The sequence below is a fragment of the Dendropsophus ebraccatus genome, chromosome 12, assembly GCF_027789765.1.
Source record: "Dendropsophus ebraccatus isolate aDenEbr1 chromosome 12, aDenEbr1.pat, whole genome shotgun sequence".
Taxonomy (NCBI): domain Eukaryota; kingdom Metazoa; phylum Chordata; class Amphibia; order Anura; family Hylidae; genus Dendropsophus; species Dendropsophus ebraccatus.
In genome coordinates, this window is record NC_091465.1 from 77,930,900 (window position 1) to 78,002,988 (window position 72,089).

Below are 72,089 nucleotides of genomic sequence, written 5' to 3' on the forward strand. Positions count from 1 at the left end.
GGAGAATTATACACTGCCTAACTGTCTGTATAAGTAGCTGATGTCCTGGTAGTCTATGCACTGTATGGATGAAGCTTTATGCTGTGCTGTGTAGTAACCTTAACAAGGGCTTTTGGAGTCTTGCCTGCCTAAAATAAAGTAAAAATCCTTACTGTCCCTACTCTAAGATCTGTCCTTTAACTTGTCCTGCAACAATTAGAATGTAGGAGCCAATAGATCCAGTGAAGTCATTGTTCACAATAAACAGCAGCTACCTGTCTGTCAGATTAAGCACCTGATGTACAGGTAGCCAGCCTATTCACTGTCTATTAAGCGATATATAGTGTGCTGTGTATTGTAGTAGCCCTAAGAAGCGGTTTTGGGGTCTTGCCTTCCCACAATCAGCTAATTCCTCACTGTCCCTACTCCAGGATCTCTCCCTCACTAGGTCCAAGATGACATCTGATAACAAGCAGCAGGAGCTTAGTTCTTATAATTGGCGGTCACATGAATAATCCAGCCAATGTGTGTAGACTTTGTTCTCGTGATGCCAGCATGCTCCTAGGGCCAAGCGCCAAGCATGGTGGGCGGAGAAATTTTTTTTTACTGCATTTTCGCTCGGATTCTCAATCGAAAACGAGAATTTCTAATAGTGTAGTAGATAGATAGATAGATAGATAGATAAAAGAAAGATAGATATTTTATTTGGCTTGTAGAGTACAGTATAGGATGAGCGGATACAGCTATAGACCCTCATCATATCTTTTGTGCAGTATTCGCTCCTAGGAGAGCAGAACCCGCGCCGATGATTTGCAGCAATCCGGTTTGGCGGCTTTTTTGAGGAATAATGTAAGGAATGTAGATGTGTCTGGGCAGCAGCCTCACATGTTGGTCTCCATGAATGGAGGCAATGGGCTGACATAATACAGAATGTACCAGATCTCTGCACAGCGCTGAATCAATAGACAAATAATGAGTTCATCTCAGGAAAGGTTAAGTTTTAGGTAACGTATCAGTGACGCAGGGCGGCAGGCAGACACTTACTCTGTTGTGGATACAAATCTAACTTTTTCCTTCTGTAAAAATGTAAAGATTTGGTTTAATTGGCTTTTTTTCTTGTTGTAAATATTCTTGTCTGCAGACAGCATCTTCTGTCCTGGGTGTCTCCGTTTGGCACGGCCATGGTGTAAAGTGAAACTGGCCCAGTTGCCCCTAGCAACCAATCAGATTCCACCTTTCATTCCTCACAGACTCTTTGGAAAATGAAAGGTGGAATCTGATTGGTTGCTAGGGAAAACTGAGCCAGTTTCACTTTACACCATGTTTCATAAATCTCCCCCATTGAGTCTACTATATACAGCCATAGAGGTAGTTAATAACATTGGTGTAGACTCCAGCAACCACTAGGGGAAGCTTAGTGTAGACTGCTGTATTACTGACTTTAGTGTATATGCAGTATACAGCAAGCTCCCCCTAGTGGTAGCAGGCAGATAGACTTTTATATATCTCTATAACTATATGAGATTTGGGGGTCTGTATTATGCAACATTGAACTCAACCACTATAAATAGATATTACTAGAAAAAATTACCCAGCACTGCCCAAATACAAAGTTTTGTCTTTTTGTGTGTTCATTATATTTGTTCCAAGGGTGCCCAGAAGGTCAATCCATGTCCTTGTTGTTTTTTTTTAAAGGGGTACTCCAGTGATTTTTTTTTCTTTTTTTTTTTTTATCAACTGGTGCCAGAAGGTTATATAGATTTGTAAAATACTTCTATTAAAAATTCTCAAGTCTTCTAGTACTTATCAGCTGCTGTATGTCCTGCAGGAAGTGGTATATTCTTTCCAGTCTGACACAGTGCTCTCTGCTGCTCTGTCCATGTCAGGAATTGTCCAGAGCAGCAGCAAATACCCATGGAAAACCTCTCCTGCTCTGGACAGTTCCTGACATGGACAGAGGTGGCAGCAGAGAGCACTGTGTCAGCTTGGAAAGAATACACCGCTTCCTGCAGGACATACAGCAGCTGATACCTACTGGAAGACTTGAGATTTTTTTAATAGAAAAAAAAAATCTGTCATTTTTTGGTTCCAGTTGATTTTTTTTTTCTAGAATACCCCTTTAAGGGTAAATCACTATTCTTAAAGATTCTCTTTATTGCCAACAGCAACCAACCGCAGCTCAGCAACTTATAAAACTGATTATTACTATAGATTAGATATTAATAGTAAGGGTAAAGAGGAGTCTGGGCACGTACCTGGGCAATGGGGGAGCAGCAGAGGTGAGGAGAAGGCCAGGAGGAGGAGGAGGAGGAGGAGGAGGGGGGGTGCTGAATCATCCATTAGAGACAAATCTTTTATTCTAGGTCTGTGCCCGGGAATATGGCGGTGCTCCAGGGATTTATTCACCTGTCGAGATGTTAAACCAATGACCATGAGATGGAATGCAGGAGTGTCCCCACCGATTGCCACATCCTCAGGTAGGGCTCAGTGCTCTGTATCACCTATAGTAACACTGAGTGACTGCAAACACATAGCGGATGACGGTAACATCACAGCCCCCTCCCAGAGGTTCACTAAGTCCTCAACACATGACCTTACACTGACACTTGGGGTACAGGATAGGGACACTTGGGGTACAGGATAGGGACACTTGGGGTGCAGGATAATGACACTTGGGGTACAGGATAGGGACACATGGGGTACAGGATAGGGACACTTGGGGTACAGGATAATGACACTTGGGGTACAGGATAATGACATTTGGGTTGCAGGATAGTGACATTTGGGGTGCAGGATAGTGAGACACTGAGACTTGGGGTACAGGATATGGACATTTGGGGTTCAGGATAATGATACTTGGGGTGCAGGATAGTGACACTGGGGGTACAGGATAATGACACTTGGGGTACAGGATAGTGACACGCTGACACTTGGGGTACAGGATAGTGACACACTGACACTTGGGGTACAGGATAAGGACACAGTGTGTCATTATCCTGTACCAAAAGTGTCAGCGTGTCACTATCCTGTACCCCAAGTGTTATTATCCTGTACCCTAAGTGTCAGCGTGTCACTATCCTGCACCCCAAGTGTCATTATCCTGTACCCCAAGTGTCACTATCCTGTACCCCAAGTGTCACTATCCTCTACCCCAGGTGTCAGCGTGTCACTATCCTGTACCCCAAGTGTCAGTGTTACTATCATGTACCCTAAGTGTCACTATCCTGTACCCCAGGTGTCATTATCCTGCACCCCAGGTATCACTGTATGATTATCCCACACCTGTTGCACCTTTCTGTTGTGTAGCACACTCAGGCACTTTGTTTCAGCGTCTCCATCGTGTGAGGGTGACGAATCCCATCAGAAATGTTCTGCACTCTCTCTGTGGTTTATTCCCTATCGGTGTGAAGCCTCTAAACCGTGTCAGTAGTTACTGTGTGAATTCTCAAGTAGATAAATACTCAGACTCACTGTACTCACTGATACTCACTGTATTACATCACCTATTATCTGCTAAATCTCCTCTAAGGAAAGTATATCCCTGGGACAATGAGTAAGCTGGAGATAGCCAACACTGTATACAGAGGGTGAGGCTTCCATGGGTTCTTCCATTATTCACTTTCATACCTGGCAGCTTACACTACTTACTGCGCCTGTGGGAGGAATCTTCTCCGTCATCCTGCTCTGTTCTCTTCCCGAGAAGCAGGACCGGAAGATTCCTTCTAATAGAGGATTAATATGTAGGAAAGCAGATACCTCCATTCATCTCATATTACACACTGTCTAATACTGAGCCTGTTGCAATAGCGGCTATAAATACTTAGTATATACATTGGACCCAGTTTATGCGTAATCTGAATATGTTTTTAGCATTTAGCCATCAAATATGTGATTTTCTCTCCTTTTTCTATGGGTATAATTTATCCTGCAAAGATAGTAGAATTGAATGTGACATCATCAATGCAAGAAACCTTGGCTGGGAGAAGATGGTCTGAAAAACGTGAAGGAAAACGGGGAAGACGTCATCCATGTGTCACCAAATGTCAATGTATATTCTACTCTGACGTCCTCAGATCTGGGCTGTACCCCCTGTATGGTTTACGGTCTAAAGAAAGTCACTAGAGTTCTTGTTTGTGAAACCACAACTCCTCCCGTTACCTCTGCTGAGGTCATACAGGGAGGTGTAGAATTGGGCAAGATAAATGGAAAGAACTACCCTGAGCCTGCATTGGAATACCAGACAGTGGGATCAATGGGGATGAGCTAGATTAGCGTAAGTGGTAGGTTTGTATATTTTGTCCATACACCAATGGCTTTCTTTCATTTTAGAGATCAGTTGGGTCCTCACCACCTGGACACTCACCGATCTAAACTTCTGACAACTTCTAAACTTAATGGCCACCCTCTGTTTTCTATCACACAACCAGTTACTTACCCATTTACATATATTTTACCCAAGTCCCCGCATCCTCATTTTATAGACCAACCTTTCCTGCGGCACAGTATTAAATGCCTTTAAAAAGTCCAGATACACAACGTCCCCAGCCTCCCCCAGGTCCAGTCTATAACAGACCTCCTCATAGAAGCTGATCAGATTAGTCTGTCCGACCCCTCATAGACCCATACTGGTGCTGCGTTATAGATTTATTTTCTTTAACATACTCCAGTATAGCATCTCTTACAAATCCCTCAAATACTTTACCCACTATAGATGTTAGACTTACAGGTCAATAGTTTCCAGGGTCACATTTTTGTAACATGTCAAGTACTCAGTTTCACATAGAGGGCAAAAAATAAATAAATAAGTGAACAATTTGGAATTACCTAGGTTTCTGCATTCTGCATTAAGTTATTCTGAATTATAATGACTAATAACACACAGTTGTATTGGTCTTGTATTTTATTGGGAACATTGAGTAAATATCCACAGTACAGGGAGAAAAAGTGAACCCTTGAATTTAGTTACCTGTAGATGCCCATTTACGTGCAATAACATCCACCAAATGTTTCCAATAGCTGCAAACAAGATTAACTTACACTCACAGCATCGCAGTATGGTTAAGGTCAGGACAATCTACGGCACAAAAAAAAGACAATTTGAGTCAGGTTGCAATGTTCTTTTTTGGATCACAGCAGTTTTTTTGTAATATCCTTCTTGTTTGGGTTTCTTTCTAATAGAAGATACAGGGGGTTTTGTACTTTGTCCCATCTGACAATCTTTTGCGGTTATTCTTTGGTTCTTCTACCCCTTTCAAGATTAGCTTGAATTAGCTCTTGGAATTGTTTAATAAGATCTCTGCTCCTAGAGAGGCAACAGTTCTCAACGTTCTCCATCCGTGGCCATGGACCAATGATTATCAAGGTCTATAGCAATGCTTCTGTAGACTTTCCCGGCATAGTCCATCCACATAACATACCTGAGGTCTTCTTAATGTAGTATATATAGGGGGGCAGTTCACACTAAAACAATCTTTCTTATGAAGAACAGATATGTCAGTAAACAGCTTTGTGTGTCTTTGTGTTACTTTTTCTCCCTGCACTATAGATGTTTACTACTATGTTAAAAGACATGAAGAATCTGGTCACATTTGCAGAAATCCAGGTAATTCTAAAAGGAGAAGACCGGGAGCGTAGACAGATAACGCATTAACTGTTTGGCCAATCGTCAGCCATCGGCCGAGGATTTTAGGTCTGGGCCTAGAGAAATGATCAGCCGTTTTATCGGCTGATTGTTCTGTCTATTACACGATCTATAGCCGTCTATGTCTATAGGCCATTTGGCCAATTATCGCTCCGTATAATAGGGCCGTAGGTGTGTGTATTTCTGGCCCTCATACATGATACTGAATCAAGACCCATTTCCCATTCCCTTCTGGCCACCAAGCTGAGTGGACCAGTTAGAAAATAATACTGTAACGCATACATGTGGGGTTGTTTTGGTAGTTAGCACATGGTCCTGCAAGCTCTATTCTGATGACTAGGCCATTCACAGAAATTCCCCCATGAACACACAATTTAAGTGCCAATTTAACAACCCACATTAAAGACACCAACCACAAACTGCATACTGCAGGATCCGGTGGCTAAAGGACCACCCCAAGGCTCCGAATGCACTCATTTACATACTTATACAACTTAAAGTTACTCAACAATGCTACAGCTCACCACCATATTTAGTTAGGGTGCATGTGGCCTCTCTGTCCTATTAGAATTTCTGCTGCTAGATTCCCTTTAAGCAAGAGTACTAGATGACACTATAATTTGGCGACAAGGCTAAGGACATACCATTCTCATACCTGCAGTTAGCTTAGAAGTTGCAAAGCTTTTCTTTAGCTAATAATAGGAGAGTTTTTTGGCCTAAGTTCAACCTGTTCAGACCTGCCCCAAGTGCTTTACGTCAAAGATCAACACAAACAAGAAGGTGGATCCCTCTCCTGCCATCTCTACCGTCATATATATTCTGCTCTGTCATAGATAGTGACTCTGAGAAAAAGCTTGTGATATATTGACATACCACCATTCACATACCAGATCTGAGACGTCAACAAAGGGGGTGCGGCAGAGTATCAAAGAACTCAATTTTGCAGGGTAAAAATACTGTTGGAATTACCATTTTCTCAAATTTTAAATAAATTATTTTGAAAAATATTTGGTTTTACCACGTAATAGAGGGATTTTATAAAATAGATAGATAGATAGATAGATAGATAGATAGATAGATAGATAGGAGATAGATAGATAGATAGATAGATAGATAGATAGATAGGAGATAGATAGATAGATAGATAGATAGATAGATAGATAGATAGATAGATAGGAGATAGATAGATAGATAGATAGATAGATAGGAGATAGATAGATAGATAGATAGATAGATAGGAGATAGATAGATAGATAGGAGATAGATAGATAAATAATAGATAGATAGGAGATAGATAGATAGATAGATAGGAGATAGATAGATAGATAGATAGATAGATAGATAGATAGATAGATAGATAGATAGGAGATAGATAGATAGATAGATAGATAGATAGATAGATAGATAATAGATAGGAGATAGATAGATAGATAGATAGATAGATAGATAGATAGATAGGAGATAGATAGATAGATAGATAATAGATAGATAGATAGATAGATAGATAGATAGATAGATAGATAGATCGATAGATCGATAGATAGATAGATATGGGATAGGCCTCACTCGAATTGCTGTAATACATTTTGCATTCTTACTACAATAAAAGTCATTGTCTGCTATGACCCGAACTGCAATAGCCGTACAATAGATTGAGATGGGGACTCACTACCAGCCAGTACAAAATGGTCCATTATCCCTGTAAATCTCCCTTATGTGCCTTTGGATGTGCGCTTTGGGTCTTTATCTGGCTGTAGGACCCCTTTTGTTTGACTCAAACCTAGTTTTCTAACGCTTGGGAGTATAATCGGCTATAAAATGCCCGGATCTTCTCAGGATTTTATTGTTCCTATATAACATTCAAGGCCTTTAGTCCCAGAGGCAGCCCTGTACCGTCATGGATATCCGTCATGTTCCTCTGCACTTCATTTCATCACCTATGAACGTAATGCTTTGCCTAAGAGCTTTAGTTTGGAGTCGTCTGTCCATAGAACATTTTCCCATAAGAACTGAGGTTTATCTCTATAACTTTAAAAAAGTAATTTTTGTTGTTGTTGTTTTATGTCTTAATGTCTTAAAAGCGACTCTGTACCCACAATCTGACTCCCCCAAACCACTTGTACCTTCGGATAGCTGCTTTTAATCCAAGATCTGTCTTGGGGTCCGTTTGGCAGGTGATGCAGTTATTGTCCTAAAAAACAACTTTTAAACTTGCAGCCCCGTGCCCTACGGGCGTGGCTTAGAATATCTGTGTCCTAACTTTGCACCACCTCTCCGTCTCTCCTCCCCACCCTCTTCATCATTAGGAATGCCCCTAGAACATTTTCTCCTGTATGAACATTGCACAGGTGCCTTAACGATCCAGCCCATGTGCCGTGCTTACACAAGTGGGGAATAGGAAGCAATCTGCCTGGAGCATTCCTAATGATGAAGAGGGTGGGGAGGAGGGACGGAGAGGGTGTGCCAGCCTAATGCATACACAATCTAGGCCATGCCTGTTGAGCACAGGGCTGCAAGTTTAAAAGTTGTTTTTTAGGACAATAACTGCATCACCTGCCGAACGGACCCCAGGACAGATCTTGGATTAAAAGCAGCTATCCGAAGGTACAGGCGGTTTGGGGGGGGTCAGATTGTAGGTACAGATTCGCTTTAAGTAGGTGTGTTTTTCTTGTCCTTTTCCTGTAGAGCCCCATTTTCTTCAGTGTACAGTCCCTTTTTCTACCACATCCTGGAAGGGTTTTGACTATCCCATGATTCCATTATTCTCAATAACACTTCAAAGACCTTGATATCCTGGCTTCACCAGTTTTAAGTCTCAAAGTCTCTTTTTTTAGACTGCTTGTGTTTGGTGATATTATTTCCAGTCTGATTAGATAGCTCTCCTATCTTTGCCATTGTGAACAAAGAAAAAATTGCCATTGTAGCCCCCATTCACAGGCTACCTAATGTCATGTGTGCACAGGAAGAATAGGGACAGGAAAGTCTGATCTCTAATGCATTTCATCACAGATTAGTCTGGTTTTGTCCTTATTTGTAACTGAACACATGAACGATTTATCCTGTCCCGTAACCATTTTGGAATTTTCTTTATCAATTCTACATATTTCCAAGTAGTTTTATTAAAGACTTTGGGGGAGATTTATCAAACTGGTGTAAAAGTAGAATTGTCTTAGTTGCCCCTAGCAGATTCCGCTTTTCATCCATCACAGGCCCTTTGTAAAATGAAAGGTGGAATCTGATTGGTTGCTAGGGGCAACTAAGACAATTCTACTTTTACACCAGTTTGATAAATCTCCCCCTTTGTTTCGGGATATATTTTACATGGTGGACTTGTTTTAATGGATATTCCAGAGATCTTTTTCTCTTTTTATAGAAAAATAACCTATACTTACCCTGCTCACCTTCTGCTCCTGTTCTCATGAGGCTCCTGTCCCACCACGTAGCACTTTTGGGAGTTAGGGTTTGTACTCGGAAAGTGTTAAGTACTGATCTTAAATGGAGGACCCCTTCTACTAACTAAAATAGTACAATGTTAGAAGTTACAAAATCCCTTTAATAAAAGACTATGGGGGAGATTTATCAAACATGGTGTAAAGTGAAACTGGCTCCGTTGCTCCTAGCAACCAATCAGATTCCACCTTTCATTCCTCACAGACTCTTTGGAAAATGAAAGGTGGAATCTGATTGGTTGCTAGGGGCAACTGAGCCAGTTTCACTTTACACCATGTTTAATAAATCTCCCCCTATAATTTTTTTGACAAGCTATAGCGACACAGGAGAACTTCTGATTGGTGTCGGTAGCCTACCATGCAACAAAGAGAAGTGCTGAGTGCTGTGCCCTTTAGCTTCTAAGCAGCTCCTTGGCTATCCCGAGTGCCAAGCAGGCGGTGTACAGACTTTCTATGAGCTTGTTCATCGCTCGCTCTGCGAGAAGAGCCAACGAGAAATGAGGGGGCACAGGGCTTCGTTCTAGTGATGGGTGGGGGTCCCAGCACCTAACCTTGTCCAGGCAAAACGTCTGACATGTCGCTATAAAATGATAGGTTTTCTTTAAATGGGTTTTCTAGTTAATAAGTTATTACATTCAGACAGTTTCTCAAGTTACTGCAACTATAACAACGCGCTCCATAAAGTTAGTAGGAACAGTCCAGCCAAGTAAGTGACTCCATGTGTCTGCAATAGTGGTCAGATACACATCACTCTGCACGTGGTGGAAGACTGCCTCCCTTGTTGTGTCCCTGGCTGGAGTAGTATAGCGGTTGTGGAGCCCCAGGTACCCGGTCTATACAGACCTGCTAAGGGAATTACATTCAATACTCAAAACCCTTTATGTTCTAAAGGGGATACATTCAGAAAAGAAAATTGTGTAACCATATTATAGTGTATATGATTGTCAGAAAAAAATGGTCAAACAAGGCAAAACACAGTACCTGATACCCAGTAACCTATGCAAACAGACAAAAGTACAGATGAGAAAATCTATTTGGCAAAAAATAAATTAAAGGGGTAGTTGAGCAAAAAAAAAAACAACAATCTTTTAAATCTCAAGTTTTCCAGTATTTATCAGTTGCTGTATGTCCTGCAGGAAGCGGTGCATTCTTTCCAGTCTGACACGGTGCTCTCTGCTGCCACCTCTGTCCATGTCAGGAACTGTCCAGAGAGGGAGAGGTTTTCTGGTTCGATGTTTTTATTAGGTTTTTTAAGAACATATTACAAAAGAGAAAATCTATAAGCACTGACTTTAGTGCCAACAGTAAAGTTAACATGTTTGTACAACAAGCTAACATATGGGTTAACAATGGGGATTTGCTACTGCTCTGGACAGTTCCTGACATGAACAGAGGTGGCAGCAAAGAGCAGTGTGTCAGGTTGGAAAGAATACACCACTTCAATACAGCAGCTGATAAGTACTGGAAGACTTTTTTTTTTATAGAAGTAAATTACAAATCTCTGGCACCAGTTGATTTGAAAGAAATCTAGTGCCTTGTCCATCATCTTCCATACTGTACTACAACTAATACTACACATACATACTGTAATGCTGCTGCTGGGAACCCTACCCAGCAAAGGATAAAAATTAAGAAAAACTTCAAATCAAAGACCTCTTAGAGCATCATACACAACTTTCCACAGACCAAATTGAATCTGACAAAGGATATAAACAAGGCCCTTTTACACAGGCCGATTATTGTGCAATAACTCATTAAGTCGTTCCAATTTAAGTGGTAATCTTCTGGTGTAAACGCGGCAAAAACAAAGGAAAATTTGTTGTTAATCGCATCTAGTGAGCTGACCTTAAAGAAGCAGTTTACAAAAAATTATTATTGGACCCCGCCCAGGCGCAGGCGCATATACTCCCCGCAGCTGATTCGTGTCCCGCGGCGCGGCTTCGTTGCGGTCCCGCAACGCCGTTCAAATCCGGCGCACGCTCACATCCGCCTCTGCTGTGACTCCTCTTGTGTGTTCTGTGATTGAATGCCGGAAGTCACGCGCTTCCATAGAGATTGCATTGAAGACCCGCGTGACACGTCACTGAGGGGTGGGATTTAGCTCGTTCAGCCAGCCAATCAGTGACTGCAGTGGTGTCCCTCCCCAGTCATTGACTGGCTGAGCTGGGCATCTATCAGCTGGGTCGTGATGTAGCTGCAGGGGAGATCTGCAGACTGTCAGCATGGTCCAAGAGCGGTACGCGGTGCTGTGCAAGGACCAGGAAGGGTAAGTCTACCTTGTTTATTAAGTTCCCCCCCATCCCTAGACAGAAATTATTTTTAACCCCCGCTGTACTTCTCCTTTAAGATCGTAATTACATTCATTCACATACTCTAGACTATGGGTCTACAAACGATCGTAATAACGAACAAGGTGTGCATACACCGAAAGATCTAACAACGATTTTATGGTCGGCTTAAAGGATACAACCAACGACAGTAGTTTGACGGTTGCCTGCCTACATACGGAAAGACTATCCATTAAATACCAACGATAAAACAATGTCTTTTGCACCATAATCTTTCTGTGTAAAAGGGCCTTTAATTTAAGGAATCTCATTTATTTCTCACTTATACCAAGTTATGGTTTCCATTGTTCATGAGAAAAAATATTGTAAATGGTGGCACTGTAATAGCCTTATAGGGGTGCTATCCCCATTTACCCTCCCTATCAGGGGCTAAGTGCAATGTATGCCCCTCTCGTGGGACCATGCCGCACACAACCATGAGTAAAGTCGTCTTTACACGACACTGCATTAAATCATAACTGTGGGGGTCCTCTACAGCAGAGGCTAGTCTTACTGGACTCTATGGGGGAGATTTATCAAACATGGTGTAAAGTGAAACTGGCTTAGTTGCCCCTAGCAACCAAGCAGATTCCACCTTTCATTTCCCAAAGAGTCTGTGAGGAATGAAAGGTGGAATCTGATTGGTTGCACTTAGTTTCACTTTCCACTTTTCCATTGCCCTTAAACTTGTTCTGTCTTTGACTCGGTAACTCCATTCTTGACCCACAAAGGCAAAGCCAAACACCTGCAGATAATGGGATTGTGAGGGATAGTCTCATGCACCCTCAGGGGAATATTGTCTTCAGTCTCAGGACAGACGGCTCTGGCTACTGAAATTCTACAAGAGTCTTTCTCACAAGAGTCAGGTCCACCTTCAAAAACTGTTATTCACTAGAAGGGAAGTTCAAAAAGTTTGCTCTTCACTAGAAAAACTTAAGTATTGTCCAATCCACCCCCATTACAATCCTATGGAGGTGAATAAGTAGTGAATGATACATGTATGGCTACTCAGAATGGAGCGGTACAGCCTCCATGCACTGCATTATATATATATATATATATAATTTCTTGTACTGTGTATGTAATGTCGGTAGTAGTGTTAAGTGAGCACTAAAATGCTAGAGTAGAGGGGCAGAGGGGAGGGTATCTGGTTCATCTAAAAACCTTAGAAAGTTACAGTCTGGCCCCCCAGGGGGTTAAGTGGACATGCTCGGCATCCCACTTAAGCCCCAGAGGGACAGACTGTGTTCTGTTGAAGGGGGGGGGGGTATACTTACAGTCCTGGGCTCCCAGCTAGCAGCATCTTCTATTTTCATCTGCAAATAGTGGCCGCAGTGGAGTCCCGTCTTATTAGCTGATTGCAGATGAAGGTGAAGACGTTGCATTCCTGGAGCCCAGGATGGTAAGTATGATTTATGGGTCTACCCTCAAATGGGTAGAGGCTGAGGAAGTGCATTATGCATTTCCGTTGCCTTAAAGCTTGTTGATTGGCATTAGCACCATAAGGTCCATGGTGAAGCATCAAGCAGCCTATGCTTGATAGAGAATACTTGCTCAACACTAGTCTGTAGTCTTGCCACTACAAAGTCTAAAAAATTATGTTTTTTTAACAAACAAATATCATGGAACACTGAGGCATAAAAGGCAATTCTTTAATACAGTGTGGTCTAAAAGTAGGTGGACAGTATGTGTAATCAAACATGGTGTAAAGTGAAACTGTCTCAGTTGCCCCTAGCAACCAATCAGATTCCACTTTACATTCCTCACAGACGCTTTGGAAAATGAAAGGTGGAATCTGATTGGTTGCTAGGGGCAACTGATACAGGATACTCTAAGCTTAGCTTTGGCTCTCCAGGCATGATGGGAGTTGTAGTTTTGCAACAGCAAAAGAGCTAAGGTTCCCTACCCCTGCTCCATCACCTTCCTCAGTTCCACAACCCATCAGCTTAGTGCATGTTCAGACCATGTTTTTTTAGTAACAGTTTTTTTTTACTACCAGTCTCTAAAGATACAACACTAGTGATGCCCCTTTTTTGTTTCTGTCTTCAGCTGATCAATTTGTAAGGCAACAGCAGGACATGTACCCCCCACCCCAACCCCCACTTTGGGATACATGGTTGGTAAAGGAAGCACAAAAAATAATACTAATAAAATCCATTACAATGAAATTTCTTAAATATTAGTGAACCCACAGTGTAGCTTCCTATTGGTATGTGAGTCTGTCCAAAAAAATCCTGCTAGACTCATTCCTCAGAGAGAGGACAGAAAAGACGTCTTTTAGCTATTACGTAGTCATGTATAAGGTGTGTCCCCTATATTAAAGCAGAACACACTCCGGGACAGCGTGAGACTGTGCAAGCAAAGTGGAGCAACTCGGCTGATCTGGTAAGAGGAATCTTACAGTATGGTTTATGTTCACAGGATAGATAGATAGATAGATAGATAGATAGATAGATAGATAGGAGATCGATAGATAGATAGATAGATAGATAGATAGATAGATAGATAGGAGATAGATAGATAGATAGATAGATAGGAGATAGATAGATAGATAGATAGATAGATAGATAGATAGATAGGAGATAGATAGGAGATAGATAGGAGATAGATAGATAGATAGATAGATAGACAGACAGACAGAAAGATAGATAGGAGATAGATGGATGATAGATCAATAGATAGATAGATTGATAGATAAATAGATAGAGATAGATAGATAGATAGATAGATAGATAGATAGATAGGAGATAGATAGATAGATAGATAGATAGGAGATCGATAGATAGGAGATAGATAGATAGATAGATAGGAGATAGATAGGAGATAGATAGATAGATAGATAGATAGATAGATAGGAGATAGATAGATAGGAGATAGATCGATAGATAGACAGATAGATAGATAGATAGATAGATAGATAGATAGGAGATAGATAGATAGGAGATAGATCGATAGATAGATAGATAGGAGATAGATAGATAGGAGATAGATCGATAGATAGATAGATAGATAGATAGATAGATAGATAGATAGAAGATAGATAGACAGATAGATAGATAGATAGATAGGAGATAGATAGATAGGAGATAGATCGATAGATAGATAGATAGATAGATAGGAGATAGATAGATAGATAGATAGATAGATAGATAGATAGATAGATAGGAGATAGATAGATATGCAAAAAAGGGATCAGTGGAGCCTCAGTTACGTAACTGAGGCACCACGGACCCCTTTTTTGCATATTCAAATTTTGTATGGGACAATCAATGGAGACTCTTAAATGAGTACTCCATTGAATTTTTCACTGTTCTCCCTGAGTTCAGTGATTGTTGTGTTTTGTTAGATAGATAGATAGATAGATAGATAGATAGATAGATAGATAGGAGATAGATAGATAGATAAAAAGAAAAAATCTGCAGCACTCCAAAGGGTTACAAGGAAAGGTGAAAAATTTATTCCATTGCAAAGTGCTGCATATTTTTTCATTTTATGGACTTTGGGACCCTTAATCACGGTCGACTCTGCGAGCACCCACTCTACAAATTTAACCAACACGAGTTCTGCTCTTTTTCTATTTGATAGATAGATAGATAGATAGATAGATAGATAGATAGATAGATAGATAGGAGATAGATAGATAGATAGATAGATAGATAGATAGATAGGAGATAGATAGATAGATAGATAGATAGATAGATAGATAGATAGATAGATAGATAGGAGATAGATAGATAGGAGATAGATAGATAGATAGATAGATAGATAGATAGATAGATAGGAGATAGATAGATAGATAGATAGATAGGAGATAGATAGATAGATAGATAGATAGATAGATAGATAGGAGATAGATAGATAGATAGGAGATAGATAGATAGATAGGAGATAGATAGATAGATAGATAGATAGATAGATAGATAGATAGATAGGAGATAGATAGATAGATAGATAGATAGATAGATAGATAGGAGATAGATAGATAGATAGATAGATAGGAGATAGATAGATAGATAGATAGATAGATAATGATAGATTATAAACTAGATAAGAGATGATACAATCAGGAATAATTCTATTATTCTATTCTATAATTCTAAAGCTATGATGTTAGTTCCTGTTGTTATATTCTATGAAAAGGAAAAGTAAGTGTTAAAATTGAAAAAGTTCTTAGTGTCTTAGCCTGAAGCATTAACAGGTAATCCTACACCTCTTACCGATCCCTGCCTTAGAATATGCAGAATCCACATCATTACATAATTTCTACAGTATATCACTTTTATACATTAGCATCAGCAGGGGATGTGATATAAAGCAAGTTTGCAATTTACATTCATTTTTTTATATTTACATTTACATTTTTTTTAGTTATCATGCTTTATAACAAATTTATACTTACTTGTACCCAGGTCCAGTCTCCTGAAGTCAGCTATATAACAGCTAAACTTACTGTATCCAGGTCCAGTCTCCTGAAGGCAGCTGTATAACAGCTACACTTACTGTATCCAGGTCCAGTCTCCTGAAGGCAGCTATATAACAGCTATACTTACTTGTATCCTGGTCCAGTCTCCTGAAGGCAGCTTTTTAGTATTGTGCATGTTTAAAAAAAAAGAGACCAAAGTCCCCGCCAGTACAGAGTGTCTAAATGTATTCATCAATCGGATGACTGACTCCTCTATAAGTGCGCAGATGACCGGGACTTTCTGTGTTTGGGCTCTTTGTTTAAGCTAGACCTGGATACAAGTAAGTACAAGCTCCTCTAGTGTCCTGTCTGATCCAAAAATGCCAGTCATGGAAATAAAATCCATGATCATAGACGATAAAGAGCTGATAAAATCTCCTGTTTAGGGAAACACTGGTATATTGTGTCCAACAAAACTACCATATAGTCTTCATTATAATGCCCGTGTAATAGTACCGCACAGTAATAATAACATTTGCATACAGTGCCCAAGTAGTAGTGCCTTATACTGTTTAATAATAACAGCTCCATGTGGTACCAATGTAATATTGTCATAGTGTCATTTATTATTCAACAGCTGCAAACAGTGCCCAAGTGAGAGGAGCCGAATAATAGTTCCTCAGTGGCAAAATAATAGTTCAGTTCAATATCAAATAATAACTGCCCCATACAATGCCAAAGTAAGTAATAATTTTATAGTGTTTACTAATAACAGTTGCAAACTGTGCCAAAGTAATATTTCTATATAGGGTTCAATAATAACAGTTCCATACTGTGCCAAAGTAATATTTCTATATAGGGTACAATAATAACAGTTCCATACTGTGCCAAAGTAATATTTCTATATAGGGTGCAATTATAACAGTTCCATATTGTGCCAAAGTAATATTTCTATATAGGGTTCAATAATAACAGTTCCATACTGTGCCAAAGTAATATTTCTATATAGGGTACAATAATAACAGTTCCATACTGTGCCAAAGTAATATTTCTATATAGGGTGCAATTATAACAGTCCCATATTGTGCCAAAGTAATATTTCTATATAGGGTGCAATTATAACAGTCCCATATTGTGCCAAAGTAATATTTCTATATAGGGTGCAATTATAACAGTCCCATATTGTGCCAAAGTAATATTTCTATATAGGGTGCAATTATAACAGTCCCATATTGTGCCAAAGTAATATTTCTATATAGGGTTCAATAATAACAGTTCCATACTGTGCCAAAGTCATATTTCTATATAGGGTTTAATAATAACAGTTCCATACTGTGCCAAAGTAATATTTCTATAAAGTGTTAAGTAATAACAACTCCACATAGTGTCAAAGTAATATTTCTATATAGTGTTCAGTAATAACAGTTCCATATAGTGTCAAAGTAATATTTCTATATAGTGTTTAATAATAAAAGTTCCATATAGTGCCCAAAAATTATTTTCTTTATAGCGTTCAATAATAACAGTTCCATATATTGTCCATTTACAGTAATAGCGGCATAGTGTTTAATGATATTAGAGTGCCCATGTAATTGTAAATTACAATAAATTAATAATTTTTTCAAAGAGAGCCATACTGTGCTTAACAGTACCTAAATCAGTCCACAACTTACTAGTACCAACAGTCAAGTGTTAGTCATTGTGGTGGACTATCCTGATGACTATGACAACTGGGGCAAACTACCAGTTCCAAGAGTTTTCCTAGGGACTATAAGAGTTCTTTAGTGCTACCAATTATAATGGGCTATTTAAGGCAAGTTCACTATGGAGTAGACTGACATGGGGCGACTCCTTGCATGCGGAGATCCTGGTTACTTGTCATCTGAAGCCGCCTCGTAAATTATTATCCACTGCATACATGATTTCTCTTGTACGGGTGGAAGACCTTACCATTTACAGTTGAAGGAAAACCCAATCCACTGTTAAAGTGTTCCTTAATTCTATGATCTCATGTCAAATTGTTCACGCCTAACACTGAGTGTTTTTCTCCTTTGCAGACACATTTCTCGTAGCTCTCTCACAATTGGGAGCCTTTAAAAATGGCTGATATACAAAAAGATGAGCGCCCGTGGGTGGGCGTAGTCCGAAGGATAGTGACTTTTACCTTTGCATTTATAGTTCTGGCTGGGGTATTATGGGCTTTTATTGACAGCATACCCCTAGCCACAGATGAGTTTAAGATCATGGCCTTTGGCATCTACGGTGCCTTCCTCTCGACTCATCTTATCATTCAGAGTTTTTTTGCCTATTTGGAACACAGGAAGATGAGACGAGGCGGTCTCCCCTGCTCATACACTAAATCTGTGGCCTTGACAATATCTGCCTTCCAGGAGGATCCAGCTTATTTACGTGAGTGTCTAGAATCTGTCAAAAACACAGAGTACCCACCAGACAAACTTAGAATCATCATGGTCATTGATGGCAACAGTCCAGACGACCAATACATGATGGACATGTTCAAAGAAGTTTTTTCTAAAGAAGACGTTGGGACATACGTCTGGAAGAACAACTACCATCATTGGGACAAAGACACAGCAGAAAAATTCCCTGGTGCTGGAGACGGCATGCCCCTAGACAATTTGTATCAAAATAGACCAAATCGTAATATGGAGGCTGAAGAGCAAAATAATATCTATTCAACTATCATCGGACACCCACAGTATGATAATACCATAGCAAACCCGAGGCCATTCACCATTGGTTTGGAGATGCAGGATCATTCTGATGACCAACTGCAAGAAGAACCTTTGCCTATGTACACAGAAATCGAAATGGAAGATCCTTCCAGAATAGAGGTTGAGACTCTTATTAGGACAAAGCGATGTGTGTGCATCATGCAAAAATGGGGCGGAAAGAGAGAAGTCATGTACACGGCCTTCAAAGCTTTGGGAGACAGCGTAGACTACATCCAGGTAAGACAAACATCCTAACTTTTAGGTTCTAGTTAACCAGGGAAATATATATAGAGAGTGCAAAGGGAATGTTGTACCTGGAGCCTAGAGCCTATGGGTGTAAAAGTATTTCTGCCACTTGGTACGTCGGGGTCCTGTTTTTCTTAAAGTTTAACCTTAAGTTAGCTACTTTGCATACCCCTTTCCCATGGAGCATTGCATGGCTTGTAAGGCTCCATTTACCAATTTGGCATTTTGCTCAAGAAGACATACTACTCCCCTTGTCCTCCATCAGAAATAAACAATATGACATTCCTATTTGCACATACAGGTGTGTGACTCAGACACCAAACTAGAACCTCTGGCCACCGTGGAGCTTGTAAAGGTCCTGGAGTCTAATGACCGATATGGAGCAGTAGGAGGAGATGTGCGCATCCTGAACCTTTCGGATTCCTACATAAGTTTTATGAGCAGCCTACGGTATTGGATCGCCTTCAATGTGGAAAGAGCTTGCCAGTCTTACTTCGACTGTGTCTCCTGCATCAGTGGTCCTCTAGGTAAGTTCTCCTAAACTATGGTTACTTCTCAATAAATTACACTAATTTGCTCTGTTCCAGAAGGGAGAAATTTGTGTCGTTAGTGTCACCAGTGAGCGAAGCAGTGGTCACGTAGGTGCACTGCCATTCCATTTACAAAGCACTCTAGGGAACCTCTGTTCTCATGATCATGGAGGACCCAACAGTCTAATCCCCAGAAATCACATTTATATCCTCTCCAGTGAATAGGTGACATTTTTTTTTGTGGGAACCTCCCATATGATCAATTCTCTCCAGCTCTGCTCTTTAGGTAGCCAACGTAGGCACAGTTCCAAAATATATTACCATTATTGGAGCCCACAATGCCTCCAACCCTCATTTTAATGGCTCTGTTTAGTAATATTTTATGCAGGGGCCAAATAATGTTAGCATACATAGATGTGAAAAGTTTACCCAAAAGTCTTAGAAATGAGTCGAGGAACAATCACCAAGTCAACAAGTCCAAGGTGGTTATCAATGTGGTGATGTTATCCAGCACCAGACAGGAGCCCAATGCAAATCTTCGCCAAGGACCCTATCATCTTTATATATGTCCGTGGCATCTACATATAAACTGTCAACCTTTCACGAATGTTTGTGCATTTTCTAGTAATTTGCTTTAGACTTTGCTTTGAAAAAGCAGATGCAGCTGGAGGCTTAGGCAATGCATGACCATGATCATCTATAAACCATGGCCACTATTGTCTCGTGTCTCTCTGTAGATATCTGAAACGTTATTTCAGTATACGTAAACCATTTATTTTATCAAATCTTTAGGTCTTTATCGAAATGATCTTCTTCAAACGTTCCTCGAGTCTTGGTATAACCAGAAGTTTTTGGGAACACATTGTACTTTTGGAGATGATCGTCATTTGACCAACAGAATGCTCAGTATTGGCTATGCAACCAAGTGAGTACTATGTTATGATGGGCCTGTTGTACTTAACATGTCAAACATGTCAAAAAATGTGAGATCCCACATGTTTTCTATTTGATTAGCGATGGTTGAGGAAGTTGGATGCAGCCTAAAGGCTGCCTGGAAAACAAGGACACAGCCATAGGTCATAGGCCATATCCATGTTTTTCAGGACTTCCTAGGGCTGCATCCAACTTCTTCAGCCACTGGTAATCAAATGCTGAGCATTCGCGTATGTACGAACCAGAGCATTTGCTCATCTCTACTGGTTTTGTTTTTAAATGTTTTTCAAGCTAAATGACTAAATGACTTCTAGATTACAATTGTGTATAGAGTGCTAAACCATTGAAAGAGGGCTGCTTGTGTAAGAACTAATATCTTTAAAATTAAAAACAGGATACACTGGACTTATCTAAAAGACATATGATTTTTTTACAGGTACACTGCTCGATCAAAATGCTACTCAGAGACTCCTGCCCAGCTCTTGCGTTGGCTCAACCAACAGACTCGATGGACCAAGTCCTACTTTCGGGAATGGCTGTACAATGCTCTCTGGTGGCACAAGCACCACCTCTGGATGACATATGAATCCATTATCGCTGGCATCTTTCCATTTTTTGTTACAGCTACAGTTGTAAAACTATTCTTCAGCTGCCACCTGTGGGACATTATGTGGGTTCTGCTAACCATCCAACTCATTGCCACCATCAAAGCTTTGTATGCATGTTTCCTTCGAGGCAACATGGTCATGATATTCATGTCCTTGTATGCTGTGCTGTATATGGCTGGCCTCCTTCCATCCAAGTACTTTGCCATTCTTACTATGAACAAGAGCAGCTGGGGAACATCTGGGCGCAAGAAGATGGTGGGCAACTACATTCCACTTCTTCCCCTATCTATTTGGTGGGGAGTGCTCTTTGCTGGTTTGCTCTATACCATCATCATGATGTCACTATGTACTGAATGCAGACTTATTGATGCTGAGAAAAACTACTTGATCTATGGAGCCGCTGCTTACGCCAGCTACTGGCTACTAATGGTTGCCCTCTACTGGCTCTGGATCAGACGCTGTTGCAGAAAAAGATCCGATTACTATGATGTTGATAAATGAGCACGACCAAAAACAGTCGATCCAGCAAAGCACATGATACCAGAAGTATTCACCAATATGTATGGTAACCTTAAGAAGACCAGACTAACACTGTGGTGGTTCCATCATTATTTAAGGTTGTAGAACGCCACCTATGCTACAGATAGTTCTTCAAAAATGACTTCCCGTATCTCATCTGATCCTCCTTTAGTCCTTCCCTACGGCATTATCTTGTTGTGCATGTTGTCAAGAATCCACAACCAGGTACTGTCAATTACAGTAGAAGGTTATAATTATATGGCAGCATCAGTGTTGGACAGAGTCAACCGTTGATGTCAAGTGGAACTGGGAACCAGGAGTGATGGGTTCGGTTTACATTAGACAGCACTTTGTTCATTGGATTAACCCCTTTATAACATGCGCAGTGCATTTCGATTAAGTCATCAGCATGCCTACATATCAAAGCCAAAAAACTCTATTTATTATCATGGACGGTAGACATCCCAGTCTTTTTGTGACATGTAGCACCACATACTATACATATAGGAAAAAGGCCAAGACTTGAACCAATGGACGTTATAGCCCCTCAAGTCTCCTATTACTGACATAAAGAAGTGACAGCGGCTCAGGGAAGATTCAATATTGCTGCTTTAGGGGTTACGGTATAATTTTTTTTATTTTTTGGGGGGTGCCTTTCTGTTACAGAACCTACTAATGGTCAGGGGTACTCCTATACATTCTGAGGCTGCAACCAACATGACAGCTATCTTGCTGATAAAAATAATAATACGAAACACTATTATAATTACTTTTTTTCGAAAATAATAACTAATTTAGTTTTACGGCAGCCTCAGGTCTCTACGTAGGTGTCCCCCCCCCCTCCCCCGTCTAAGGTTAAGAAGTTACGGTATTGTAATACGTGTAAATAATGACAATTATACAAATGGATTTTATATAATTATTTATTTATAATTTTTGTGGTTTTATTAAGAATAAAATATTTATTTTTTATTAGCAATGACTTCTTAGTTTTTTTCACGAAAATAAATAATAATTCCATTATTATTGTGCTATAATTAAAAAACGACACACAAGTTTACAGGTGACTACTGTGACCTCTGTTGGAGCATAGACATGTAATGTGGTCACCGGCTTCTTGTAGCTTTTGTTGCTCGTCAACGTTTCAGATTAGCTTCTGAAGGCCATGTTTACATGGGTCGGAATTTGATGTGACATATGTGACGACAACCCATATCCCATGCATTTTAATGGGGTTTCCACAACCCTGTCTTGTCACTTACATCAGAGGTAAACATGAAAAGGATTAGTCCGACTAAATGACAATGATATTGCCATGAACGGCCACTGTTTGACATGTTCCTGCGGAGCATCATTTTATTTTAATTGGAATGCGGGCACATTTGGGTGTACCTGCACTACAATGAACCATAGAAGTCTATGCAATGTACAGCAGTCAGAATGGCCATACATTGTGTAAACCAAGCGGGAACAACGGCCATTGTTTGCACTATAGCAGGCACAAAAGTGACCCTCATTACTGAAGGTACACTTTAACGTCTCAATTCATCGTATCATTGCACTTACATGAACTGTTATCAATACCACCCCCAACACACAAACACCTATATGTACACATCGCCACCATAGTTTGCTAGGAACTGACTTTTCCTGACTACTCCATAGTATTCTCTGCCCCCAGGTTGATCAGGCCCGATCAATACTATAAACGAGTGCCGATCTGCTACATCTGCCCTCATTTACTGGGCCTATTACACGGCTCGATAATCAATTAACAAGGGCTGCACGGACATTGTTAGTGATGTCTGTGCAGCCCTTGCCAAGCAGTTAATACTTCACCTGTATACGCTCTGTCTCCTCCTGTGCTCTGTATGCCTCCCAGCACCGCTCGCTGCAGCTTCAGAAAATCACCTACCACGGCGGTCCCGGCCAATTATTGGCTTAGCGTCCTGTCAGCTCAGACAGGCCCATCGGAAGCTGCAGCGCACGGTGTCGGGACACATACACACCGCTGGAGAAACCTGGAAGCGTGGACAGGTTAAGTACTAAATGTTTGGGCAATCATCAGACGTCAGCAGCACATCATGGTTGGCGACTGATGGTTTTAGGTCTTGGCCTAACGAAATGATCAGCCAATGAATATTACGATTATGATCGTTGTCTCTATTACATGGAGCAATAATTGGCCAAATCAGGTCAATTCAGCCTATTATGAACCATGTAATAGGGCACTAATAAGCAACAGAAATCTGCCCCGCCTTTCCCTTCCTCCCAGGACATCACCTGTCAGAAAGATGGTCAGCCAATTCAGTTGAAAACTGTGGGTTTGGACAACATTAAACTAATGTGTATGGTCAGCTTTAACCTAGTTTCATCTGCCAGTGATATAGCCTGGTGTCACCTTCCAGTGATATCATTGCTAAGGTGTCTATATACCTTTAATAAGTATGGGCCTTCCGGCCTCCCCATAAAAAAAGCATTTGGCCTGGCCATACATACATGTGTTCCTTATGGAGAGGGGTAAACCAAATGGATGGGCAATAAAGATCCATCATGCCTGATCCTTATCTCCACCAACATCATCAGTCATTGGAAAGTCGAGAGACCTTTATACGCTTTATACTGTCAGCTCAACCCAAGCTCAAGTGTATGGGCGCCTTTAGCCTGGTGTCAATGATATAATTCTTAGCAGTAGGCAACTAAGCTCAGTTACCCAACCTTCCTCCGAATCCTTATTCTTTTTTATTTGCCCCGTCCAAATCTGTGTCTGCCCTGGTACTTACTGAGCAGCTGTTCTACAGTAAGTGATGTTCTATGTATTTCTGCATACTGTCTGACCTAAGGAGGAAGATGGAGATGCTATGCATTGCCACCTAGCTCCTCGCACTAGTGTAGCCGGGCACTCTCCACCCGTGGAGACTAAGGGCCCTATTCCACCGGACGATTATCATTCAGATTATCGTTAAATCGTTCAAATCTAAACGATAATCATTCGGTTGAAATGCAATTAACGATTAACAACCGAACAAGAAATCATTGATCGCTTTATAAGACCTGGACCTCTTTTTATTGTTGTTCGTTCGTAAAACGTTCGCAAATCGTTTGCCTTGAATAAGACATCGTTCGGTCGTTCGCAGTAGATACGAACGCAATAGCGAAGAAATAGGGAAGAAAAAACTATCGCAAATACGATCATAAGTAACGATTATTGTTCCATGGAAATGAGTGAACGTTTTCAGGTCTTTCGCAATAGCGGTCGTTTGAGATCGTTAATCGTTAACGATTATGCGAACGATTATCGTCCGGTGGAATAGGGCCCTAAGCCAAATCAGATGTCCAATCCAAATCGATTTTGACAGCAGATTTGGGCAAATCCTCCCAATAATTAATCACCAGTAGTAAGTAATGATGCACCACTGGCAGCTGTCTACAGGGCATCCCAGAATAGCTCCTATACCACTTACATAGACGTTCATTTACACCCTGTAAACTGTATGATCATCATTCCCATAGTTTCCACAAAAGCAAACAAAAATCAGCAGAAAAAAAACTTTAACAACTTCATCTCCAGGATAATTATGTTTGATGAGGGAAGTGAATTACCACTTTAATTTGTGTACTGAATATTTTGACACGAGCTAAATGATTTTCTGTCACGTAGTATCACTCCAACATGTGCAGCAATTACTTTACATTGAAACAATTTTTCTAAATTAGGTAGGTTTCTTCTGTATAAAAGAACAGGACAACATCAAGATCTCAGGCTATACAAGGAAAAGACATGTCCCCGAAGAGCAGTTATAGGGAACACCCAACTCTCTTTCCTCTTGTAGCTATAGCCCTTTCTTCCCTCACATCTTTCACTCTTGTTGCTATGGCCCTCTCTTCCCTCATATCCTTCTCTCTTGTTGCTATGGCCCTCTCTTCCCTCATATCCTTCTCTCTTGTTGCTATGGCCCTCTCTTCCCTCATATCCTTCTCTCTTGTTGCTATGGCCCTCTCTTCCCTCAAGTCCTTTTGTTGATATGACCCTTTCTTCTCTCACGTCCTTCTCTTGTTAATATGACCCTCTCTTCCCTCATGTTCTTCTCTCTTGTTGATAAGACCCTCTCTTCCCTAACGTTCTTCTCTCTTGTTGATATGACCCTCTCTTCCCTTACGTCCTTCTCTCTTGTTGATAAGACCCTCTCTTCCCTTACATCCTTCTCTCTTGTTGATATGACCCTTTCTTCCCTTACATCCTTCTCTCTTGTTGATATGACCCTCTCTTCCCTCACACTCTTCCTTTAACTCCCTCTTAGTAACCATTTATTTTTTCCATGTTCCTCCCTTCTCTGCCTCTTCTTTTTCTCCTTGTTTCTTCTTTCAATTGTTTGTTCATGTCTGTCTCTTTTTGCACGTTTGTTCATGTCTGTCTGTCTTTCTTTTTTTCTTTCAGTTGTTTATGTCTGTCTCTCTTTTCTCTCCTCTTTTTTTCTTTCAGTTGCTTACTTGTTTGTTTCTCTCTCTTTTCTTTCTCTTCTAATTTCTCGCTTTTATCTCTAATTTTTTCTTCATTTCTTCTCTCTATCTCTCTCTATCTCCATCACTTCTGTCCTTTAAATTTCAAATTTAAAGAAAAAATTCTCTTTTTAATCCTTTTCTTTTTGTCTCTTTATCTTCTTTTTCTCTCATTTCCGGCCTCTTTTTTCTCCCTCTCTTCATCTCCCCTTTGTCCTTGCTCGATTTCTTTTTTTGATCTGCTACTTTTACCTCTATCTTTCGATTTTCTTCCACTTTTCCCTCTCAATCTTCCTCTTTTTTTTCTAGATTTCTCTCTTCTTAAAGGGGTTATCCAGTGCTACAAAAACATGGCCACTTTCTTTTAAAAACAACATGACCAGGTTAGGTGCAGTTTGTAATTAAGCTCCATTCACTTCAATGAAACTGAGCAACAAAACTCCACCCAAGCTGGAGACAAGAGTGGGGCTGTCTCTGGAAGAAAGTGGCCATGTTATTGTAGCGCTGGATAACCCCTTTAATGTCTTCTCTTTTGCTCTTCGTCCTTCTTTTTTCTCGCTCCTCATTTTACCTTTTCCTTCTTCTTTCTCTCTGTTACTTTTTCACTCTCTCATTTTCCGTTGTCCTTACCCCATGAGTTTAGTTCTTTTAGATGAACCTAATATTTTTATACTGCATTGAGTTATTACAGATCCCTTGTGGGATAACTGTCACGTCTTAATATACATTTGGAAAAATTTTATGGATCAAAGACCAACTATATGACATCCAAATCATTCATCTAAAGACCATGGCCCAGATTTATCAAAGGGTGTAAAATAGACAATGGTGTTAACCGCCCTTAGCAACCAATCCCAGCTCAACTTTGTCTTTACCAGAGCTGACCATTGAGCTGTGATTGGTCGTAATAGACAGTTTCCACCAGTGTCTATTTTACATTGTTTGATAAATCTGGGCCCGTGACTGTAACACTCTGTAAAAACCCTTTCTGTAGAAGTAAAAGTCGACTTACCCAATTTCTCCGATGGTTGTATAAGTCTGGGATTCCCCTTGACGTATACGTCTGATGAAAACTGCGTAAAGCAGTGTCAACCCAGCCTATCTTTGAAGGCTTTGTACATACAGTTGGTGACATCTGTGTATGCGCCCAAGGTGGTGACTCAATGCATTCTCTATACAGAGCTCTATAAATATCGGGTAATACATATCTCCAAATATAATATAACTTGTTTTGCCATTTTGAAAAGAGTCTGTTACCAGGTGATGCCCTGTTTTTATTCAAGAAACATCGCCACACCTTCATTGTGTTTGGTACTGCAGCTCAGTTCCAAGTGCAATATCACACGTAAAAAGGTGTGGTGCTATATTAGAAGACGCCAGCCATGTTTTCTAATCCTTTACAACCCCTTCAAATTGCAGTGTCTATTAGTAGCTTAACAGGTAACATTACCGAACCCCTTAATGGTGCACTACAACACCACACGCCAGGCATCCTTGTTGACTTTGGGCTTATCAGCTAGAGACATATTGTAGGTTGCCTAGAGTACACATTTTATACAGGTGCCCCAACTATGAGTCCGGGGTGCCATTTAGCACCCGCTCAAGATATTTTCAATGGAGCATCTAATAAATGCAAAAAAATCTTACACAGTTTGTTTTGCTTTCGGCGCCTCCAAAAACATTTTGTATAAGATACGTTTAAAAGGGAAACATCTATTACAAAAACTAGAAGGGCCACCACAGTGGCGAGGGGCAGGTTAGGCAAGAGGATTAATAAAGGAAAGTCCCGGCACTCACCAAGTTCTTTTGTGTGCTTTATTGTGGTATTAACATCATAAAGGTACAGAAGTAGGAGGACGTGGCGTTTTGGCCTGTGGCCTTCATCAGGATCTGATGAAGGCCATAGGCCGAAACGCTGTGTCCTCCAACTTCTGTACCTGTTTGATGTGAATACCACAATAAAGCACACAAAAGAACTTGGTGAGTGCTGGGACTTTCCTTTATTATTATGCTTGCTGGGTCCAGTGCCTACCACGAGCACCACCACTACAGCAGAGTGCCGTCTTACCTCTATACTACAGGCAAAAGGATTAGGCATGTGAGATAATCGACTTGATCCCCGCTCATGGATAACTCTTGTGCAGTGGAGCCTGGTCTGGAGCCACATTCCCACATGACACTTTGTTCACTACATTCATCTTGAAGTTGTTCATTTTTCTTTCTTATGAATAAAAAAAAATGATGTTTTCATAAGGAACCTGTCATATTCCCCATATCTACAGGAATGCCTGCGGCTTTTTGTAACCTGAGACGTACAAGCACTAAAAAGAAAGTCTCACTTTTGCTTATACTGCAGGTTCTGTAGTCGCTCTGTAATGTATGTCTATATACAGCTTTCTTGGGCTCAAAAAGTAGAGGAAATCTAATCCCCCTGCTCTCTTGTTCTTCCTGGCATCATCTATTATACGTATTATATAAATGGATAGTATGGAGACCATAGTGAAATGTTGAACAATATCAGAATACTCTCTAGCCTCTGTTAAAGGAAAAGTGCCAAGAAAATTTTTAAAACATCACCGGCAGGCAGGGGTTGCGAAAATAATACAGAATGTATACTTACCCACCCCCGTTCCCCTGTAGTGCTGCCTTACTGATATTTGACAGCCATCAGCCTCTCGCAGCTCCCAGCTGATGGACTGCTGCTCAGCCAATCAATGGGGCGGGATACCACTCTGGTCACTGACTGGCTGAGCAGGCAATCCATCAGCAAGGCCGTGCTGTTTGCAGCAGCAGGAGCAGGAGCTGTGACATACCAGGCAGTTAGGAGAGAATTTCATCTTGAGGCAGTCTGAGAGCGGCACTGGGACAGGTAAGTGTACATTATGTTCCCACACACCCAGCCTGTTGGTGATTTTTTATTTTCACGAGACTTCCCCTTTAACAGTACATGTATTTGCTGTATCCTGTTAGCTGAATGCATCTACGGGCAAGGTTTCCCAGTACATGGAATTAACCACTACCATCCGTGAGAAGTTTAAGGTTAGGGCCAGTGGCGTAGCCACCGTGGTCGCGGGGGTCGCCGCCGCGACCGGGCCCGCCACAAGGGGGGCCCGCGGGGCCCCCCGATCAATCACTCTTGTGACCGCAAGCATTGTTTTGCTTGCGGTCACAAGAGTCTGGCTCCGTCTTTCCCACGGCTGCTGCGCGGCTGCCGGGGGTGTCGCGTCTTACCCCCGGCAGCGCGCGCATCCCAGAATTCCCTGCGCGCCTTGGGCCCTGACTTCTGGTTTCCGGCGCGCAGGGAGTTCTGGGATGCGCGCACTGCCGGGGATAAGACGCGACACCCCCGGCAGCTGCGCAGCAGCCGGGGACAGATCGAAGGAGTGAGGATCAACGTGGGAGCGCGATGTCAGGTGAGTTAAGTTTTGTTTTTTTATCAGCCTGTACGGGTGGGGGGGAAAGGAGGGGGCCATCTATGAGGGTGGGGGAAAGAGGGGGCCATCTATGAGGGTGGGGGGAAAGAGGGGGCCATCTATGAGGGGGGGGGGAAAGGAGGGGGGCATCTATGAGGGTGGGGGGAAAGGAGGGGGCATCTATGAGGGTGGGGGGAAAGAGGGGGCCATCTATGAGGGTGGGGGGAAAGAGGGGGCCATCTATGAGGGTGGGGGGAAAGAGGGGGCCATCTATGAGGGTGGGGGGAAAGGAGGGGGGCATCTATGAGGGTGGGGGGGAAGGAGGGGGGCATCTATGAGGGTGGGGGGAAGAGGGGGGCATTTATGAGGGTGGGGGGAAAGAGGGGGGCCATCTATGAGGGTGGGGGGAAAGAGGGGGCCATCTATGAGGGTGGGTGGAAAGAGGGGCCATCTATGAGGGTGGGGGGAAAGAGGGGCCATCTATGAGGGTGGGGGGAAAGAGGGGCCATCTATGAGGGTGGGGGGAAAGAGGGGCCATCTATGAGGGTAGGGGGAAAGAGGGGGGCCATCTATGAGGGGGGGGGGAAAGGGGACCATCTATAAGGGAGGGAGGAAGGGGACCATCTATAAAGGGGGGGAAAGGGGACCATCTATAAGGGAGGGGGGGAAAGGGGACCATCTATAAGGGAGGGGGGAAAGGGGACCATCTATAAGGGAGGGGGGGAAGGGGACCATCTATAAGGGAGGGGGGGGGGGAAGGGGACCATCTATAAGGGAGGGGGGGGAAGGGGACCATCTATAAGGGAGGGGGGGGAAGGGGACCATCTATAAGGGAGGGGGGGGGGAGGGGACCATCTATAAGGGAGGGGGGGGAAGGGGACCATCTATAAGGGGGGGGAAGGGGACCATCTATAAGGGAGGGTGGGGGGAGAGGGGGCCATCTATAAGGGAGGGTGGGGGGAGAGGGGGCCATCTATAAGGGAGGGTGGGGGGAGAGGGGGCCATCTATAAGGGAGGGGGTAGAGGGGGCCATCTATAAGGGAGGGGGTAGAGGGGGCCATCTATTTGGGGGGGGCAACATAGGGGGAGAGGGAATACACAGAGGGGGGCATATATTATTAGGAGGTCACATAGAGTCAGGGCTACCCACTAAATGAGGGTGTAAAGGGGACAGTACAGATGTGTAGAGAGATGAGGATGGTGTCAGAGTGTGGAGTCTGATATGTCTGTCTGGCAGATTCTGTGGATTCGTGGCTCGGAGAAGTTCTCATAACGGCCTAGGACGGATGGAGAAGAAGATGAAAAGGAAAGAACTCCGATCAGAGAAGACGTCTCCTGTGAGTCACCTGATATAACTGCACTGTAATGTATATGGTGTATAGAGCCTGTGTAGAGCTGGGGCCACCTCTATATGACTGGATGAGGTGATTTAGTGTACTGGATTTGGTCAGTAACAATATGGTGGTGATGGTAGTGGTTGTGGTGTGGCGGTAATGTTTCCTCCCTATATACTGGTATTACTGGTAATATTGGTCTCAGTATACAGGATTTGGTCGGTAACAGTATGGCGGTAATAGGTAATATCTGTCTTGGTGTGTGTGTGTATATATATATATATATATATATATATATATATATACAGTGGTACCTTGGTTTAAGAGTAACTTCGTTTAAGAGCGTTTTGGTTTAAGAGCTCACAGTTTTTCAAAATTGTGACTTGGTTTAAGAGCATTGCTTTGGTTTAAGAACTTCCTGTATTGGGTGGGAGCGCGAGTGGAGAAGGGGCATGGCCTGCATAGCGGGGTCTACAGCACTGTACTCTAAACACCTTCCAAATCATAGCATATCCCCTTCAGGCTGGGGCTTACATCAGGGGACAGGACTGTGGGGGGGGTAATCTCTCCATAGCTGTAACCTCTCTCTCCCCGGACAGAGAGTGCTGCATGTATGTGCCCCCATCTGCCCTGCTCATTCCTTCATGCTCCCTGCAGTCTCTGTCAGCCCTTGTGTTTCCCATCCTCTCCATTACTGTACAGTACAGAATAATAAATATATTTGGGGTGTGGAACCAATTGTCTGCATTTACATGATTTCTTATAGGAAAATTTGCTTTGGTTTAAGAGTGGATTTGGATTACAAGCACGGTCCTGGAACGAATTATGCTCATAATCCAAGGCACCACTGTATATATATATATATATATATATATATATATATATACACACACAACAATAGCATCACTTGGTCGTGAAAGGAGGGGGGGGGGGCCCAAGTTGGCCTCTGGCACCAGGGCCCAGAAGACATTAGCTACGCCCCTGGTTAGGGCTACATGGTGACAAGTGTTGCACTACAGCAAATTCCATTGCGGAACCAAAATGCATGGTCCTGCAAATTGTCAAGCAAATCTTAATCACATGAAACTTACATTGACTTGACAAATGGTGAGAAATTGCAAATTTCTAATTTTCGGAAAATGTCACAGTCGTTTTATATCAGATTTCACAATGCAACACCATTCCCTGACATTACGTACAATGTTGCAGTGGGACGCTGCGATCTTTGTGTCACTTAACCACTAGCTTCCATGTAGCCCTAGTGCAAGGAAGAACACTAACCATATAACTATATCATAAATAAAAATACAGGTGCTCAGATATGCCTTGTATACACCAATTTTAGTTGATGGTGGCATGCATGGGTTGTCTGCCATCTTGATTCCTATTACACAGAAATTTTCACTGTTGAGTATCATCTGAGACGCAGCTTCATCACATGTCCTTGTAATAAGTTTCTTTTTGTCAGTTCTTACACGCAGGAAAGAATTGTCAGACTGCATCTTATAGGACACAACAAGGGATCTGTACACAGAAAAGATAGGCAATGTGATGAGGGGAGTTGTATAACTCTGCAGCTAATCAGCATAATGACTCACCTACTATATCTCTGATCTCCTGGTCTCACGGGGTTGCATTGATCTTTTCAGCAGCATTCTGTATATGAAATGACAGTGTAAAGAGAGGGAGAAGGATGTACAATCTCTACCCCCACCCTTGTCTATGCCTACTAGGAGAACTGACCAGAACTTGGAGACAGTCCCTTCCTAACCTATTAGAATAGGAAAGAAAAGTTTGCTAGCTAAGAAGAATTATTTTTTGATATTTTTTTTGTCCATCTTTAGTGACATTTTTCCTTCTATAGACCCGTATAGTTAAAAAAAAAAAAAAAAAGTTGATGCTAGTGTTAATGTGTGTGTCTTTTCTGACATTTTTTTCTCACATTTTTTAATAGAAAAATCACATGACAAACGTGATGAAACAAATGCAGCTAGAAGAAAAATTTCAGCCCCTGAAAAAAAAAAAAAATCCAAAAATAGTTTGAAGGAAGTCTAATGGTGCGTTCACACCTACCGGATCCGCAGCAGATTTCATTTAAATAACTGAACACAGCATCACATCTGCACCATCCTGTAGGTGTGAACGCACCCTAAAGGATTAAAAAAAAGTCAATAAATCTTCCAGAAAGTGAGATAGGAAAAGCTTCCAGCGTTCCCGTACGAGGTTGGGAAATGTGTCCTTAAGAGATCTCTCATCATACTTGAGTCTGGAGTGTGTGCTCCGAGGAACCGGAAGGGTTAAGTCATGGAGCGGTAAAACCCCAGGGTGTCCTAATGGTAAATTGCAGCAGATCCTCTGCAAGTGTCCTAGGAAATTTGGACTTTCCCACAGAGAAAGCAATGAATCACTTGCCCGGGCAATGCCAACAGATAAACGAAAAATTCACAGATAATTCACAGCTCAAGCAGAAACAGGATCTGACCATAGATTCGGCTCATAAGGGTCGGTTGTCCTAGTAACACAATCTTAGATGTATTAGAGAATAAGGTCTCCATGACCACCTCCCTGCTGGACGGAGGGCAGTGCCGGGTCATGGGTTGGGTTTTCTAGTAAAAAGCCGGGCTGGTCACTACTCCTTGGACTAATCACTTCCTCCACAGACATGAAATCACTTTTGATGTAGCCAAGTGTTTCCTTAAACCTTGGGTGGGGTCTTCTGTTAACCCGTAGGATGACAATATGAACAACTCTCAAAACATGGCACCAAATTTTTACCATATGTTAAATTCTAAAAATTGTTTAGTTTCTGACTAAAAGAAAATTCTCTGAACAAGTCTGAGACAGGGCAGAAATATAAGATGTTTTCTATCGTAATATATCTCTGATTAATATGCCAGAAGAGACAAAGGAAACCTGGTGTGAGCCCTGCTGCTTCACTTGTGTCTTATTCAGTTAACCCCTTTAACTTTCTTTCTCTCTAGTCTTTCATGCTTTCCTAGCTTAACTTCCTGACTGGCGTACATCCTGTAAAAGGCTTTTTGTTCCTCCTGCTTGGGAGATAGAATTGGCTGAATTCCTGACTAGAGTGTTCACAGGCAAATAAAGTCTGTTACAGGATGTACACTAGACTGAAAGTTGGACTAATGAGGCAAAAGCAGAAGAACATAGGTTTCATCGTCAGACAGCTCCTTTAAGGCATTATACCATTATTATAACCTGTACATCATAGATGGCTTCACTTAAGGCGACCATGACATACAGGTATCATGACGACCCCAAAGACACAGGGGCTGTGGCAATGGGGTAAATAGTCGGAGGTAGCAGCAAAATACAAGCCATCACTGGGCTTTTATTGTTTTTAAAACTGCTTAAACAGTCAGTTTTTTTTTTTTTTTTTTTTGGGGGGGGGGGGGGTTAAACAAATTTTGCATAGCTCTAGAAACTCAGATAAAAATGCTTCCATCACCTGTCATCAGGTAACTCCACAACCCCCCACCCCACCCAAATCCTCTCACCCCACTCCAAACTGTCATTTACTCAAAAAAAATTGTATGGTCCCAGCACAGGTGTGCCACTAAGTTTCTTATGCACCAGGGCAAGGTAACACACTTAGGTTTACAGTGGGTTGAAGGAGAAGTGTATTATTTGTTTTCCCCACTAGCTGTTGTATTCTTTGTGTATAATATATTGAGCACAGCTGAAGGAAGCACAGCATGAAAAAGTATTTAGAACTAAACGTTACTGTTACATGTGATAGAATACTGCGAGGATAGGCCTTCTATCAAGCACATCTGTGAAGTCATTGGCCGCAACTGCAAAAAGAGCTGCCCGCAGCAGATTTGAAAGTTCCAAGTACATTCAGCATGGCAGGGCTTTCTTCAGACAACCATTAATAATCTTATTGATAGAATGCCAAAGCAAGTAAGTTCATGCACTGTATCCCTGTAAGTGCTTCTTATACTCAAATGCTGAATAAATCTAAATGTTTTGAATTTCTTGTTTCCATTCTTTATCATTTTCATATAATTAACATGTTTATCCATCCTGTAATGTCCATAATGTCATGCATTTTCTTCCTTCCTGGTGCTCCTATGTATGAGAATATAACTACTATAATACTGTTCCTATGTACAAGAATATAACTACTATAATACTGCCCCCTATATACAGGAATATAACTACTATAATACTGCTCCTATATACAGGAATATAACTACTATAATGCGGTTCAGGGAAGAAACAGAGTGCTGCACCTCACACCTATGGCTGATACTAGTGCCGCTAGGCTAAATAAAAAACACATCAGAATTTTGTGTATGAATTGATCAAGCCATACTAGCCTAGCGGCACTAGTATCAGCCATAGGTGTGAGGTGCAGCACTCTGTTTCTTCCCTGAACCGCATAACTACTATAATACTGCTCCCTATATACAAGAATATAACTACTATAATACTGCTCCTATATACAGGAATATAACTACTATAATACTGCTCCCTATATACAAGAATATAACTACTATAATACTGCTCCTATATACAGGAATATAACTACTATAATACTGTCCCCTATATACGAGAATATAACTACTATATCCAATCAAATAGACAGTATAAGGACATGACCCTAAACAGGAAACACCCAGTTGACTATTTAGTCGTACAGTTGTAGAAAGAATAATAGAGGAATGTCCCAACACAGAACTACATGAAGAAATATAGAGAAATCATCTATAATTGTCATGTCATAGTGAATCCAGGTATTTACTACAACAGAGAGTTCAGGAGCGGCCACTGGTTTCCTTTAAAATATTTTCGGGGCTGTGCCTGTGCCCTGACTCGACAAACCTTTACACTCCCAGGACTTCTAGAACAATGGCATTGCGATTACTCAGCAGAACCCAATGTCAGCCATAGCCTGGAGCCAGCATCATCTGCACTGTCCTGCAACTAACACTCAAAAATATTTACTTCGAGAAAAATGTATTCAGATCCCGAGCCCCAGGCTCCTCACCAACACCTGTCCCTGAAATGAGACATGTACTTTCAACGTCCCACAGTATATGGAGCAGCTGAGTCTTACTCATCTAGGACTGATTGTCTGACGTGTGAATTTTCTGTGTACTCACTTTCGGAGCTGCATTCTGAATTCTGCTGTTGTTACCAGGGAGAATTAAAGGGGAACTCTGGCGTAAATCTTTTTCTTTCAAATAAACTGGTTTCAGAACATATATAGATTTATCATTTATTTCTATTTAAAAATCTCCAGTCTTCCCATACATACTCCTATATACAGGAATATACCTACTATAATACTGCTCCTATATACAGGAATATAACTACTATAATACTGCTCCTATATACAAGAATATAACTACTATAATACTGCTCCTATATACAAGAATATAACTACTATAATACTGCTCCTATATACAAGAATATAATTACTATAATACTGCCCCCTATATACAGGAATATAACTACTATAATACTGCCCCTATATACAGGAATATAACTACTATAATACTGCCTCCTATATACAAGAATATAACTACTATAATACTGCCCCCTATATACAAGAATATAACTACTATAATACTGCTCCTATATACAGGAATATAACTACTATAATACTGCTCCTATATACAAGAATATAATTACTATAATACTGCCCCCTATATACAGGAATATAACTACTATAATACTGCTCCTGTATACAAGAATATAACTACTATAATACTGCCCCCTTTATACAGGAATATATCTACTATAATACTGCTCCTATATACAAGAATATACTACTATAATACTGCTCCTATATACAAGAATATAACTACTATAATACTGCTCCTATATACAGGAATATAACTACTATAATACTGCTCCTATATACAGGAATATAACTACTATAATACTGCTCCTATATACAGGAATATAACTACTATAATACTGCTCCTATATACAGGAATATACCTACTATAATACTGCTCCTATATACAAGAATATAACTACTATAATACTGCTCCTATATACAGGAATATACCTACTATAATACTGCTCCTATATACAAGAATATAACTACTATAATACGGTTCAGGGAAGAAAAAGAGTGCTGCACCTCACACCTATGGCTGATACTAGTACCTCTCGGCTGCATAAAAAACATCAGAATTCTGTATGTGAATTGATCAAGCCACACTGCCCCATGTACCTCGTGCAGGTATCTGATACACATGGGTCCCTACACTAAGTCCTTACTGTGCCAGTCAGCGACCACCACCCCCGCAGGCGTGCACAGTCAGGGAAGGGAGGCCATGGAACGGCCCTGCAACCCCCATGCCACAGGACCAGACCCAAAAATGCCACACCAAAACCCAGCCAGCACCACCGGCGGAGGAAGCTGCCCCCAAACAGCACAAGTCTGGATAAGGTATTGCACTCACCATAGCTATCAAAGATAGAATGGGACAGACAGGAGGGATTAAAACCATGAGCACTCAGATGTCTCCTGCTAATTGCGGTCATGTGGGTCTCACCAGGAGGAGTGCAAAACACGGAGAAAAGAGAGAAACAAAATACGGTTCAGGGAAGAAAAAGAGTGCTGCACCTCACACCTATGGCTGATACTAGTACCTCTCGGCTGCATAAAAAACATCAGAATTCTGTATGTGAATTGATCAAGCCACACTGCCCCATGTACCTCGTGCAGGTATCTGATACACATGGGTCCCTACACTAAGTCCTTACTGTGCCAGTCAGCGACCACCACCCCCGCAGGCGTGCACAGTCAGGGAAGGGAGGCCATGGAACGGCCCTGCAACCCCCATGCCACAGGACCAGACCCAAAAATGCCACACCAAAACCCAGCCAGCACCACCGGCGGAGGAAGCTGCCCCCAAACAGCACAAGTCTGGATAAGGTATTGCACTCACCATAGCTATCAAAGATAGAATGGGACAGACAGGAGGGATTAAAACCATGAGCACTCAGATGTCTCCTGCTAATTGCGGTCATGTGGGTCTCACCAGGAGGAGTGCAAAACACGGAGAAAAGAGAGAAACAAAATACGGTTCAGGGAAGAAAAAGAGTGCTGCACCTCACACCTATGGCTGATACTAGTACCTCTCGGCTGCATAAAAAACATCAGAATTCTGTATGTGAATTGATCAAGCCACACTGCCCCATGTACCTCGTGCAGGTATCTGATACACATGGGTCCCTACACTAAGTCCTTACTGTGCCAGTCAGCGACCACCACCCCCGCAGGCGTGCACAGTCAGGGAAGGGAGGCCATGGAACGGCCCTGCAACCCCCATGCCACAGGACCAGACCCAAAAATGCCACACCAAAACCCAGCCAGCACCACCGGCGGAGGAAGCTGCCCCCAAACAGCACAAGTCTGGATAAGGTATTGCACTCACCATAGCTATCAAAGATAGAATGGGACAGACAGGAGGGATTAAAACCATGAGCACTCAGATGTCTCCTGCTAATTGCGGTCATGTGGGTCTCACCAGGAGGAGTGCAAAACACGGAGAAAAGAGAGAAACAAAATACGGTTCAGGGAAGAAAAAGAGTGCTGCACCTCACACCTATGGCTGATACTAGTACCTCTCGGCTGCATAAAAAACATCAGAATTCTGTATGTGAATTGATCAAGCCACACTGCCCCATGTACCTCGTGCAGGTATCTGATACACATGGGTCCCTACACTAAGTCCTTACTGTGCCAGTCAGCGACCACCACCCCCGCAGGCGTGCACAGTCAGGGAAGGGAGGCCATGGAACGGCCCTGCAACCCCCATGCCACAGGACCAGACCCAAAAATGCCACACCAAAACCCAGCCAGCACCACCGGCGGAGGAAGCTGCCCCCAAACAGCACAAGTCTGGATAAGGTATTGCACTCACCATAGCTATCAAAGATAGAATGGGACAGACAGGAGGGATTAAAACCATGAGCACTCAGATGTCTCCTGCTAATTGCGGTCATGTGGGTCTCACCAGGAGGAGTGCAAAACACGGAGAAAAGAGAGAAACAAAATACGGTTCAGGGAAGAAAAAGAGTGCTGCACCTCACACCTATGGCTGATACTAGTACCTCTCGGCTGCATAAAAAACATCAGAATTCTGTATGTGAATTGATCAAGCCACACTGCCCCATGTACCTCGTGCAGGTATCTGATACACATGGGTCCCTACACTAAGTCCTTACTGTGCCAGTCAGCGACCATCACCCCCGCAGGCGTGCACAGTCAGGGAAGGGAGGCCATGGAACGGCCCTGCAACCCCCATGCCACAGGACCAGACCCAAAAATGCCACACCAAAACCCAGCCAGCACCACCGGCGGAGGAAGCTGCCCCCAAACAGCACAAGTCTTGATAAGGTATTGCACTCACCATAGCTATCAAAGATAGAATGGGACAGACAGGAGGGATTAAAACCATGAGCACTCAGATGTCTCCTGCTAATTGCGGTCATGTGGGTCTCACCAGGAGGAGTGCAAAACACGGAGAAAAGAGAGAAACAAAATACGGTTCAGGGAAGAAAAAGAGTGCTGCACCTCACACCTATGGCTGATACTAGTACCTCTCGGCTGCATAAAAAACATCAGAATTCTGTATGTGAATTGATCAAGCCACTCTGCCCCATGTACCTCGTGTTTTTGGGTCTGGTCCTGTGGCATGGGGGTCGCAGGGCCGTCCCATGGCCCCCGTTCCCTGGCTGTGCACGCCTGCGGGGTTGGTGGCCACTGACTGGCACGGTGTGGACTTAGTGTAGGGACCCATGTGTATCAGATACCGGCACGAGGTACATGGGGCAGTATGGCTTGATCAATTCATACACAAAATTCTGATGTGTTTTTTATTTAGCCAAGCGGCACTAGTATCAGCCATAGGTGTGAGGTGCAGCACTCTGTTTCTTCCCTGAACCGCATTTTGCTTCTCTCTTTTCTCCGTGTTTTGCACTCCTCCTGGTGAGACCCACATGACCGCAATTAGCAGGAGACACCTGAGTGCACATGGTTTTAATCCCTCCTGTTTTTTTCCCATTCTGTTTGCTGCAGCTATGGTGAGCGCAATACCTTATCCAGACTTGTGCTGCTTGGGGGCGACCTTCTCCGCCGGCGGTGCTGGCCGGGTTCTGGTGTGGTGTTTTTGGGTCTGGTCCTGTGGCATGGGGGTCGCAGGGCCGTCCCATGGCCCCCGTTCCCTGGCTGTGCACGCCTGCGGGGTTGGTGGCCACTGACTGGCACGGTGTGGACTTAGTGTAGGGACCCATGTGTATCAGATACCGGCACGAGGTACATGGGGCAGTATGGCTTGATCAATTCATACACAAAATTCTGATGTGTTTTTTATTTAGCCAAGCGGCACTAGTATCAGCCATAGGTGTGAGGTGCAGCACTCTGTTTCTTCCCTGAACCGCATAACTACTATAATACTGCCACCTATATACAAGAATATAACTACTATAATACTGCTCCTATATACAGGAATATAACTAGTATAATACTGCTCCTATATACAGGAATATAACTACTATAATACTGCTCCTGTATACAAGAATATAACTACTATAATACTGCCCAATGTGGTGGAAAAATTATAACTAATACTGACAATCGTTATGTGAGGTTAAGAAAACATACAAGGCTTTATAAACATCCTGTGTGCAACATAAACGTTACTCATTGTTTGTTCCTTCTAGTAGGCTGATCCACAACAGTTACCGGTATACGTAGAGAGTGACGTTGTAGCTCCGTCAGCAGATACTGCCCATCAGGGAGTATTACAGGGCGGAGGGGATTACTGCCTGACACCTGCAGGCAAAAATAACAAATAAAAACATCACATGACTAAATATAGATCTCAAAACAATTGAAGTGATTGATATGGTACCTGGTCTAAAATATAGTAAAAACATCAATGTAATACAAAGGGCTTACACAAGTATATCTCTGATAATAGGGATAGTACTATTTTTTCCAAAAACAGTGCCCCCCCTATGTCTATGGCTGTGTCTGGTACTGCCGCTCATATAAGATGTAATACCAGACACCGCCACATGGACAGAAACAGCACTATAGATCCAAATTCTATACCATTCTATTTTGGAACTATTACAAATAATTAATAGCGCCATATACTGCAATCTGCGGGTTTAAGTGATATCAACTATTTTTTGCTTATTTCTATGTTTTCCTCTTAAAATAAATATGATGCTTTTCCAAACACTGCGGGAAGGATGGTCACTCATGACTCATCTCCCGTCACCTTGGATATGGCGGAGGAGACAGATCTACTAGCTGTGAATCCCTGGTATCATCTTGGAGGATCCTTAATTACTGACATGATTTCTTGCGCGGAAAATTAGTCGCAATTAATGCGCTAAGTGCTGCAAAATATTTACAATGGCTTGGAAACCCCGGGAAAATATAGATGGATTCCCTAAAGACCTATGGGCTGGCGGCCTCTAGTGGTGGGAGATGGCATTGCACATCAATAAGTGAAAAAAATTAAAGGGGTTGTCCAACATTTAAAAAAAAGAAAAATCCTTTTTCTTCCAGAAACAACATGACTCTTGTCTCCAGTTTGGGTGTTGGTTTGGTAACTCAGTTTTATTGAAGTAAATGGAGCTTAATTGCAAACCGCACCTGAACTGGAGACAAGAGTCGTGTTGTCTCTAGAATAAAGTGGACCTTTTTTTTCCAAAAGCTGGAGAATCCCTTTAGATTGTACAGCCGAAATCCAATAGGATCCAGATTGCTGGGAGTGCATTGCCCCCCCTCCTCCCAAAAAATTTAATTTTTATTTTTTATTTTATGCAGAAATCAATAGTACAGGCGATTTTAAGAAACTTTGTAATTGGGTTTATTAGCCGAAAAATGCATTTTTATCATGAAAAAGCAGTTTGAAGCTCTGCCCCCCCACCCCTCTTCATGGTTTTCTATGGAGAGGGGAGGGGTGGAGGGAGATGAGGCACCAAAACAGGACAACAAAGAGTTAATTTACAGCTACATCGCCTTTTTATTTTTAGGAAGATTCTTTTAGCAGTGGGGGGGGGGGGGCTCCTTTTAGTGATTTTCATATCTGTATTGGGTCTGTATCTTACCATTGCTCCTGCCTAGTGTGAATAGTGTTCTAGGAGAGCTGACCAAATTTGTCTTTTATTCTGGATATGGGAGGGAATGAGGGGTGGGGGGGCAGAGAGTGGTATAACCTCCAGCAATCTCACACCTGTCTGACATCTTCTGGATAGGACAGATGATAAAGTTGGATGACCACTCCTTTAAGACCGCCATCATTTTTATAAAGACGCAGCTGAATGGAACAGCTGGCAGAAGGAGACTCGGTAACTCTTTCATCTCTCTGTATATATATATACCTACATGACCGGCTTGTAATATTTTTAAAACCTTATGAATCAGACGAGAACATTCAGTATTTCTCCGCACCGACTGTATCTATAGAAACTGAATGTACAGAAGGGCAGAGCGCGGGGCGAGGAGCTGCGGGAGATCTACCTGTGCCATAAATCAGAACGGCCTTTTATTAAATGTCACCCCCCTCCCCGGCAGCATGACGTGTGACTCGGTGACCACATTGACCTAGGTTTACTTTACTCTCCCAGTCCTGCAAACAATTCCATCCTTTCACAACAAATTGAAAAAAGTCTTTGCTTTTATTTGGAATTGTAATAAAATCGCATATACACCATTAATAACTGTCGGACAAGACAGTTATCTCTCCCGTCTGCTCAGGTGGTGGTGGTTTATCTCTCCGAGAACAGATGGGTCGGGCAGTGAAACTCCATCACATGTTTTCCTACCCCACTCCACCCCGCCCCCCCCCCCCCCCACACACTTCAGAAGAAGCAGGATGTCTTTGTCCACTATGGTCTATGGAAGGAGGAGGGGTCAAGGGGGATGACTGAGCACAGAGAGGAGAAAAGGCAGCCCTGCAAAACACATCATCCTGCAATCTTCTCTCACCAAGCTCCCAGACAAGCACCGACCTTTCTGACCTGTGAAGCCAGTGTTTTATGTGCCAAGACAGTCTGCAAACTGCTGGGTTGCTTTTCTCCTCCTCCTGCTTACTCATCCCCCCTCCATAGGTTATAATGGACTCAGCAAACCAGTCTTTACTTTGCTTCTCTGTTATGACGATTTATAACGCACAGATATGAAGTTCAGAGCTCAGAGGGTGCTCCCAATGAAGCTCTTTTCTATTTGGCAAGACGTTAGCAGCAAAAAAGAGGTAATCTACTCAAAATTGACTCTTAAAATGTTGCTACCCCGGAACTCAACATAGTAATAATTCTTACCTTGCCACCCTCCCCCAATGTCCTCCTACATTATCTTCTGTCCCTGGCCGAACCATCCTGCCTCACCTCACAGAGACATTTTACGGCACCAATTGCACTTTATTATACATCCTACATTTCACCATAAACTATAATGCAGAAGTATATATATATACAGCGGTGCCTTGGATTACGAGCATAATTGGTTCCAGGACCGTGCTTGTAATCCAAATCCACTATTAAACCAAAGCAAATTTTCCCATAAGATATCACTGATATGCAGACAATTGGTTCCACACTCCAAAAATAATAATTTATTACTCTAAATAACGTGAAACAAATGAAACAAACATTCAGAACCAGCAGAATCTGTGATATTATAAGTTACTGTACAGTAATAGAGAGGATGGGAAACACAAGGGCGGACAGAGACTGTAGGGAACATGAAGGAATGAGCAGGACAGATGTGGGCACATACATACAGCACTCTCTGTCCGGGGAGAGAGGGGTTACAGCTATGGAGAGATTCCCCCCACAGTCCTGTCCCCTGATGTAAGCCCCAGCCTGAAGTGGATCTGCTATGATTTGGAAGGTGAGGGAGACTTCCTGGGTCAGAGTAAAGGGCTGTAGACCCCGCTATGCAGACCATGTCCCTCCTCCACTCCCCCTCCCACCCAGTACAGGGGGCTCTTACACCAAAGCAATGCTCTTAAACCAATTCACAATTATGAAAAACTGTGAGCTCTTAAACCGAGGTACCACTGTATATAGATATGAGGTGAGGTGAACACTCAGAAACTACACAAACTTGAGTAGAGGGTTATTTTTACGTTGTTCGCCACACTGTAAGAGTGACATATTATCAGTATTCTTTAGGACGATTACAATGATACCCATTTTGTATATATTTTCTATGTTTTACTGTAATTTAAAAAAAAATTTAAAACTTTTTACAAAAAATGCTTTAAATCACCACATTCTGACCCCATATTTGTGACCAAAAAAAGGCAATTGTGGCATCTAGTTTTTTCCCCCCCATGTGGGATTGATTATATTATATTTTAATAGGGAGGTGAGATAAACTTTTATTATGGGATGAATTTATTTATATTTAATTTTTTTTTGTAGTGTCCCTAAGGGGACATCTATGAGCAATATCTTGATTGCTCATAGAGATCAATGCAGTAAATATATACTGCACTAATCCATCACCTCAGCACTAGATTGCTGCAGGTTGCTGTAGACAGGTTCAAACAAATGCTGAATCAGGCAGCTCGGGCTGCGCTAACAACAAAACGACTCCCCATGATCTCATTGCAGGGGGCTGATTCAGACCACTGCACCATCAATGAAGGGTGTCTGGGACATTTAAATGCCACTGTTAATTTTGAGAGAGACATTTAAATGCTTGAATAGCCTATGGTTATAGGAGGGAGGAGATGAGAAGGAAGCCTTGATTTACCTTTGGATCATTTTTGGATGACAGGCTGGCTCAGCTTTCAGAAACAGACCTAAAGCTCTGTCTCCTGCACTTACCACATGCCCTGCCTCCACTTTCTGTCTTCTGTCCTGGCCTAGCTGTTACTAGAGACAGAATTCCCCTAACAACAAGCAGTGGACAGTAGATTGCAGATAAAAGAGACACCCAGTGGCCAAGACTTTGAGGGTAAGGGTAAATGATTTACAAATATCACATTTTGAAACAACAGCATCTATTTAACCCTTTAACCCCTTATACGTCAGTCTGAACACAAAGATATCCATGTTTACATCGTTTTGTTTTGGTTTTTGCAAATATTTGTGTTTAAAATGGCCCTATTGTGACTCTTATAACAGTCTTATTTTTTCACCTATGAGGCTGTTTGGGGTGTCACTATCTCTAGTTTTTATTGCTATTAAATTTGTGTAGCTCAGAGGTCTTGGCTACTTTTTATTTCATATATATATATATATATATATATATATATATATATATATATATAGTAACAAAAAATCAGCAGCCCTGGTGTTTTTTCCCCCTCTTTTTGTTTATCCCGTTAACCTAGCGGGAACAATATTATTATATTTTAATGGAGGTAATTATTATACTTCCGGCAGTCAGAGAAATAGATCAGGGCCCCCGCAGTCACAGTATATATTGGTCTGTATAATGGTTAGGTAGGTTGTATATATTCCAGTAACATCCACATTATGCCAGGGCACAAGGTTTCCAGCAGACCATTGCCCCACCATCTTGTCTCCTTCCTATAGTGCATCCTGGTGCCATCTCTTCTCCAGGTAAGTGACGCACACGCTCCAGGACATCTGCAGGATATAAAACGCGATCCATCAAATCCGGCATCTTGATCTATTGCTTCAGTTCTAATGCTGATGTACCCACGGTAGCCACTTTCAGCAGTAAAACACGGGTCAGTATGGGCCTTCTGACCGATACACAACGAGCAGTGATGCCCTGTGTGACCTGGCGCCTTTCTATCATAGCCAGCAGCCGGTACTTTTACCAATCTGCTCCATAGTAGCTATTCACTACTGTATACTATTTCTGTTTCCAGTGTTTTACCAATTCATAGTAATGACCACTAGATGGGGCTAGATAGCTGTTTAAGACTGGCCACATAGGAGACATTGCAGGGAAAGGGTGCACTGAGATCTGCAGCTGCCGAAGATGATGATGATGATGATGATGATGCAGGTCTTCCACTTCTGTATCACTAGGCAGAATTGTCATTCAGGAATGTAAAAAAGCGGAAAATTATAACAGCAGCCATGGCGATCGTCACCAAGCTTTCCTGGATCTTGTTCTTATTAATGGGATTTTTTTTATTATTATTTAAATTTTTTAAATATATATTATTATAGGATAGGAGAAGAGTCAGATGAACATTGAACACTGTGATATCATAGGATCAATAGGCAGATGTGCCTCTCAGGGGACTGGGAAAGCTGAGTGACAGTATTACTGGCCTTTCATCTTTAAGGTGAGGATCTCCCATTTAGTTTTTCATTTAAGATTATAATAATTCCTAGTTTACGCATTACCAGGAAAATTTGCAGCTCAGTGTCCTGGGAAAGTTGGGTGGCAATTGGTTGATAATTTTATGGCAATGATCCAGTCATGTCCGGCCAGTCCTGGGCATGACAATGATGATGATGATGGCAATCGGGACATTTATAGTGGCCAATAAATTCTCTCTGACAGTAAATCTGCAGCATCAGGGAAGTCTAGGAGATCTGTGCCATCACAGCGCCATCTGGTGGCTGAATACAAACATAGCAGCTTACAGATCCTGGTTCGTTGGTGTGAGCTGGGAATCTGGAAGCTAGAGGATGGATTGTGGGGGGCCTGATAGATCTGGGGATCAGTCTAGGGGAAGGGATGTTCAAAGTGACATAATAACCAAGTATAACAAGGGTCATGTGTACATGGCAGCTTCAGGTACTTGTGAAAGGCTAATGCTGCGATTACACGGAGCGATAATTCGCCCGATCGTACCATTAACGTCTAAACACTGATTGTTTTTTTAGAACAATCAGTGTTTAGACGGAACGATATATCGTACAGAAAAATCGTTTTGCAATCGCTTAAGTCTATCTCGCACCTAGGTAAAATCGGGGAACGACTGTTTACACGGAACGATCTGCGAATTTTTTGCGAACGACGATTTTAGAAAATGTTGTAAGATCAAAATGAACAATTTCTCGCTCGTTGCTTGATCGCTCGCTGCGTCTACACATACGATTATCGTTCGAATTCGATCGTTATTGCGCAAATTCGCACGATAATCGTTCCGTGTAAACGCAGCATTAGATACGCCAGCTTAGCAGAAAGTATCAAATATGATGGCATTAGATACAACCCAGGAGACAGCGTTACACAGTCCAGAAGTCAGTTTTATACCTGAAAGGGTAATGCTGCGTTTACACGGACCGATTATCGTTCGAATTTTCGCATAAACAATCGCATTTGAGCGATAATCGTTCCGTGTAAACACAGCAAACGATCAAACGACGAGCGAGAAATCATTCATTTTGATCTTAACATCAACATGTTCTTAAATCGTCGTTCGTCGAAAATTCGCAGATCGCTTTGTGTAAAAAGTCTTTCACCGATTTACCCTACGTAAATAATGGGCTTAAGCGATCTTAAAAACGATCGCAATAACGATTTTCCTTACGAATTTTCTAACGATTTTTCTAACGATTTATTCGTCTAAATGCTGATCGTTATAAAAACAAAATCGTTGCTATGCAGACAGGATCACATATGACAAGTTTAGATCTAGCAACTAAGCAAGAAAATATCCCACCTGTTATGGTGGTTTTACACGGAGCGATAATTCGCCCGATCGCACGATTAACGATTTTGAATGAACAATGTTTTTTTTATAACGATCAGCATTTAGACGGAACGATGCATCGTACGGAAAAATCGTTTTGCGATCGCTTAAGCCTATCTCACACATGGGTGAAATCGTTGAAAGACTGTTTACGCGGAACGATCTGCGAATTTTCTGCGAACGATCAATGACGATTTGAGAACATGTTGAAAGTTTAAAATGAACGATTTCTCGCTCGTCGCTTGATCGGTCGCAGCGTTTACACGGAACGATTATCGCTCAAATGCGATCGTTATCGGGCAAAAACGAACCATAATCGTTCCGTGTAAAAGGACATTAGACTTAGATACTGGAGCATTAACAGATAGTATCATACGATAGGCTTAGATACAGCTCCTCAACAGACAGTATCATGCATAATAAGTTTGGATACAGCAATTCAGGAGGCAGTGGCATGCATGATAGGCTTAGATACAGCAGCAGCTCATGATAGACCTAGATATAACAGTATCACACCTAACAGGCTCAGTAGACAGTATCACACATCATAACTCTAGATACCTAAGCTCCGCAGACAGTATCACACATGATGGCTTGGATACAGGGACTCAGTAACAGTATCGCACATGATGGGCTTGGATACAGAAGTTTGGTAGGCAATGGCTCAGCAGCAGACACCTCACACATAAAAGGCTTAGATACACAAACACAGCAGTCTCCCTCATGAAAGGAACAGTATCGCACATGATTAGCTTAGATACACTCAGGCAGCACTGTGAATAGCGCCATTCATCCCATATCTTGCGACGTTACTGACACGTCCTTAATATTTCCCATTGTCTCATCCCTTCGGTTCCATCATCCGTTCCTGACACAGTGACCTGACAGCTCCACACCCTCCATTGTTCCTGTATGCCGGACGGGGACAGATGAATACTGGGAGGGCTGGGCAGGTGGGAAAACCCAGGCTTTAGCTCAGAGAAACCTGCTATATACTGTATACAGAACACAACAAGGACTGAGCAGGGAGAGGGAAACAAGCCACAACAGCGCCCCCTACTGGCAGTGACTCACAACACCTGAGCCCAGGCAGTCATACTACATGTTCACCCATGAGCCTCAGGTGTGGTGTCTGTAAAAGATAGGGCAGGAGAAGGGACCGGCCTCATTGCCAGGCGTGGCAGCCATATACAGCACATCGGAGGCCCCCTTTATAGCAGGAATGGTTAATGCCCCTCTTCCAGTCACACAGGCTGCATCCTATTTTGAGGGCTCACTCAGTGTGTATTGTGCTATTACCTGTATGCTTAAAGGAGAAGTCCGGCCAAAATGATTTTTTCATATGTTATTACTTATGGAAAGTTAGACAAATTTCTAATGTACATTAATTATGGGAAATGCTCAAATACTTCCCTTAATTTAGTAGATCATGGAGTGTTAGAATTCTCTCAGATACAGTGACGTCACGACCCAGGGTGTAATTCCTTTGGAGTGTCCAGCAGGGGGCGATCTATATGTAGAAGTCTATGGGACGTTGTTTCTATGGATGTCTATGTAAAGTAACGGTATGTAATGTACAGTGTGCTTTATTGATTGAATACATTTATGGAATACTTTGGGGAGCAAGTGTCCTTGCTCCCCAAAGTATTCCATAAATGTATTCAATCAGTACATTTTGAGGGCACCGAGCAGGGAGGGAGAGAGGTGCATATGCATCTACCTCCCCCTTCCCTCCCTGCTCGGTGCTGCTGCTGCCACATATACACTGTACTACTCCTCCCATCATCTCCTATGTTGGGGGAGTAGTACAGGGCCATCTTCATCACCGGTAAGCTGGCAGAACAGCCGAAGGCCAACCCACCGTTGCCCGCCCGCCCGCTGTCGCCTGCAGTTGCACTGAACTACTATTTCCATCATCTGCTCATAGTATGAGCAGATGATGGGAAGAGTAGCTGGGTTATCCTATCACATGCCGGGCGCAGGCGGGAGCTGCTCATCACACAGGGGCTTCTGTACAGTCATCATGCCCCCTCTGCTTCACCCTCCTCCTTCTTTTAGGATACGGGGAAACTTGCCACTATCCCATTGCTGACTCCCGCCCGGCCGCTAGAGATACACGGACCATTCGGCGGCTTACCGGTGATAAAGATCCTGGTACTACTCCCCCATCATGGGAGATGATGGGAGGAGTAGTACTGTGTATATGTGGCAGCAGCAGCACCGAGCAGGGAGGGAGGGGGGAGGTAGATGCATAGGCACCTCTCTCCCTCCCTGCTCGGTGCCTTCCTAATGCACTGATTGAATACATTTATGGAATACTTTGGGGAGCAAGGACACTTGCTCCCCAAAGTATTCCATAAATGTATTCAATCAATAAAGCACACTGTACATTACATTACATTACTTTACATAGACATCCATAGAAACGTGTCATAGACTTCTACATATAGATCGCCCCCTGCTGGACACTCCATAGGAATTACACCCTTCGTTGTGACGTCACTGTTTCTGAGAGAATTCTAACACTTCATGATCTACTAAATTAAGGGAAATAGCCCTATATGTGCATTTCCCATAATTAATGTACATTAGAAATTAGTAATAACATATGAAAAAATAATTTATCCCCGGAGTTGTCCTTTAACCTCTTAAGGACCCATGACGTACCGGTATGCATGGATCACTGTCACTTAAGGACCCATGACGTACCGGTGTGCAAGTCTGTAACGCCCGGAGTAGTGGATCCACTGGACCGGCACCAGCGATGGCACAAACCTCACCAGGGAGCGGAGTCTAAGGGGCCGCTGGTTTTCACCAGAGCCCGCCGCAAGGCGGGATGGACTTGCTGCGGCAGGCGACCCCCAGGTCGCTACCCCTGGCTTGGTTGCTGGTGACGGCAGGCGAGGCGTGGCAGGAGCAGTAGGCAGGAGATGGCACTGGCAAAGGTCTGCAGGTGAGAGCGCACGTGACAGGCTGAACACAGGAACAGATGGAGTGACAGGGAAACAGGAACCAGGAACAGGGACTAGGGACCGGGTAACGGATAGGACTCCGGAACAGGGACTGGGACCAGGTAACAGATAGGACTCAGGAACAACAGGGGGCTGGGCCAAACGCTATGGGAAGCATGTAGAGGCTCCAACACTAAGGACAGGGCATGCTGGGATTTATAGGGGAGTGATTGGGTGCAACTACCAATTAGGAGCGCACTGCCCCTTTAAATCTGAGACAGCCGGCGCGCGCGCGCCCTAGGAGGCGGGGACGCGCGCGCCGGCCGGCACAGCGGGAGACAGGAGCGTGGAGAGGTGAGGCGCCCCCCGGGGCCGAGGTGACAGCAGCGCCGGGTCCCCGACTATGGACACCGGCTGCTGCATAGGGCAGGTAGCGGTCGCGGCGGCGGCCCGGAACGCGGGACGCCGCCGCGGCCGTAACAGTACCCCCCCCCCTTTGGCCTCCCCCTCTTTCTTGCCTGCAAATGGCACAGGAAGCCACAAAGTCTTTGACATCTTGGGATAGGCTGGGCCACCAGTAGTGGCGAGAGATCCGTTGGCCGGTCTTACGGACTCCCGGGTGCCCGGCCTCCAACGAGGAATGTCCCCAGTTCAAAATACCTCTTCGAAGCGCAGGGTGAACATGAGTCTTTCCGGGGGGTACTCTCTGAAGAGTGGAGGTGACGACTGGTACTAGGCGATCAGGCGGTATAACGTGGCAAGGGACCTTCTGTAAGTTCTCCCGGTGGTGAGAGGACACGACCTTAGTCTTGGGTACGGGGAGAGGGTACACCTCGGCAGAGAAGGCATCCGCCGAGTCTTGGTCTTCTGCCGGTAGGCCGGATAGAGGCTTGGCCGGGACAGGAAATGACATAATACACTTGGTCTGAGGTGACTTGAGACACTGGTGGGAACAGTCCTGACCCCAACTGAGAATCTCCCCGGTTCTCCAGTCCAGCTGAGGGGCATGTTCTTGTAGCCACGGGAGTCCCAGGAGGACCGCGGGGGAAGAATGGGGCAGGACGTAGAAGGATATCTCTTCTTGATGTGAAGGACCCACCTGGAGGACTAAAGATGCGGTCTGGTAGTACACACGGTCGGTAAGAATTTCGCCTGTGACCGAGGAGATAGTCAGGGGCCTGGCTAGTCGGGTCACGGGTAGCCGCCATCTTTGGACCAATGTTGCCGCAATAAAACTGCCTGCTGACCCAGAATCGAGGAAGGCAGTAGTATGATGATTTTGTCCTGAGGGAGTCCGGATGGAAACTGGCATAGACAGACTTGGAATGGTGGCATTCACACCTAGGGACACCTGTCCCACCGGACCTAGGTGCGAGCATTTTCCGGATGTTTGGGGACGTAGGGGACATCCCAGCCGGAAGTGATCGGAACCACCGCAATAGAGACAGAGATTCTGCTCCAGGCGCCGGATTCTTTCATCAGGCGTCAGGTGAGCCCGTTCCACCTGCATAGGAATCTCAGGAGAGGGTTGGGACATCGAAAGGTCAGGATTCTGGAAAACTGGCGCCAGCTGGGGATGGCGACGGGGACGGGTTAGTAAATGTTCATGCCGAACCTCCTCCTCCCTCTCCGAAAAACGAGTATCAACTCGGGTGGCCAGTAGAATGAGTTCGTTCAGGGAGGTAGGCAGGTCTCGGGCAGCGAGCACGTCTCTCACACGACTAGACAGGCCCTTCTTGAAGGTGGCCAATAGGGCGGCCTCGTTCCAGTCCAATTCGGCTGCCAGGGTGCGGAACTGGATGGCGTAGTCACCAACAGAGGAGCTGCCTTGAGAGAGATTGAGGAGAGCAGTCTCGGCTGAAGAAGCACGGCCAGGTTCCTCAAAGACGGAGCGAAACTCGAATAGGAAGGCCCGGAGATTGGCAGCAACAGGATCATCACGGTCCCACAGTGGCGTGGCCCAGGCCAGGGCTCTACCCTCTAATAGGCTGATGATGAAAGCCACTTTAGAGCGCTCGGTGGAAAACTGACTACTCAAAAGTTCAATGTGCATGGTGCACTGAGTCAGGAATCCTCTGCACAACTTAGAGTCCCCAGAGTACTTGCTTGGGAGAGCCAGTCGGAGTGAAGAAGCAGCGTCAGGAGATGGTGTGCGCTGGGCAGTAGTCTGCTGCTGTAAGGCGGCAGTGAGTTGCTGGATCTGCTGTGACTGTTTCTGGATTTGTTGAGCCTGTTGCGCGACCACTCTGGCGACGTCACGGAGATCTGGCACCTCGCCGGGATCCATGGTTGGAGCCTACTGTAACGCCCGGAGTAGTGGATCCACTGGACCGGCACCAGCGATGGCACAAACCTCACCAGGGAGCGGAGTCTAAGGGGCCGCTGGTTTTCACCAGAGCCCGCCGCAAGGCGGGATGGACTTGCTGCGGCAGGCGACCCCCAGGTCGCTACCCCTGGCTTGGTTGCTGGTGACGGCAGGCGAGGCGTGGCAGGAGCAGTAGGCAGGAGATGGCACTGGCAAAGGTCTGCAGGTGAGAGCGCACGTGACAGGCTGAACACAGGAACAGATGGAGTGACAGGGAAACAGGAACCAGGAACAGGGACTAGGGACCGGGTAACGGATAGGACTCCGGAACAGGGACTGGGACCAGGTAACAGATAGGACTCAGGAACAACAGGGGGCTGGGCCAAACGCTATGGGAAGCATGTAGAGGCTCCAACACTAAGGACAGGGCATGCTGGGATTTATAGGGGAGTGATTGGGTGCAACTACCAATTAGGAGCGCACTGCCCCTTTAAATCTGAGACAGCCGGCGCGCGCGCGCCCGAGGAGGCGGGGACGCGCGCGCCGGCCGGCACAGCGGGAGACAGGAGCGTGGAGAGGTGAGGCGCCCCCCGGGGCCGAGGTGACAGCAGCGCCGGGTCCCCGACTATGGACACCGGCTGCTGCATAGGGCAGGTAGCGGTCGCGGCGGCGGCCCGGAACGCGGGACGCCGCCGCGGCCGTAACAAAGTCCTTTAAGAGGCCGCCGTCGACCGGCCGCATGCGATCGGGAGAGATGGCCTGCTGAAATACACTGCAGGCCACCTCTCCCTGCTATTGGCTGATCAGTTCAGATCAGCCAATAGTGGCGATCGGAACCTTTCCGGGCCATCGGTGACCCAATGACCCGGAAAAAAATGGCGGTCGGTGCTGTCCTTACTGTTACTTACTGTAAAAAAACACGTAAAAAACACTACATTACACCACACTACACTACATTGAATAAAGTTTGACACTACACCACTACATACCCCATATACCAATCCCCATATAAAAGTGGCCCCCGGCGTGTTTTCGGTATCAGACGCATACATTATTGCCTCGGACACCGAAACAGCCAGTGAGGATAAATGGGGGGATCCTTTTTCCCTCCATTCATCCTCATCCTCATCATCCAGTGACGTGTCTGGGGGTAGCGTAGTGTACGCTGCCCCCCAGACACGTCTTTTCTGCCAGTACCGTCCCAATAAGAGATGATTGTATGGCGTGAAATTCTACAAACTCTGTGAGAGTACCTCAGGGTACACTTACAGATTTAGGGTACGTGCACACTGCGGAATGGCGAAGGATAACCCTTTGTGCATTCCGCAGCTGGCACCCACCGGCATCTCTGCCCGTGTCATAGACTCCATGTTATGCATGGGTGGATTCCATCGTCCGTCCAAAGCATGAACACATTGGACGGAGAGCGGAATCCGCCCGTGCATAGAATGGAGTCTATGACACAGATGGAGACGCGCGCCCGCATCAGTCTGCCGGTGGGTTCCAGCTGCGGAATGCACAAAGGGTTATCCTTCGCCATTCCGCAGTGTGCACGTACCCTTAGAGTGTATGTAGGAAGGGACGCCCGAATCCAGCCCCCAGATGCCCCCCCCCCCATTCTCCGAGTTAGTGGGAAGATCGTTTGGGACCTGATCTTCCCACTGCAGGATAAAGGTCACCATCTGTACGGGGATAACTTTTATACCAGCACCCCCTCTTCCGGTCCCTCGCTGCCCGAGCTACTGTAGCCTGCGGCACGATCCGAAAATATCAGAAGTAGTAATAGAGCCCTAATATTTAGCAGCCATGGAGCGGACCCAGCGCTTCTGGATATGAAGGACCCCGTATCGCACCAGGGCAACATTTTCCAGGTGACGTCCCCCACACTGGAAAACAGGAGACCCCAGAAGAAGTGCAGAGTGTGGGATCGGGAAGGACACCATTTTCCAGTGTGACACCTGTCCTGATCACCCCGGCCTCTGCATACTGGATCGCTCCAAGGCGCACCACACGTCATTGGGGTTCTACATTATCTAAATTCTTCCCCTTATTCCTATTTCAGGGGTCACGTTGATCCAGGGATTATTCTGATCGCCATTATGGAGTCAGGAAGGAATTTTTTCCCAGTGATGAGGCTTCTGTCGTCTGCCTCACGAGGGTTTTTTGCCTTCCTCTGGATCAACACAGGTTGAATTTGATGGACACCTGTCATTTTCAACCTTATAAACTAATAATTGGCCTAATACCCCCAAATAAATTAGAATTGTCCCTTTTCCCCAGCTAAATAGGTATGGCCGCCATTCCCATTAGAGGATGCCATGATGCAATTACAAAGCCTCCCCCGAACCCCCCCCAAATGACCCCATTCTGGAAACTACACCCCATAAGGAATCTAACAAGGTGGGCAGCGGGGATATGGCCCCCTGGTGACGGCCACATTTGGGACGTGAAAATGAAAAAAAATATATATTTTTTATTTTCACGGCACATGTTCTACATATGTGCCCATCACCAGTGGGGTCCATATGCTCACTGCACCCCTTGTTAGATTTCTTATGGGGTGTAGTTTCTAGAATGGGGTCACTTGTGGGGGGTTTCTACTGTCCTGGCAGCACAGGAGCTTTGCAATTGCGACATGGCCTCCATCCTCCATTCCAGCTTCTAAATGGCGCTCTGTCCCTTTGGTGGCTTGCCCTGTGCCCATATGGCACATTATGTCCACATGTGGGGTATTTTCGTACTCAGGGGAAATTACCCTACACGTTTTGCATTTATTTTCTTTTTAACCCCTTGTGGAAATGGAAAAAAAAGTTGTTCTAAAATAACAGCAAATATTTGCCATTAAATGGCGGCCATCCACTCAATTTCACCATTGTGTGAACAGATCCTTTCTGTGTTTTTAATCCACTCCTGGTTTTGGTTGCAATACTGACTGAAATATACTGACTGAAATATACTGACTGAAATATACATATACTGACTGAAATATAGGTAGTGTCAACGCAGCCTAAACCTGAACAGGTCCCTAAAAATATCTGATTTTGAAATTTTGCAGAAAATTTGGAAATTTGCTAATGTTTTACTCTTTCTATTGTCTAAAAAAAATGAAAGATAGTTTAATAAATGCCGCCAACATAAAGTAGACATGTTGCTAATGCTATTTAATATATAATTTATGTGGTATAACGATTTTCTGTATAAGCAGAAAAGTTTTAAAGTTGGAAAAATGCATTTTTTCACAATTTTTCACGCTATTTTGGTTTTTTTTCATAAAGATTCGTTATAAGTATCGACTCCAATTTACAAGAAATGTGAAGTACAATATGTCACGAGAAAACAATCTCAGAATCAGCCGGATAGATAAAAGCATCCCGAAGTTATTAATGACTAAAGTGACACAGGTCATATTCATAAAATTTGCTCCAGTCCTTAAGGCCATTTCAGGCCCGGTCCTTAAGGGGTTAAAGTTCACCTGTCCTTTCAACAAAACTTTTAACATAATGTGGGCCCCTCAGTATACCACCAGTATTATACAAAGAGGTGTGAGACTGCTGGTATACTGAGGAGCCCACACGAGGGGATGATGCTGAAGGAGATAAAGCTATATACATTGGTGTGAGAGACTAGGAGACTGGTAATCAGAGCGGTGTATACAGTATATACCAGTCACAGCTCTGATCACTATTCTCCTAGCCTCTCACACTGTGACCGCAGTGAGTCTCTTTAGTAAACCGTACTGACAGGACTATTACCATAAGGGACTACTATTCTATTCTCTTTACACACCCAGGTAAAACTAGTTTGTTTAGGTGTCACACCAAGTGAGTTTAGTTGTATTCTCCGCTGCAGCCACTAGATGTCTCACTCCCTGTGTGCACAGCTGCAATCTATGTAAAAGGTTTGCTATGTTTATGTGTATTATTTTATTGAGCAGACACTCTGTACACTTCTTCTCTCTCCTCTCACACTTCCTGTCACACCACCCTATATAAGGTAGGGATTTCCTGTCAGGAGTTAGTTGCTACTCAGGTTCTTTGTAGAGTGGGTAGGACAAGGGTAGTGACTAAATCCCATACCGCAAAGGGACCTTGCTGGGGGCGGGCACACAGCTCCCAGGCAAGCCCCGCCCCGGCTGGATTTCATTGGCTGCTTCACTCCAGGCTACCTATCAGTCAAAATCAGACCCTGCCGGACCCCCGACCCTAATCCGAGCGTTTAGTATTAGGGTTAGGGTTGGGGGTCGGATTAGGGTTACTCCAAACATTTAACTATCCCCTTCCCACACAACCACCCTAACCCTAACCCTCAGGGTTAGGGTTGGGGCTGTGGGGAGGGTTAAACATGAGAAATCCGTGGGACGTAACCCTAATCCGACCCCCAACGCTAAACCTAATACTAAACGCTCGGATTAGGGTCGGGGGTCCAGCAGGGTCTGATTTTGACTGATAGGAAGCCCGAAGTGGAGCAGGGGGCTTGTCTGGGAGCTGTGTGCCCGCCCCCAGCAAGGTCCCTTTGCGGTATGGGATTTAGTCACTACCGTAGGACAAGACACAGGTTCCTGCTGCAGTGACTTAGGCCAGTGCCCTGAACAGGGACTATGCCTCTTTTCTTTTCTAGAAGCAAGTAACTAGCTAAGATGCAGTGCTAAACCCAAGAGGTGGGGTAAACGGATCATAGGAGGGACACCCTTGCCTAAACCGAGGAACTTCACAGTCAGGACAGTCACCCGCTAAGGAAAAGGCGGAGGAAATGATCCCCAGTAAGTCAAAGAAGCTAAGAGGCGAGGCAATTTACTGACAGACGCTCATCCACTTGGGGTAAAGCTCCAGTGGGAGCTACACCTAGCGACAAGGACCTAGGACTCCCCTACTACCTCTCAGGGCAGACACCGATAATAGTGACTTATCTAAAAGTTCAAGTATCTTTCTTCACACACATCCCGGCAGAGTACTGTACTAATTAGGTAAGGGCTCCTAACTGGCGCCTACACAACTCTCTCAAGACAAGTCTTCACTCTCTCTTCTATCACTACCCGCTTACATCTAGAGGTGATCGAACAGGGCCGAGGTTCAGGTTTGTACGAACCCGAACTAACGGCATTTGACCGCCGCTGCCTTCTCCTTCCGTGGGGAAGGTGGAGACAACCAAAGTACCTAGGCTGTTTCCCTGTTTTCCAGGCGGTACTCGGGTTGTCCCCACCTTCCCCAAGGAATGGGAAGGCAGCGGGAGTCAAAGGCCGATGGTTTGGGTTCGTACAAACCTGAACCTCGGCCCTGTTCGATCATCTCTACTCATGTCTACCTTTGAAGTTCTTAAAACCAAAGTATTTTTGTATTGTACAGAAGTATCTTCAATAAAGTTAAACACTCTTTAAGTCGGGGCTCTGTCACCTTTGTGACATCTGCACTTTCATTCGCACCTCACAATTGTTCTACTTAAGGTCCGAGGGTCGGTATTACCACTCCTGGCCACTGTGACAAGTTACCCCCAAAACACCAAAGCCCACCAGCTTCATACACCACCTGCACCAGTGCCCTGGGCCATGGCAGCACCCTCATCATTCATCCGCTAACACAACCTTCTAGCAACTCGATCACCATATTCAGACTGTCCGTGTAAAGTAAATGTCCATACATGAAGACTAACATCATCGCAGCTTCCCCAAGGCTGGCAAAGTATCCCACCATAAGCCTATGTCCATGGATATTGCTCACAGAGATCATGTGATGCTAAATGTTAGTTCACATGACCATGCTTGCCCACAGCCCTGACAGTAACAGGGGGAAAGTGGCTTATACTGTAAAAGTAAAAAAAAAAAAATTAATAAACAACCAACCCTCTACCAAGCCCCAACCCTAAGAGCCCTATTCCACGGGATGATTACTGCTTGAAAAATCCTAAGATCGTTCGTAATTGAACGATAATCATTTAGTGTAATAGCAGACAACGATTAAATGACTGTTGGTCGCTTGATAGAATTTGAACCTATTTTTATCGTTGACCATTTGAAAATCGTTTGGTGTAATAAGAAGGCGTTCGCTGTAGCGAGGACAGGACGACCACAACAACAGTCATAAGTAATGATTTGTTCCGTGTAATTGGGTGGACGATTTCAGGTCGTTTGCAATAGCGCTCGTTTGAGATTGTTTATCGTTAACCATTAAAGATTCGCTTCGTGGAATAGGAGCCTAATGCAATTACCCTTTAGCTATGTTCACACAGTACTTTTGCTCAGTATTTTGGTCAGTATATTGCAACCAATACCATTGAGTGCATTGAAAAAACAGAAAGGCTATGTTCACACACTGTTAAAATTGAGTGGATGGCCGTCATTTAACGGCAAATAATTACTGTTGTTTTAAAACAACGGCCAAGAATAAATCTAGAAGAAGGGGTTGAAGGGGACCTATCAGCAGGTTAGACGACTCTAGCCTGCTGATAGCCCCCTATTGTGCACTGGGCGCTGAGGAGGAAGGGATGTATCTTACCTTCATCCTCTGGGCCGTTCCCGTGCTGTTAACAGTGTAATCCTCAGAGTGCAGATCCAGATTAGAAGGAGTGGGCTGGCTTAGGCGGGGCAGTGCTCCTAACTTTGCTCCAAACCTAGGATTACACTACTAACAGCACGGGAATGGCGCCGAGGAGGAAGGTAAGAGACATACCTACCTCCTCTGTGCCCCATGCCCAATAGGGAGCTATAAGCAGGTTAGATTTGTCTAACCTGCTGATAGTTGCCCTTTAATCCAGCACTGGATTATCAAGTATTCTGGATTATTGGACTGTTTAAAACCTAAAGTGCAGTGTAAAGAGCAAATCCTCGCCATTACATCCTTATCACTTCTGGTTCACATCATCTCCCAGTCCTGTACAGGTAACAAATGGTGGATTATTATTATAATTATTATTAGACCTTTTGGAATAATTAAGGCTGTAAATATATATATATATATATATATATATATATATATATATATATATATATATATCTATGGGCCAATACCTGTATACACACCCACCACCTCTCGGTACGCCACTGTGACTGCTTGCCTGATGGGGAGATGGGTCATTTTCCTGATTTCCCATAATTCCCTTTGGTTGACTGAGCACAGCATGGCCCTTACTATAGCGCTACATTCCATAGGGAGAGTGTTTAGTCTACAGGTGATTATAGCGGCTGCCCGCCATAATGACTCCAGCAGGTCGGTGTAGTCACAGCAGGCCTAACATTTCCTGTACATTAGGTAATGATATAGACAAGGTAAAGTGGTGGGAAACGCCAGCAGGACGTTCCACCGCCTCGCATGATTGGCATATTTCCACTTGATGGGAGCCATGCTGAAAATCTCCTGTTTGCATAGTGATGAGTAAGTGGGTGAATCTCGCTGACTCTGAATGCACATAAATCACACGGTGTCAGCGCAGGAAACGCGACTAAAATAAATCACTACGTTGGATGTATGAATGAGCGGCAGATGACACTTTCTCTATCATGTTCAACAAACATATTCCATTTACTGTCGGAACCATCTCATCGGTCTGAGACTTCTCCAGGTTTTGTTGTCCCCTCCTGAAATACTCTGTGTTCCTGTGGTACCCTGCTTCTTTCAATTATTGACTTGTCATTGTTCGATTATTCTCTCCCCAGAGAGCACGTATCAGCCGGGGGCCAGGCCGACTGGGTGAGAGAAGAAGACAGCTGCAGCGGGGGAGCGAGGTGTTAGATGAGTTGTGTTTTTGTTTTGCTTTTTTTGTCTGGGGAACATGTATCAGTGGGCCATCTAAAAGGGGTGCAATCTATAAGGGGGGCATGTACAAGGGGCATCTATAAGGGGGACATGTACAAGGGGCAGTGTATAGGAAAGACTTGTACAAGGGGCAATTTATAAGGGGGACATATAAAAGGGGGCATCTATAAGGGGATATGTATTAGGGGGCAATCTATAAGGGGGACATATATAAGGGAGCAATCTATAAGGGGAATATGTATTAGGGGACATCTATAAGATTGACATGTATAAGGGAGCAATCTATAAGGGGATATGTATTAAGGGGCAATCTATAAGGGGGACATGTATAAGGGGACCATCTATAAGGAGGCTACACAAAGAGGGGCATATACTATAAGGTGGGTCACATAGTGTCAGCCTACCCACTAAATGAGGGTGTAAAGGGGCCAATACAGATGTGCAGTTTGTAGAGAGATGAGGATGGTGCCAGAGCGAGGAGTCTAATATGTCTGTCTTGCAGATTCTGTGGATTCGTGGCCCGGAGAAGTTCTTATGATGGCCCAGGGCAGATGGAGAAGAAGATGAAAAGGGAAGAACTCCGATCAGAGAAGACGTCACCTGTGAGTCACTGGATATAACTGCACTGTAATGTATATGGTGTACAGAGCTGTGTAGGGCTGGCTCTACATCTATATGACTGTATGAGGTGATATTGATCCTTGTACAGTGGATTTTATTTAGTAGCAGCAGTGGCATAAGAAAATCAGTGTTGCGCTACCCTCTAATTGTGGCATAAGTTTTTGGGCATGGTTAGGGGCGTGGCTTGTGGCATGTTATTTTGTTTGGTTGGGACATGTCTATGTCCCTCTTTGCACTCAGTCAAAGTTGGGAGGTATTCTGTATGTTCTATGCACATAGTGCTATTTTACCTGTCACACTTAATGGCATACAAAGAAATATAATGTCAGTGCAAGGGTTAGAATTAATGCTGTGTCATTAGCACACCCAACCACATGAAAGATGCTTTGGTCACATGTTGCCTCTGAACCAAGAGCAGTCTCTAGTCTAAACAAGACTGAGTCTGACATTTGGCCAGAGCACATGTCTGCTAGTCAGACTATTTAGTAAGGTATTTAGCTGAACATTTTCTCAGTAACAGTATACAGTGAGAGACCAGGAAATAAGAGGGGTAGTTCCTTAGTTTCAGCTCCAGAAGTTGCCTCTGAGCTCAGCCTGATTGTCTGTGAAGGTCAAGACAAAGGAGAACGTTTTTACCTCACAAATGAAGTGTTTCCTCTTCGTGATTCCTATTTTCCAAATCAAGTCAACTGTTCCAAAAGGGTCTGTGAAAAGGACAAGCTACAAGCAAGACATGCTGCCTCTGGGTCACCTTCAGCACTTTTAAAGCTGTTACAAGTCGAGTTATTTTTTCCTTGGTGCGAGGATAAATTCTACAACCTTCTTCTCGTCCAGGGTTGGATAATCTGCTCAAGGGCCCCCTGGCATTTACCATTCTCTTAGTAGGCCGTCAGTCAGTTTCCATGTCGGTCATTGTTTTCCTACAAGTGTCCCTACGGGTATCATGTGCCAGAACTGCAGAGGTCTTCTGTGAGTATAAATGTTTCTCCATAAATGAGTACTCTAGCTAGGAACCCTTTTTCTGCAATGCCCAGGGAAAGGTAAAATAAATTAAATCCATTTACCTCCCCGACTCCAGTGTTGCTGCCCGCATTTTCCCTCCCGGTGTCTGCACGCTTTCTGGTCTGAGATGGGACTTAAGATGTGACATGGTGGGCCAGCTTAGCCATTCAGTGGCTGTACTCCTATGTTTACAGACCCCAGATTAGACCTTTTATGTTTATAGACACCATCAGATCTCCTCTGTTTACAGACCCTAGACCAGGCTTCCTGTTTACAAACCCCAGACCAGATCTCCTGTGTTTACAGACCCCTGATCAGAACTCCTCTGTTCACAGACCCCCAGATCAGACTTCCCCTGTATACAGACCCCCAGACAAGACCTCCTCTGTTTACAGACCCCCAGACAAGAACTCTTCTGTTTACAGACCTCAGATAAGACTTCCTCTGTTTACAGACCCCCAGACAAGACCTTCTCTGTTTACAGACCCCAGACCAGAACTCCTCTGTTTACAGACCCCAGATAAGACTTCCTCTGTTTACAGACCCCCAGACAAGACCTCCTCTGTTTACAGACCCCAGACCAGATCTCCTCTGTTTACAGACCCCAGACCAGAACTCCTGTTTACAGACTCCAGACCAGAACTCCTCTGTTTACAGAGCCCAAATAAGACTTCCTCTGTTTACAGACCCCAGACCAGACCTCCTCTGTTTACAGACCCCAGACCAGAACTCCTCTGTTTACAGAGCCCAGATAAGACTTCCTCTGTTTACAGACCCCAGACCAGACCTCCTCTGTTTACAGACCCCAGACCAGAACTCCTCCGTTTACAGACTCCAGACCAGACTTCCTCTGTTTACAGGCCAAGCACCTAAATTTTGATACTCTTCAATGGGTCAGACATGGACTTACAGGACAGCTTTATATAGGTGAGGGTTCTCTTCCTTCTGGAGGAGAGATCATTTACATGCCTGACAGAAAAAATAAGACAAAGTGAAAGTACAAGTGATAAACTCCGACTGCATTTTAGTCGCAATACCACTTCTCACCACTAAGATAAGCAACAAAAATAATACACACATCTTCTAAAATTCAATGTATCTTTATGTGTACATAATCCAGTAAGACATATCCCTCCTGCACTGTCAGGTCTATTCTGCACACCTGAGCATCACTCTATAGTTCCAAAATTATTATTATTTTCTTCAAATTTGTCTCTGGCGTTAAAAGTGTAAGACAATTCAGGAAACGCTTATGGGAGCATGCAACACCGATAAGGGTTCACGTACAATACAATCTACTGCAATGAGATGGAAGGACTGAGGTGGAGGATTTTATTAACAACCTACTCCCCTTACCTCAATAGAGATCAATGGTGTCAATAGCAATGGACTGGTAAATGTCTTCGTAGCTGAAAAAAAAAAGCAAAGAAGGAAGCAGATAAGGAGTCTAGAGATCCTCGGCTATGTGAAGAGACGTGTATGGAGAATCCAGATTACGGACATTATCAATAAGGAGATTTCCCTAGCAGCGTCCACCATTTAAGGGCTTTATCCTCTCAATCCCAACAACTAAATTCTTCATGATCCAAAGTCCACTGTGTTCTCCACTGCTGCATAACTAACACTGTGTACATGTATAGTATTATTGACTGTATGGCACTATTACACTATAGAGGCACTGTATAACACTAATCCAGTATGGAGGCACTATATAGCACTATTACAGTATGAAGCATAGTTGCCAACAGTCCCGTTTTCGCCGGGACTGTCCCGGATTTGACAGGCCAGTCCCGGCTAAGTAATGTCCCGGGTTTATCTAGGTAAGCTCCGCCCCCTGTGACGTCATGTCCCGTTCGCCTGTGACGGCCCCCAATGCATTGAAGCCTAAGGGCTAGTTCACACAGAGCAAAAGCAGCTGAATTTCTGTGCTGAATCAGCGCTGAAATTTCAGCCGTTAAAATAGGTGCAGAGCTAATTTCCATTGTGTTGAATGGAAATTCTGCTCTGCAGTTCACACAGTGGAATTTCCGCACTGAACTAATCCGCTTTCCGCCAGAAGAATGAACATGTTCATTCTTCCGCTAGCGGAAGCCTATACAAACCAATGGGGCTCTAATTTTCTGTTTCAGCGCGGAATACGCGCGTATTCAGCGCGGAATACAAGCGTAATACAAGCGGAAATTACGTGCTGAATCAGCGCGGAAATGGGGAAAAAAGGGGGGGAGGATGATTCTAGTATATATTCTGGTATAGTCTAGTTTACTCGCCAAATACTCGCTGAATTTCAGCGCTGAATGCATGCGGATTCAGCGCGGATTCCTCGAGTATTCCGCACTGAATTTGTCAAGAGCCGATTACGAGCTGAACACTTTCCTAGCTGAATACGCAGGGATTCTGCTTGCATTCTGCTTATATTCTGCTCGGAATTCAGCGTCAGTTGATTTCAGGCGGAAATATTTCCTCGCGTAATCCGGCCCTTTTGCTCTGTGTGAACGTAGCCTAAGCATAGGTTTTTTGGCTGGAGGCTGTATATTCTGCCTCCACCCACCAGAGGCCGCTCTCTCCTCCCAGCTACAAGGCCTGACAGTGAGGTCACTCACTCCTGCCTCTGGGATAGAAGAGCCTAAAGGAACAAGATGGCCGTATGCAGCAGGGAGCCAGGTAATAAGGTGACCACATGCGGGGGGATTATGCTGAAGGACTGGTATACAGTGTATACCAGTCATAGTTTTAAATCTAGTATTCTAGCCTCTCACACGAATGTATATAGCTTTACCTCCTTCAGCATCATCCCCTCATGTGGGCTCCTCAGTATACCAGCAGTCTCGCAGCACTCACTGTATTATACTGGTGGTATAATAAGGGGCCCACATGAGGTGATGATGGTGGAGGAGGAAAAGCTATATACATTGGTGTGAGAGACTAGGAGACTGGTAATCAGAGCTGTGACTGGTATATACTGTATACACAGCTTATATTACCAGCCTCCCAGGCTATCACACCAATGAATATAGCTTTACCTCCTGCAGCACCATCAGTCTCACACCACTGTATTATACTGGAGAAATAATGAGGGGCACACATGAGGGGATGATGATGAAGGATGATGCTGAAGTCTGCCCCAGTCACCCCCAGTCTGCCTCAGCTGCCCCAAGTAGACCCCAGCCTGCCCCAGTCTGCCTCAGCAACCCCAAGTAGCCCCCAGTCACCCCCCAGTCTGCCTCAGCTAGCCCAAGTAGCCCTCAGTCTGCCCCAGCTACCCCCAGTCTGTCCAAGTCACCCTCCAGTCTGCCCCTGTCACCCCCCAGTCTGCTCCAGTCACCCTCGGTCTGCCCCTGTCACCCCCTAGTCTGCTCCAGTCACTCCCAGCTACCAAGGTTTTATGGGGCCCCATGACTCCTAGCTGCGCTCCTCATCTGTTCCTGTACTACTACACCCCTCATCTATTTCTGTACTACTACTACTACTTCACCCCTCATCCTTATGTATTGTTCGGAACCCCCCCCCCCCAAAAAAAAAAACCTCTGGTGACAAGCCACACTTTGTAAACCACACCCACAATAGGCCACACCCACCAAGACCACACCTATAAGCCACACCCCTTGTTGACAACGCTAAAGTGTCCCTGGAAAAAATTTTCAAATGTTGGCAACTATGTATGGAGGCACTGTATGGCACTATTACAGTATAGAAGCACTGTATGGCACTATTATAATATAGAGGCACTGTACTTCACTATTACAGTATGTAGGCACTGTATGGCACTATTACAGTATGGGGGCACTGTACGGCACTATTACAGTATAGGAGCACTGTACGGCACTATTACAGTATGGAGGCACCTTATGGCACTATTACAGTATGGAAGCACCCTATGGCACTATTACAGGATGAAGGTACTGTATGGCACTGTTACAGTATGGGGGCACTGTATGGCACTGTTACAGTATGTTGGCACTGTATGCCATTATTACACTATAGAGGCACTATATAGCACTATTCCAATATGGAGGCACTGTATAGCACTATTACAGTATAGAGGCACTGTATGGCACTATCATCATAGTATAGAGGCACTGTACGGCACTATTACAGTATGTAGGCATTGTATGGCACTATTACAGTATGGAGGGACTGTATGGCACTATTACAGTATAGCTGAGAAAAACAGAAATTTCGGTCTCCAGCTTCTTAAAAAGTTCCAAGCTTTATTGTGACATCATCATCTAAAATCCAATAGTGAAAAACACGCCAACGCGTTGCGAGGTAGACACCTCTTAATCATGATTAAGAGGTGTCTACCTCGCAACGCGTCGGCGTGTTTTTAACTTTTGGATTTTAGATGATGATGTCACAATAAAGCTTGGAACTTTTTAAGAAGCTGGAGACCAAAATTTCTGTTTTTCTCAGCTATACATACAGGACACGGCCCGCAATACAGGTCTCGCGTGCTTCATTTCTGGAGAGCCATTGATACAAATATTATCGAGGTATGGTGAGCTGATATGCCTGTTTGCAGTTTTTCCTGACTATTACAGTATGTAGGCACTGTATGGCACTATTACAGTCTTGTAGGCACTGTATGGCACTATTACAGTAGGAAGCCACTGTATGGAACTATTACAATATGGAGACACAGTATGGCACAATATTTACGGGTCTAATCTGTGGTCTAGACTGATTTAGGTATCTAGGAAGAGAGTCTGTATTTAGGGATCTGAAATTATTTGTAATGCACAAAATAGGGGTCCGTGGAACCGCAGTTGCGAGTCTCAAAACGGGAATAGGCAGATATCCCTCCAGGGCAGGAAAACCGGTTGTCAAGGGGTGCCTTCTTCTGGCGAGATCACCAAACCACCCTGATACATAGCCCCTCAAGTCCCACTCAGTTGTGAGTACTGAGACATAAATAGGAAAACATCAGGGTGGCCCCTTTTATGTCAAAGTATAACTCAGTCTTTACACAGCACAAGAAAATGAGTGGCCGAGTTAAGCCAATGATTTACGTACAATTTACAGTTTACAAAGGAGAGCATACTTACCTAGTGAACTGCTGCTGTGATCCAGCCTCCTCTTCTCCAGCGCTTCCGTCCAGCGGCTGTGTCTTCAGTCCTCCCCTTCTCTGGCTGTCAGTCATTATGCAGGAGGTGGGACCTGAAGATGAAGCAGCTGGATGGGAGAAGCTAAGAAGAGAAGGCCAGATCAGAAAGGCAGTGCCCTAGGTAAGTATGTACTGCTGTGTGATCTGGAAACTGACAGTGCTGATATAAATGCCTGTGATGTCAGTTTGCCTTTATTGTTATCGGCCTTAAATCCCGTTTACACAGGAAGATGTAACAGTAAATTCTGAAGCCTGTTCTAAAGACACTATCAGGCGTTTTTCGGCTCCTCACTTTTACACGGATAGATTATCGTCCACAGGAGTGCTCCTGGCCCATAATGGGCTCATGTAAATAGCCCTTTAGGGTACAAACCCACTTGACGTATTTGCTGCGTGAACCAGTCTTAAAAATAAGCAGGCAAAACGCAGGTTGGATTTATACAATTGTTCTGTGTTAAAATACGCAATTGCGTATTTTTGAAGCATGAAGCTACATGCGTTTTTCACACAGGTTGTTAACAACTGATGCTTTGCTAACAACAAGCTTCACGCTTCAAAAATATGCAATTGCGTATTTTAACGCAGAACAATCATATAAAGCCAACCTGCGTTTTGCCTGCTTATTTTTAAGACTGATTCACGCAGCAAATACGTCAAGTGGGTTTGTACCCTTAGGGTTCTCATCCGGGGTCTGGATTTATTTGTGTTGTTATGAGAGCTGGGGATGGCTGCAGAACAGAGGAGGCAAAGATGTCTCAGCAGCAAATCTGCTGTCACCAGGAAAAGTCATCATGGCTGTCTGGGTTGGAAAGAGAGAAAGAACGCTTGAAAATGGTGACAGAGAGTCACTGAAACGTTGCGTTTGGAGTGTTGCACTATGAATTGACTGAATAAACACAGCGTATTGAGCTTTTTCACTACACTGGAGTGCTGTGGATTCTCTGCATATATACTCACTACGATCTTTGGTCTGGATCAAGATCCGCTGGCACCACCATTACCACATTAAAGCAGTGCAGCTTCTTCTCTTTTGCTAGATAGATAGATAGATAGATAGATAGGAGATAGATAGATAGGTAGATAGATAGATAGATAGATAGATAGATAGATAGATAGATAGATAGGAGATAGATAGATAGGAGATAGATAGATAGATAGATAGATAGATAGATAGGAGATAGATAGGGGATAGATAGATAGATAGATAGATAGATAGATAGATAGATAGATAGATAGATAGGAGATAGATAGATAGATAGATAGATAAATAGATAATAGATAGGAGATAGATAGATAGATAGATAGATAGATAGATAGATAGATAGATAGATAGGAGATAGATAGATAGATAGATAGATAGATAGATAGATAAATAGATAATAGATAGGAGATAGATAGATAGATAGATAGGAGATAGATAGATAGATAGATAGATAGATAGATAGATAGATAGATAGATAGATAGATAGATAGATAATAGATAGGAGATAGATAGATAGATAGATAGATAGATAGATAGATAGATAGATAGATAGGAGATAGATAGATAGATAGATAGATAGATAGATAGATAGGAGATAGATAGATAGATAGATAGATAGATAGAAGTTAGGAGATAGATAGATAGGAGATAGATAGACAGACATGAGAGCTGTGAACATCCTCTGTACATATCCCAACTCCTCAGTGGAGTCCAGGCTCACCCTGCCTCTGTGTGACATCATTACCAGCTCCTGTGATGTCATCGCTGTGAATCTAAGCAGAGCTTTCTCTAGAACACTTGAGTTCCCCGACATCTCATCAGTGTTTGCAGTTCATCTCTGATTTCACGTCTGGCAGCCTGAGGCATGGAAAGCTTATTTTATATCTGAAATTGAATTTCCCCAGGGACTAAAAGTATTTGATCCCTCATGTCCAAATGAAATTTTACTTTATAGGATAAATCGCTTAAAATGAGAGTAACATTTATTTTATGTCGACTTTCATATTGGCTGAGAACAGAGAGGATGGCGGCGAATAGAAGAGCGTTTCACCTGCTGGATAAGCTGGGGGATAAAACTGAGGTCAGGCTCCATTAATAACAGGTAATTGTACAATATATACTGCATATATACTACACCTGTGACCTAGGGGGCTCCCATTACAGCTGCAGTTTATGTAATGATAAGTAACGGCAGAAAAATTAAAGAATTAGCCAAGGATTAAAAAAACATGGCTGCTGTCCACAGGGGTTGTGCTGTATTGCAGCTAGCACTTCAATAGAGCAGAACTGTAATACCACACACAACCGGTGGACAGGTGTGGCGCTGTTTCTGTAAGAAAGCAGCCATGATTTTCTAATTTTGTCCACTCCCTTTAAGCTTCATTAATGTGTGCTCCTACTGCCAGTTGCATAATACAGTTACCATTGAAGTTGATGTTATCGTAGCTGGAAAAATTGGCAATTGCAAAGATCTGAGCAAAGCTGAAATGTGATGGCTGAACAGCGGTGCATATCCACAGCCGGACTTTAGAGGTGTTCTCAGTATGCTTTGGTTAGTACTCACCAAAAGTGATGCAAGTACAAGCTGGGAATTGACAAAAAGGTCATGGGCACCCAAGACTGTGTGTCCTTTCCTTGGAACCCACCCTTCGCAACTTATAGGACTCATATGGTCACTGCCGTTTCAAAAAACTTCCCTCCATTTCATAGCCTATATGATTTCTTACAGATTTGTATTTGCCAAAAACGACTACCATTTTAAAAAGTTTTCTGTGATCTGCTTTCCACTACCAGTTGTCAACCTCAGTCTGTCTCTGGTGACAGAGAGACCAGTACGGAACACAGGAAGTGGGGACGAGCCTTAGGTAGTATATTCATTGCATATGAGACAGAAATAGCCTGGGATGAGTACCTGCAATCTGTGTGATCCCCAGAGGATCCACGCTGTCAATGAGAAGCAAATTAAAGGGGTTATCCAGCGCTACAAAAACATGGCCACTTTTCCCCCCACTCTTGTCTCCAGTTCAGGTGCGGTTTGCAATTATGCTCCATTTACTTCAATGGAACTGAGTTTGAAACCTGCACCAAATCTGGAGACACGAGAGGGGAAAAAGTGTCCATGTTTTTGTAGCGCAGGATAACCCCTTTAAGGTTTTCCTCTCATCTCTGACCACCCATAAAAGTTTGGGCATCTAGCTGTTCCTTGTGTACATACTTGTGCCTATTAGTGTGTACACACTACTGTTCCCATAATGTAATCTCCCCGACCTTTAGTGATCATGGTGATTATCATCAGCAGCAGTTCAGTGCTTAGTATAACCCCTTCTTTGCTGTGTTACTTCTTACATTTCTGTTCATATAACACCTTGCAAAGCCAGTGCATAAGTAACCCCTTCTCCCTCCACAAGCCAGCTATATTATTGTGTAAATCATCCCCAGCCCTAATATTCCTTTCAGCACACTTTAACCACCACTATGCAATGGTATAACCCTAAGGAATAGGGGCTGGGGTGTGCTGGGATTTGACAAAAAAGTAAGGGAAAGGAAGCCCTGTGTGTGTATTACTGCTATACAGCCCATCTCTGGTCCCTTGAAGTGGAGAGAATAAATAGCTGTGGGCCATGGAGTGGACTCCCATTGGCTTTAACGGGAGCTCCAAGAAACAAAAAGAAAATCAACTGGTACCATAAAGATATAAGGATTTGTAAATTACTCCTGTTAAAAAATCAGTTTAAAAAAAATCTGTTTTAAAAAAGTATTCCGCCACTTAAGGGGGTTATCCAGCACTACAAAAACATGGCCACTTTTCCCCCTACTGTTGTCTCCAGTTCAGGTGCAGTTTGCAATTAAGCTCCATTTACTTCAATGGAACTGAGTTTCAAAACCCCACCCAAACTGGAGACAACAGTAGGGGGAAAGTTGGCCATGTTTTTGTAGCGCTGGATAACCCCTTTAACAACTGCTGTATGTCTTGTAAAAGGTGGTATATTATCTTCAGTCTCTGCTGCCCCCTCTGTCCATGTCAGGAACTCTCCAGAACAGTAGCAAATCCTCATAAAAAATACCTCTCCTGTTTTCCAGACTGGAAATAATCCACCACTTCCTGCAGGACATACAGCAGCTGATAAGTACTGTAAGACTGGAGATTTATTTTAGCAGAAGTAAATTACAAATCTCTGGCACTTTCTTACACCTATCGATCTGAAAGATTTTTTTTTTTTGCTGGAGTACCCCTTTAATGACAGTACATGTTAAATGATCTGCTGCTATTCAACAGATACCGCAGGACACCTACAAATGTGTTCTAGAATCCAAGCTCTGATTGGTCAAAGTACTTTTAGCAACACAAGGGGGGGGGGGAGGGCTTACACAATATTTAATAAAACTGATGTCTATATTAGGGAAGTCAGAAGCACAGAGTATTTCAGAAGATGATCTTGTGGATGACAATTAATTTGCATAATGTAGTAAGGTGGTTTTAATGTTGTGGCTGGTCAATGTACAGGTCTAATATTAGGTAAATTATGATTATGGGACTTATACTGCACTAGTCTGCACTTTCTTTGTGGATCCGTTCCTATACTTTTACAAGAGCTCTGTTAGCTGTCAGTGAATATGCTCCCTGGGTGTAGGGTATCGGAGCTCTCTCTATCACTATTGGATGCCTTTCCCTGACAGCGAGCCAAGGTAAGTATATCAAAAAAGTATTGCAGAAGTTTTTGAAAAGCATTAAACTTTATTTACACTAAACCAGTATGTCCCTTTAATTTAGATCTTGGTACCAAAGGAACTATGAAACAGACTGGGGGGGGGGATAGGACCCACCCCGGGCAGCGCCCTAAGCCAGGACGACCAATCAGAATGCAAGAACGAAAGAACCAGAGCTGAACGGAAAGCACAGGAAACTACACAGACCACAATGCCCTGCGGTTTATAGGCGTACGGGGAGGGGGGGGGTCGACAATGGGCAGGATAATGACTATTATACTGGGTGCTGGAGACAGTAGAGTGTGGGGGACATCCAGAATGTTCTGTGATATCATCGCTGCGGAAAATCGATCAATAATCTAGTAGACAGATAAATAACCGAAAGTTATTACAGGGTTATATATTGGGAGAGTAGGGC

The 72,089-nt window shown here is 43.6% G+C and overlaps 1 protein-coding gene and 1 long non-coding RNA gene across 2 annotated transcripts; one reads left to right on the forward strand and one right to left on the reverse strand.

Annotated features, from left to right (window-relative positions):
- Positions 1-13,740: 13,740 nt before the first annotated feature.
- LOC138769290 (hyaluronan synthase 1-like) lies at positions 13,741-21,362 on the forward strand. The gene is made up of 6 exons (XM_069947670.1): positions 13,741-13,781; positions 17,856-18,417; positions 18,613-18,770; positions 19,081-19,306; positions 20,102-20,234; positions 20,679-21,362. The coding sequence occupies exons 2-6, from the start codon at positions 17,898-17,900 to the stop codon at positions 21,349-21,351; spliced, it is 1,710 nt and encodes a 569-aa protein (XP_069803771.1). The 5' UTR covers positions 13,741-13,781; positions 17,856-17,897; the 3' UTR covers positions 21,352-21,362.
- A 6,591-nt stretch (positions 21,363-27,953) lies between these two features.
- LOC138769393 (uncharacterized) lies at positions 27,954-40,436 on the reverse strand. Its single transcript, XR_011359249.1, has 3 exons — positions 40,347-40,436; positions 32,215-32,272; positions 27,954-28,090 (listed from the first exon to the last, which is right to left on the reverse strand). It is a non-coding gene; the product is annotated as an uncharacterized lncRNA (long non-coding RNA).
- Between the last annotated feature and the right edge of the window lie 31,653 nt (positions 40,437-72,089).

Bases quoted from the DNA above. Each gene is read 5' to 3' on its own strand.
- LOC138769290 (XM_069947670.1), top strand. From the start codon at position 17,898: ATGGCTGATATACAAAAAGATGAGCGCCCGTGGGTGGGCGTAGTCCGA. The intron at 18,771-19,080 runs GTAAGACAAACA...TTGCACATACAG, and splicing joins ACAGCGTAGACTACATCCAG to GTGTGTGACTCAGACACCAA. The intron at 20,235-20,678 runs GTGAGTACTATG...ATTTTTTTACAG, and splicing joins AGTATTGGCTATGCAACCAA to GTACACTGCTCGATCAAAAT.